The 72,089-nt window shown below is 42.8% G+C and overlaps 3 protein-coding genes across 4 annotated transcripts; 2 read left to right on the forward strand and 1 right to left on the reverse strand.

Annotated features, from left to right (window-relative positions):
• Window positions 1–10,060: 10,060 nt before the first annotated feature.
• Window positions 10,061–14,581, reverse strand: adra2db (adrenergic, alpha-2D-, receptor b). The gene has a single exon (XM_053429619.1). The coding sequence runs from the start codon at window positions 14,186–14,188 to the stop codon at window positions 12,917–12,919; it is 1,272 nt and encodes a 423-aa protein (XP_053285594.1). The 5' UTR covers window positions 14,189–14,581; the 3' UTR covers window positions 10,061–12,916.
• Window positions 14,582–31,473: 16,892 nt separating this feature from the next.
• On the forward strand, window positions 31,474–39,338 carry simc1 (SUMO interacting motifs containing 1). Its single transcript, XM_053428207.1, has 10 exons — window positions 31,474–31,869; window positions 32,993–34,024; window positions 34,153–34,400; window positions 34,544–34,613; window positions 35,082–35,239; window positions 35,949–36,041; window positions 36,183–36,314; window positions 37,521–37,677; window positions 37,833–37,917; window positions 39,002–39,338. The coding sequence occupies exons 1-10, from the start codon at window positions 31,768–31,770 to the stop codon at window positions 39,211–39,213; spliced, it is 2,289 nt and encodes a 762-aa protein (XP_053284182.1). The 5' UTR covers window positions 31,474–31,767; the 3' UTR covers window positions 39,214–39,338.
• A 152-nt stretch (window positions 39,339–39,490) lies between these two features.
• On the forward strand, window positions 39,491–52,644 carry LOC128445494 (CCR4-NOT transcription complex subunit 6). Of its 2 annotated transcripts, none has more exons than XM_053428209.1 (12): window positions 39,491–39,750; window positions 40,827–40,948; window positions 41,842–42,028; window positions 42,973–43,058; window positions 43,156–43,260; window positions 43,436–43,504; window positions 44,313–44,470; window positions 45,185–45,339; window positions 47,460–47,614; window positions 47,816–48,049; window positions 48,825–49,027; window positions 49,448–52,644. In XM_053428209.1, the coding sequence occupies exons 2-12, from the start codon at window positions 40,837–40,839 to the stop codon at window positions 49,661–49,663; spliced, it is 1,680 nt and encodes a 559-aa protein (XP_053284184.1). In that variant the 5' UTR covers window positions 39,491–39,750; window positions 40,827–40,836; the 3' UTR covers window positions 49,664–52,644. The 2 variants fall into 2 exon arrangements, with proteins under 2 accessions (XP_053284184.1, XP_053284185.1); XM_053428210.1 differs by having other exon boundaries at window positions 39,710–39,865.
• The last annotated feature ends 19,445 nt before the right edge of the window (window positions 52,645–72,089 follow it).

Consider the following 72,089-nt stretch of genomic DNA (forward strand, 5'->3'; position numbering starts at 1 on the left):
CAGCATCACTGGTACATGCAGTCACTCTGTGCGTCTGTCGCTCGGTGAATAACTTCTAATCCCTTTGCTCGTACTTGTGATGACATCCTGTGAAAACACTCTTCTCCTGAGTCGTCCCCTTCTTGCTCACCTCAGCGCTCTTCTTCTAACCTCCCGCTTCCCCTCTCTTTCTGGGCTGGAGTAGGCGCCCATTGAGGAGAATTAATCCATTTTAATTGACAGGTTCCTGTTGCACTGTGGCCTGGCTATGATGTGCAATGGTTAATGCATGAGGAACCTACCTGGTTTGGTTTCCAATGAGGAATGACACTGGCAGGCTCTAATTGAGCGAGCGTAAGTCCATGAGTGTGTTACGTGTGTGTGTGTGTGTGTGTGTGTGTGTGTTTGGGCGCACATGCATATTCTCACCTAACTCGGCCTCGAATGAGCACTGGCAGAGCCAAATGTCCGTCGGCTGACAGCTTGCATGTCAGGGTCTGTTTATGGGCTCATTTGGCTTGATTGTTCAGTGGGCAGGAGTCGAGAGTGACTGCATACGGAAACGTGTTGCTTTGTTGGAAATGATACATCAGAGCACGGATGACAGATAAGTGCTCGTTTAAGTAAAATGTTAAACAGCGAGTCAGCAAAGGGCCTTTTTGCTTATTTAACTGAAATGAGAGATAAAGGAAAAGGTATTACGATAAGGAGGAGTCGAAATAACACATTGACACTATTTAAGAGATTGAAAAGTGATGTAGGTGACGGAGGTGCAGCAGGGTACCATTTTAGGATCTTAAAAAGCCTTGCACCAGAGCCTCAATGCTTTACCGTGAAGGCAGAGATAAAAGAGGAGAATTTGCATAAAAGATGAAAAGCATGACAGATTAATGTGATAAAGAAGGCTGATGGGCAGAAAGGAATCAGCAAGACTATTTGGGGACTAGGCAGCTTCAGATTTCATAAGGCACAGACTACGTTTAAATGGACAGCAACATTCAGACTGTTTACCTAACTCTCTATTTAGATTATGAAGTTTTTTATGGTCATATTCTCATTTACTTTGTAAGCAGAGCCTCATTAGGACACCAAGCAAACATGTTGTGTCGCAAAATGCTGTGAAAACTCTGTTACGAATGAAGACTTTTCAGTTTAGTGTGAACCAACAAAAGCAGGTGTGAAAGGTGCCTCGGACCCCGGTCCAGCTCAGAATGTTGGTGAGGATCACTTTGGGTCATTTGCAGTTTGCAAACACCTTTTTAGGATAGTTCAGACCTTGAGAGTGATTACAGGAAGTTGAGACGCCATAAAACATCCGAAGAAGAGAAAGAAGCGGCTCGCTGAATTGCTCACATACTTAACCTCCGACGAGATGTGTGAGTGACTAGGATGTTTATTGTTTAATTCGATCTAGTGTGGAGTCCTGCACCTGAAGTTGCTGATGTGGGTAGTGACTCCATAATTATATAACAGTGAAAATATAAATAATATGAATTATTGGGTTGTGACGACAAGACCTACAGATGTCACATGTTCGGATCCCTTAAGTGCAGAGTGAAACCAAAGCCAACCAGATCGAATGTGAACCACTTGAACCTTGGCTGAGACCATGATCCAAACGTTCAGGTGTTAAAACGCCCTCAGACGTATGAATTTCTTCACGATTCGACCCAGACCTGGATACCCCACACGTCTTGATAAAATTTGGATTATTGCTTATTCTGACCCCTGTGGCCTTATTTGGGTAAAGGTCGTCCGAAAAAGCTGTTTTCACGACGTTGTCTTATTCAGACTGGATGGGGTAAGTGGTTCTTATATTGGTGTCCATGTCAATGTGTCTACAGTTGAAAGGAGCATTGATGGTTTCCTGCTCTTCACCTGCCTGCACTCTCCCTGAGTGATTGTGCCAGCATGAAGTCTGAGCCCCCATTGCTCTGCAGGCTGACGTTACAAAACACAGTCTGTGGTTCTCACACATAATAAACTTTCATTTTTGTGGAAAAAAAGCTAAGCGGAGTTTCATCTGCTTGTGAGCGCCCAGTGGGCTGCTGGGAGACGTGTTCAAGTGCACTGCTGGGAGAGAGCACCGCTTTCCAGGAGAGAGACGAAGATGTCAGATTTTAATGATACACATACAACTCTCAAAACGTTTTCACTCAAACTCCTGAATGCCTCACACGTTAAGATTACAAAGTCTATATAAAGACATGATATATGCTAAATGTACATCTATCACGCCGCGCCTATCGCTAATTTCTCGGGATAGGATTGACACCCACGCACAAACATCTGGAGAACCCTTAGGTCTGATGAGAGTTCATGTTTGAGGGCCTAAACAAGCCAAGACTTCCCATATTCAGAGTGCCAAATGTCCTTATGGAGAAGGTCCACTCCTATTTAACAGTCTCCTTAACTGTGACATGACTGCACCCAGGTTTCATTTCCCGCTCCGAGACGCAGGCTGCGTCACTGAAGCTCTCTCACAGCTGAGACGCACTTGAACACAGATGTGCTGCAGACGTTCAGCTGCTGTTCAGCTGCTGTTGAGCTTTGGAGTCTCTGATAAATGCAGTTGCCACTGAAAGCTTCCCTCTTAATGAATGCAGAAGTCTCAGCACAGCAGTCTCAGGACTCCAGAAGAGGTGAACTTGCCAAGAAATTCAGTAAGTGTGTATAACGTAACTTTATGTTTTTACCAAACTGTGTTTCAGCTCCTGTCTGCAGGTCTGCACCTTCTTAAGTTTGGTAAACAGGAATACGTTGGTTGATTTCAAGTCCTGCAATTTCTTCAGTTCTTCCAGCTGGAGAGCCTTTCTCTCATTGTTGGAGTGTTTAATTGAGATGAGTCTCTGCTGATGGAGTTCCTCTCGTCTCAGCAACTGATCTCTCAGTTCATTTCTCAAGTTCAGCTCTTTTTTCAGATCATTGGCAGACTCCATCAGTCCTGACAGAAGATCTTTCTCTTTAGTCTCTGTCTCCAACCTGGTAGAGAGCATGGTAGCTTCTCTTTCAAGGGCTGCCCTGACGTCCCCCTCAGGTGGTTTTCTTCAGGCTGACCAGATCCTGATGGAGAGCCTGTTTCTGAACAATCCAAATCTTTTGCATCCGCACATTCCTGCTGACAGGCTTCTTTTTGTTTCTGTAACTGATTTCTGAGCTCCAGAACCTAGGTCTGCTACCTCTGTAGCTCCATGGAAAGATTATCCACCTTGCCCAATGGAGACTGGTTCTCTTTTGTCCTCATCCCCATCTTTGGACTGAGCTCACTGACTCCATCACCCTGATCGTGAGTAATATCCATATGTGTTCACTGTTTACAGATTCTTTCCGTATGTCACCTACTGAATGAATGATCCGAAAGCCTGAAAGGTAAGTAGCTAGACATGAGGCCAGACATAGTCATGTTCTATTAAAAATTGTTTCTCATCTCCCTTATATTATTAAAGGTAAACTGTTGAAATAATCTTGGCCTACATCCGATCAAAACCCTCAGTTTGCTCATCTTTTTCTATATTGATAAAAGAATATAAAAAAAGGTAAATGTTTCATCACTCACTCTCTTGCTGTCCTAGTTGGAGCAACTTTGAGTCTCTTCTTGTACGAGGAGCTCGATCACTGTAGTTTTCAAACCAACAGAATTCATGGTTTCCTGCCAAGGAAACGCTGCAGCAGCCGATTCAATGAGTTCCATCTGCTACTTAGTGGATATAACTCTAGTCAGTGCAATGAGGTTTTAAATTGGTTAATTGGATTAAAAGCTACAGGCAACTTTGACTTGTTGACAGAGGAGAAGACCTCACTGGTTCTTTCATATCCTTTCTCCAGTTTTATCCCAGTTTATTTAGGTCGAAGCCACTTTTGAACAAAACCTCTGTCCCTGATGATCCTGAATTATTTTGGCACTGACCTCAAAATGTTTCTTGATCGGTTTACGTCAAACACAAGACGACCTGTATGTATCTGCCTCCCCCTCCGTGTTTGTTCTATTGTTTTAATCATCAGCAGGGAAACCCAATTCCCTAAGTTAGCGGCACAGTGTCTTATTCAAGCAAGTATGAACACACATGTTGTGTATAACATGTATTTGTTACAGGACACACAATCTGACAAATGGTGTGTTTGTGTGTGTGTGTGTGTGTGTGTGTGTGTGTGTGTGTGTGTTTGTGTGTGTGTGTGTGTCTCATAAGCAACACTTGAAAATGTCTTCTTTAAATACTTTCTGATCTCTCTCTTTTTGGGCTTCAGTCCTGGCCTATTTCAACCACCCATCTATTAAGCAAAACCAAAAGCGACCATCGACACCTTCCACTCCCCACAAGCAACCATGTTCCACATCAGAGGACATGTACAAAAAGCTCCTTTAATGAGCTGCTGAACATCTGAGATCCCTGCATAACCCTCAAATACCTGATTTCTATTAGTTTAGAGTTTACTGCGTGATCTGCAGAGGTGGCTATCTCAGATGAACATGAATCACCTCTCGGAGAGCTCGCCAAGTGCAAAGTGATAACTCTAAATCTACACCCTGATAAATGTGCCGTGTGGGTCAGAGTTTAAATTCCATCAGCGTTTAGTTACTCGGTCCAAAAGTATTATTTTTATCACTTCTGTACTGTATGACCTCGGTATGCACTGGGACTTTAGACAGAAATATGATTAATAGGAAAGTTTCTCCTTTGATGATGAAAGATGAATTTGAACACATTCTTTAAATATTGACGTTATGTAAAATATATATACGATCCCATGTTTTAGGCTTTTAGTTTTGATGTCCGTAATAATATATATTTTATTTTATTTATCTCATATTTCACTCCATCTCCTCACTCACACTTCTCTCTGGACCTCTAGCAGGAGCTGGACTTTATGCATGGGTCTCTTCTGATTGACTGCCTGTGTGACACACACCTATGACAGCCACAGGTAATGGAAGGTAGCCTACTCTGTCTTGTAGCGTGCTCAGTCAGCGATGGAATGATAGCTTGATGTTGTGTTGTTTAAGTTTTGTTTTTTTACCGATCAGACGACTTTCAAAGTTATGACGAATTTGTATTTATTTAACGGACCTGGTTTATAATCAGATGAGACATGGAAATCAAATTGTATACATTGTGTCACATTAAGGATGGAGCAAAATGTTCAAAGAGAAATGTACACAATTAGATTCAGTACAAGGTCAAGGCCAATTAAAAATGAACCTGCTCTAAACATTGTTGAGCTTGGTTTGTGTTTTATTCTCCATGGGACTGGTCTATTTCCTTAGGGTCTCATCAGCTAATGTTTCATTACTTCTGTGTTATCCCTTTTGATTTGGTTTGATGCCGCAATGGAATCCATTACATGTGAGGGGCCGCCATCACGCACAGCTGTTCTCTCCTCAGCAATCGCCTTCAATAAGCCCCTTGCTTTGATTTATTACTTCCTGTTGTCCTTGGGAATGAGATAAAAGAGAAGATGGGATGAAAGACGGAAAGATTCTCCTTCCAATAAGCGGGGCTGGTTGTGGGCAGGTTGCAGGCCCAAGAGAATGTAATATCTCAACTCCAAGGTTGTATGTGGGGGTGAATGGTGGGCAGGGGGCGAAAGTTGAGTAAATGTTCCACAATCTGGATTAGAACAGTTTTAAAACAGCACGTAACCTCCTTGTCAGGCTCGTGGATGATGAATGAGTGAATGAAGTTCATTCAGAGCCAAATCTTTGCTGGTTGATTGTCTTGTGTAACGAGTGTCAGGCCTCATTTGTGTCCCGGTCAGCTCGGGGTCAGTGAGGCGGAGGTCAGGGCCGAGGGACCCCGTCTCCACCCCTTCCCACATCTCCCTCCACTTCCTGTCCCACCAGCTGCCTCGTCCGCTTCTACTTTATCTTCTTTTACAGTCTTCAAATAGACGGAAAGTTTGCATTAAGAAAATATTTAAAATGTCGGCGGGTCATAAAAACAATACAAAAAACAAATAACATCTTTGCGTCATCATAATCCCTGAACTTGAAAATGTATCTCATAAACCAGACACTAGTGTATGTTAGAATTATACAATTTATTTTTCATTATTAAAGCTTTTAATTGAGTTTATGGACTATGGACTTTTCTAGTGATATACATATGATATATTATTATTCTTATCCAGATATGATTCTCACTGGTGTTTATCATCTGCTTTTGTTACTGTCTCTGCTTCAACAACACCAACTGGAAAATTCAGAGTTTACACCATTCCTTCTTTTGCTCCCCTGGGACACTGCAACATATAAACACAACACTGACACACAGCAATATTGTCACATTGTAATGCTCATATCGAGAATGTGTTTGCAGTTGCCTCATCGCAATACCAGCGGGTTTAGAACAACATGAAGATTTATCCTGAGTCCCGGTCACGGCCACCTGATGAATGCACATGAAGTCCACTCTACTTCCCCCTTGCTCTGTTTTCACATCGTCTCCTTGGGGAAATAGCTGCTTCTTCAGCTGCTAGACTCTGTAATATATTCACCAGCACATTGCTTACTCTATCTCTCTGCCTCTCGGAGCTGGAATGGTGATATTTATGTAGTCTTTCACTGAGAGTAAGGTTGATTAGAGTGCACCTTTATATAGAACATGAAAACCCAAAATAATAAGCTGAAAGGTGCTGAAAGAACTGGAAGTACTTGACACACATTCCTCCTGCATCTAAACTGGTTCCACCGATTCTCTGAGGAATGTGAATTTGATCCTGCTTTTAGGGACAGGAGTAAAAGTAAATTATCCTCTTGGTTCATTAACTTAAACATTCTATCTTCTAATCTAAGACACGGAGAGCGGCACCAGTGGGTTATAGCTGATGGACACAAGGCATTCAAATACACACAGGTTCAGGTGCTTGACAACAAAAGACTATAGACCAAAAACTGGACAGACCTTATCGATTTAGCTTGTGATGATTTTGTTGCTGATGCTGATGAAGGGTGAGGGGACACATTGAGCAGCAGGTCCCTGTTGTTGCTCAACAAGTGACACAGCGTTGATTGAACCATGAGTATGACTGAATGAGACACTTTTAAAGGTGAAGTCCGCTCTCCGCGTGAAGTGCAGATCGAGAGCTTTGTTGCCTTCAGTATGCAGCTCACTTGGTTGGCCGTAATCCAAGATTCATGAATACAACTCTGAGTCTGCATGATTAAAGACCCTCCTGCTGTGGAGTGCTACCCTCTCTGCCTTTGTCCCGCCCAGGGATGTACCCATGGATGTTGCAGGCCTGAGGCAAAGACAAGCTTGGGGACCCTCTAATTAAACCCTCATCGTTACACCCCATCCTCCCACTCAGTGGAAGTGAGGCAGAGCACAGAGTGTGTGTGTTGCAGAGTTGCTGCTTGATGTGAAGTAGCATAAAGTTGATTCTCTCCAGACCGAGGAAAAACACACCATTTATGCAGGTGAAACTCATTATATTTTCCCTCCGTATCATTATTTCTAGAATAATTATTTTCTATTAGCTCTGATTGTTAGTTATAGCTGCAGGTGGCCGCACCAGAACTCCTTCATTGTGAATTATCAAAAGCACAGACTGAGTATAAAGATGGACGATATGAAGGCTGCACAAAAGTGAAGCTAAAGCATCTTGAGCAACCTGTGTAGGCTCCGGTAAGTTATATTTCGTTAGTTATTCGATGCTATAAAAACATCATTATTGACAACTGGGTCATTATTGGTCGAGCTTGATAGCAGCAGTGCCTCGCTGCCGCGGAGACACATCCCCTGATCGCTTCTGCACAGACTCTGGCTCCTCATGTGCAAGACGGCAGCGTTAGTATCTGGGATATTTTAGTTTCATTTTAGGATAGTGGGAGGAAGTAGAGGCATATCCTCCATCTTTATAAACAGTTTATGCTAAGAAGAGGGATGAAAATCTATTTTGAGAAGAGCAGTAACCCCTCAGAAGCTCATCTTTACCAGTTTAATATTGTTATACACTCAATATAATGTTATTCTATAATGTCCCTCTTTCGTGAAGCATTGACCTACCTTTGCGCAATGGTCCATATTTCCTTTTGGAGCTCCTATATGCTACAGGTCATAGGTGTTCTCTTAATGGTGCAGCTACTGTGCCACACTGTGCGAAATGGACAGAATGGAAAGAGAAAAGAGAAGCACTTTGCAGCTGGGTATCATTCCAGTAATTTGCCTCAGCAGAGGAACAAGGGAAGGGCTGGAGTGTACCAAGTACAGCATTGTCGAGCAGATATTGTCATATACACAGTGAACAAAATCTCCCCGGAAAATGAAACAGCAGCATAAATGTTTGTTTCTTTATTTACATATCACCTGTGAACACCTACTAGAAACAAAAGAGACGCTTTAATCTCACAAGAACTGCTTTGAATTCACGATCGCATAAGAAAGAATGTGTGGGGAAGAAGACAACATCTCCCACTGATGTGTGAAGAGAAACAACAGCACTGGGAATAACAGACACCTCAATGTTTACCGTACATACAACATGTGCATCTGGGCTGTGATAGAGCGTCTGTCGTCTGTGCTGTTGGAGGCGTTTGTTAATTTCAATTTACGACAGAGATCTGGAAAAACAAATTCTGTAATGGTCAGTGATGTAGTGAATTATTTAAAACTGCAAAGAGGCACATTTGAGGGGGACCGTTGAAGCGAAGCACAATAGTTCAAATAAACAAGCACTGCCCTCATTAATGATGACAGGGCTACAATGTTTACTCCAGCCTCTCTTTGAATAACTCCTTTTGTGAAGCTAATTCGTAAAATGAAGAACAAGCCAACAGAAGAGATGAATGAATAGAGAAAGAAATCACATCTTTAGGGACTGAAAGTTTCCAACACGGCAAGAAATCCATCACACCCAGAGTTTCTTCTTTAGTTAAAGGAAGAGAAAAAGGCTAAAGCCTACTTTTGTGTTGTGAGTGACCCTACAGCAGCAGGACAGAATTTGTGGGATTCACTCAACATACACTACAGAGCCCATGTTCACAGCTATGAAAAAACATATGAGTCAATGCAATGTGTCGACTCACGTACGTGTTTTCTGGACCACAGTGTAGGTCTTTGACACAGCAGGATATCTAGCTACAGTAAATCTTTGAAAAAATTCGTTACAGTTGCAAGTGATTGCATAATAACTCAAACACAACAACCTCTGCTGCAGAGCATCCGCACAATGTTTGAGAGTAAATATCGTTTTAAGAAATAGATCTTGAGTTTTCTAAAGTCATTTGTGTTCGTGAGTCATCTCCACTTGATTGGTCCACACGGAGAGAATACACACCTGCCTGTGTTCAGACGCAGAGACGAGAACACGAGAGGCCAGTGATCTGACTGTCGGCTCTAAGTTACCGCTGCAGTCGTCTGATCTCCTCTGACACTCCGCGTCATGCATTGGTTGTTTGTGTTCAACACGGCAAAAGATTAGAAAGGCCCGGAGACGGTGAGCTCAGTCCCGCCCTCGCCTCGATGTGACACCGGCTGATTTACACTAATGACAAACCGGCACTTCTTCTCCAGAACACAGCTTCCTGGGATTTACGCGGGTTTTTGGCCTTGCTCACCTCCAACCCTTATCTTGTTAGAGACAATTGAAAAAGGCAATTACCTGCAGATGTGTCTGACAAACAAGGTAATGTGGAAGAGGAGAAAAAACAACTGCTCTCTCTCTCTCTCTCTCTCTCTCTCTCTCTCTCTCTCTCTCTCTCTCTCTCTCTCTCTCTCTCTCTCTCTCTCTCTCCCTCTCTCCCTCTCTCCCTCTCTCTCTCTCTCTCCCTCTCTCATCCTGTTGTGTTTTTTTCCCGCTCTGCACCCATCTTGAAACATTTATAACAACATCTCCTCTGACTATTGTGACCGCAAATAGCCTTCCCCTCACTGTGGACTCTAAATAGCGCCGGCAGCCAACCCTGCCCAGTCCCCTCTCTCTCTCTCTCTCTCTCTAACATTTATAAAAGGCCCTGAATAAAGCTTTCCCTTCGGCGTCCCACACCAGGAAATGTTTGGGCTCTGTCCGGTTGGTCTGTTTCTCTCATTAAGCCTTAATGGGGGGGGGGGGGGGGACTGTAAACTTTGTTTACAGTCTGGGATGAATGAAAGGCTCAATAGATGGGAGCGCAGTCTTCAGAGGGCCGCGAATCACCAGAGTGTAAAATATGTTAATTTTGCACCAGGATGAAATGAGATGAGATGCAATTAGCGCGGCATTTATCAGACGAATGGCGACGCACTGTAAGGGATCTGTGTTTATTCCTGTGTGAAGGTTTCTAGCAGGAAAGTCAAACAACACAACGTCTCTCAGTTTGGATTCTGAAACAAAAGACAGGTGAATTGTGCGAGGAGACATGTCTGAAAGTGACAGATAGCACTACAGCTAATTAAAAGCATTTAGTGCCATCCGTGCTGCCACGGAGCAGTTGATTAAAAAGATAATTGAATCGGGAAGTGGGATCTAACCAGGGAGTTGCGTGTCTTGTCAGACGGTAATCCGTATAGCATCAGGAAGAAAATCACATGCGAACGCTCATGTAAACATTTCCCATCATGACTAATGCAGCAGCCATTAAGAGTGATGACCGTGCTCTCTGGAGAAATTAAGCTACATGAAACAATAACATCCTATTAAGCTGCACACATTCCAATTAGCATCGCTCGGAAGCTGCGGAAGATGAAGACGCTAATTCCATCGCCCCCCGTGACGTCGAATGGGCTACGACATTTCATTTGTTCTCAAGAGTTAGTGAATCCCTTTGAGGTAAAGTTTCCCTTCCCCGCACCAGCTCCGCTTCTCTCAAACCATCTAATTCCGCTCATGAATAAAATGGTGGTGCCCGTCGAGACAAAAAGGGAAACGCTCAACCACCTTCTCTCTTGTTACCCCTCGACTGTTTTTTTTCCAGCAACACCCTGGTGAATATGAGCTGGCTTCGCAACAGAGCGCTTCATTTGACTATTTCCACAAAAAGCACTCGGTTTTAAGCGTGACACGCCTCGATCGGGGTGATTATCTTTGGCGAGGCACCAGTGAGCTGCTTTGAAGACATTCCTGAGAGGATATAAATAGTGTATTTATCCCCAGCACCCCCATGCCGACAATACGCTGACAGGGAGCTGGTCAGCCTCTCCTCACTAACCAGAGTGTTCCCCGGAGAAGCTCCACCATCTCTTCAACATTTCACATTTTTACCCTTTCTATCCTTGAAGCATGAACCCACCACAATAATGAGTTTGTGTTGAAAACTCTACTCTAGCTCTACTGCTAACATCCACAGCTGCTCTTCCTGTAAAGAGTTTATAGCAATGTCTCCACGGTAAACTGCTTTGTATATTTTGACCCCCGTCTATTCTTTTGTCGACAACAACAAAACTTGGAAGGATGCGTTATTGGTCAGGGAAGAACCCATTACATTTTTTGGTGCAGCTCAAGGATTTTGAGGAATCACTTTATTTAACATTGTTACATAGCTGGCGTCCATTTTGCTGAGGAGGGTTCCCCGCTGAGTCAAATGACCTGGAAGCCATATGACCTGTTCTTATTCTCTAAATAATAAGTAAAGGAGTTTCGGTGCTTCCTATGTTATCTCCTTTAGGAAACATTGGACCATCCTTTTACAAAAGGGGAGTAAAATATGCTGTCCTACAATTCCCTGCCCGCAGCATGTAGTTGCACCTGGGCAGATCCAGGTAAATATAAAGGAAACAGAACAGCTGTCTACTTCCAGTTTTGACTTTCCCTCCTCAGCCGTAGTTTTCAATGTAGCCTGTTGAGTTGCACCGGATGTGAATTATTTCTGGATATTTAAAACAAGATGAAAGTTACTGGGTACCTGAGGTCTTGGGACTTACAGTACAGCTTTATAAAGGATTACAGCCCGAGGCATGGCTTGAAGATATTAAGCTCTCTCACTGTATCCAAGGAGATTTAATGCAGGAAGGAAGTTCAGCTTTTCCTGAAATACTTGTGTCCAGAGATACTGTTTTTAAGATAGAGGGAGCAGGACTGTTTTTTTTGTTTTGTTTTTAGAAAAGTATTTGAATATAAACTTTGTATTTTGAGTTTTTTCTTCATCTGGCCAGAAACTTGATATTTGTCAAAGAATATAAAATGAATATAGTTGGACAACATAACCCACATTTAAAGTCCTGCATGGTACTGAGAACACATTGAATGGCAGAATCCTGGTCCCACACTATTTAAATATTTACTGAAAAAATATGGAGCTATGGTTCAAATTAAAATGTGGAGATTTGTCCAACAGAGTTTTGCAAACGCAGGCCTGAGATTGGCAATCGTTTTCCGGTGTCTGGTGGTGTGATGTGCGGTGGGAAGGGGGGAGATTAGACTCTTAGGTGAATTTCGGGGGTTCGCTGGTGAGACTTAAGGAGCTTTCACTGCAGTTAAACACAAGATGTATCTGAATTATGTAACGATGCCAGACATTTAAATCTGCAGGATTTCATTCCTCTTTTTCTTTTCTTTCTCTGTGGAACTTGCTTGCACATTCCCTTGCGTACACATAGATGAGATGGTGGAGAGAGAGGCCGTCCAGTGGTCTCAATATCAAACACCTAATGTTACAGCTACACACAAGATGTCATCCCCACTCTGAAGTGGCCTCCTGTTTGCTGCAGCCTGATCAAATACCTGCTCTTTCTGCTTCAAAAGTTCATGTTAGTAGAACTTTTCAGTGGCCTACATTAAAACTTTACATATCTCCAGTGGGATAAAAATGGGATGATTAACTTATTATTTTCTTTTGCTCCACTTTACATTTTATTCATGGCCATTTAAATCTGTACACAAGACTGGTTTGGTTTTCTTATTCTCATAGTTACATGAAAATGATTTCAGGAGGGGAACTACAGCCAAAAGCACTGAGTCTTGATAATATAAGTCCATCCCAGCACTGTTGAGGCATTCGAGGCCAAATCATTGTCTTCCTCTAGAGTTACGTGCGCTTTGGAGTCCTGCACACAATTTTCTTGAAGGCTTTCCTGAAATCCCTGTTGAAAATAGTGTATATTATGGGGTTCACGGAGCTGTTGCAGTAGCCAATCCAGAAGAACAGGTTGAACAGTGCGCCCGGGATGTAGCAGCTGTCTCTGCAGATCGCATGGAGGCTGTAGGTGAAGAAGAAGGGGAACCAGCAGAGCACAAACACCCCCATCACCACCGCCAGCACGAAGGTGAAACGCTTCTCCCGCATCTGGGCCACTTTGGTCTTGTTGACCGCGGCCACCCGGGGTCGCTCCGCCGGGGTCTTCTGCTCCGGGTAGAGCTGCGACGCCCGGGCCGATGCCCACGAGAGGCGGCAGCTCTGCGGCGGGCAGCAGTCCGACCCCTCCACCTTCCTCCGCTTGGTGAAGCAATGATTGCGCGGTTTGGTGTCCGACGTGCAGCAGCTCTCCTCCAGGTCGATGTCATCCAGCTCCCCCTGGCCCTGCTGGCCGGTGCAAGAGTCTTGGCTGCTGGGGCTCTCAGTCTCAATCTGGTCCTTCCTGACGAAGCAGGTCTCCGACTGGGAGGGCTGCCTCTCCAGACCGTTTTTGGCCACGAATACGGTGGAGGAGCGCTGCTTGGCCACTTTGTAGATCTTACAGTAAACCAGGATCATGATGAGACCCGGGGCGAAGAAGGACACCATGCAGGACGAGAGGATGTACCAGGTCTCATCGTTCAGAAGACACTCCCGCTCGTCGTGTTTGGTCATGAGGAGAGGAGGGAAGGAGATGATCGCAGATATGATCCACACCACAGCGATCATGGACTTGATGCGCTTCGGTGTCCGTTTCAGGTTGTAGCTCACCGCCTTCGTGATTGACCAGTAGCGGTCCACGCTGATGGCGCACAGGTGCACGATGGATGAGGTGCAGAACAGCACGTCCAGAGCCAAGTAGAATGCGCACCAAGTACTTCCAAAGTACCAGTACCCCATAACCTCATTGGCGAGGGAGAAGGGGATGACCAGCGTGGCCACCAGGATGTCCGCGGACGCCAGGGAGACAAGGAACAGGTTCTGGGGCGCACGGAGAGCGCGGCTGGTCAGCACCGCTACTATCACCAACACATTTCCGACAATGGTCACCAAAATAATCACAATAACCACCAGGATGATGATTGCAGCGGCTGCCGGTGTGTGTGGAAAGGAAAGCGGTGCGTCCGTGCTGTTCTCATCGTTGGACACGTTTCCCACCAACGGATTTAACTGGGTTGAATCCATTCTGCCTCCAACTTGTCCCTTCGTATCATGTTTGTTGTTTTGCACCCTTTGTCTTTCCAAAAGGGACGAGACCGGGTGCGTCGAGCTGCTGCCCACCAACGTAAGGAGATTACGCGTTGCGCGTAATACTCCTGGGCAATGCAGAGTGTAGCCCACGAAAGACAGTTCAAAGATGCTCTTCCACGAATAAACAATCCTTATTCACAGCTCCAGATAGTCCCGACACGCAGAGCTAGTTCCAAATGTATCGCAAATGTCAGAAGAACTAGAGATTAGAATCCAATGATCCAGGAATATAGTCACTCCTCCAATATTGCCGTGCGTAATGCTGCTCTAGTGTTTTGGTGAACTGCATCGCTTTGGAGCTGCAGTGCACACTGCTAGAGGAATGACTGCCCATACAGGAGTGAAGTGACATCACTTCGAGGACCAACCCATGTCTCAACTCGAGCGAGAGAGAGAGAGAGAGAGAGAGAGAGAGAGAGAGAGAGAGAGAGAGAGAGAGAGAGAGAGAGAGAGAGAGAGATAGAGAGAGTTGGATTTGGGATTTCTCTGCAAGTAGAAGTGTTTTCTCTTCAGATGAGCCCTCGAGCTCTTCTGTTTGATATTGTAAACCCACACAATGTTGTTTTGCAGAACAAAATGCCCCATCATTGAAACTGTTTTTTTGGTAACGTTTACGTGCCACTGACATGATGATGGAGGTATTTAGGATGACATGGCCATTAAGAGCCAGTGATGCGTGTGGTGGTAAAACGGCACAGCCAGAGTTTTCTCTGGACTTTATCATCCCTGCAGGCCGACAAATTATAAAAGACCACAGTTACTAAAGTGAGAAGCAGCTGTTAAATGATCTGCTGTAAAACTTTATCTCCGAAATGAAGAGGAAAATTTTTCATAGTCCCCCTCTCTGATGCAAGCAGACACTTGTTTGTATGCACGGTCACACAGTATAATCTGGAACGGTTCTGTGGTGTCACAGATGGAGGTGACATGACACCTGTTGCCGAATGGCTCTGTTTGCTCTGGAGGTTCAGTTATATAACATGTGTGCAGCAGTGGATATTTACCAGTCAGGAAGGATTTGAAAAATACACACACATGGCCAGGGTCAGAGAGTCATTGTGAAATATAGATTTAAAAAAAAAATGCTTTTGGGCTGATGAGCACTGTGGCTCTGTCCAACAGACACACGTCACCCACTTTGGATTAGGAAAAAAAAGTACTATTTATAAAGTAAATAGCATCTGCTGGAAGCCTGTCAGTATGGGATTTGCAGTCCAGTTAAAGCTGTTTGGGGGATGCCAACATCAATGTTGGTGTATGTGTGTGCAACTGTGTTTGTCCTTAAAAGTGAGTTTTCTGGAGGCTAAGAACATAGTTTAGTGGCTGCAGTGGGATGAAACACAGAAGGAGTCAGATTGGGAGGAGGGCTTGGACTGCCTATCTGTTAGGATTTGAGGTAATGGCTGGAATCAAAGAGCAGATCACAGGAGCGGAGACAGAAATAGGTTTAAAAGGTTTAATGTGCAAGTTGATAAACAGAATGAAGTAGAACTGTACTCAGTTGACTGCATACTGCCGCCGAGGCCTGACAGTCCCCTTAAATTCATCAAGCTGCACCACATTGCACAAACTCGTAAATATCGGTCTCCAAATTGTACCAGATTTTTTTTTAACTAGAAAAAATCCTCACTACTAAAATTCCTGGATCTGCCTCTTTGAGATTTGGTCCTTTCTCGTCCCACTTATCCACCAAGATTCGTGGAAAACCATTCAGTAGTTTTTATGTAATCCTGCTGACAAACAAACCAATGAACATGGGCAAAAACATTACCTCCTTGGTGGAGGTAAATAAATCTAATCATCTCATAATTTCATAATAATGTGTCTTGTGAGAGTCTCTGGTTCCAATGTACTCCAACATTTAGCGTTCTGAGAATCTGAATCTACGTGTGCTGACATAGAAGCAGACAGGAGTCTGGATGTTAGCTGGAGGTGATGGTGGAAAGCAAAGCAGGTATGATCCCCTCGGTGCAGACAAAAACAGCAGCGGTGAGATTCAGGCAAGGTAACAAAAGCTCTGTTAAAAACTGAGAGAGGTTGTGTCGAAGGATTTCTGGTGAGCGATGATCTGGCAGGTGGTTCTTACATAAAGCAGAGACCTGTGGTGTAGATAGAGGAATGAAGCTCGAGTGTGAAGGAGTATTGGCGTGAGATCAGGAATCTGGATTCACCGTCCCGCCAGCGGCACACACGCACAGGTGCCGAAACCAAATGGGGACAGGCAGGAAAACCAGGACATAACAATAACAACAGCAAAACGAACACACGGAGAACACTCCTCACGTTATGTAGTTTCCTCCTTTCTTCCCTCTCTCTCTCCCTGTAATGCCCTGGATGAGCATAACAACAGTGAAGATCACCTAAAGGGTGACTGTCATCATACATCAGCAGCCTGTCCACATCCCCTTGGGTGTCTACCTGCTGCAGAACAACAGAGGGAGAAAAACACCGACCCCAGTAACCAGTAACCTCCAACACAGCCAGGCAGAAACACAGGGTTGTGTTGTGTCTGACTCTGTAACCTGCAGGGCAATCCAAGAAATGACATCCAATTATAATTACTACAAGTGGGCGAGTCATGTTACGCAATCCTCTGCAGGAAGATGAAATTACACATTTTACTGCTTTTCATCCGACAACATTAAAAGGGACATTTTACAAATGTATGGATTAGTTCCAAGGCAAAGGACGGAGCAGACAAAAAGACAAGTCCCTGCAGCTGTGAAAGTCAACATGCACTGTGCAAAAGCAATCTCACGCTACTTTCCGCACCTGTAACCTAAACCATGACGAAAAAACGATTTATTGTGTTGACAAAACGTTTCATCTCGATGTTGCATTAACTTTACTTTCTGCTCAGAGCGCCGCAGACGAGCCGTTCCACAGAGGAAGAACAAAGCTCGTCGACACCGCTCGTGTCTTCTCTAATCCAGAACTTGATAAATGCAGAATTTCTCGGTTACATAACGTGAAATATTTCTTGAGACTATTCAATATGCTGTGTGTGTGTGTGTGTATGAGGTAACACACAACTCACTCGCACTGACACACACACACCCACACACTTTCCTCCATTTAATTTCAAGTGTCACAAAACTATGCAGCCTGAATCTATGTGCTGCACGCCCCAAGAGAAAGAAATGAAAGAAAAGGAGAATAAAATGTACACGTGAACATTCCTACTGCATGCATGTAAGAGATGGAACACATAATGCACCGTAATGCATTTGCTATCAGCTTTTAAATTAATCTGCATCCATACACAGATAGCTGTCTATAGAGCAATGTCGTCTGGTCTGTGTGTAAACAGTGTTCGGCGAATGGAATTAAAAAATAAATAATCACAATTGTGTTCCTTCCACCCTTGTGCCTACTTTTCATTCCCAGTAATACAACAATTCCCAGAACCCTGTTGCTTTGGCTCCAACTTCCTGTTATGCAGTCGCTGTGTTTCAGAGAGGGATGCACAGGCCGGTCCTGTGAGGGGGCGACGGTTCTCTCACTAACTGCAAATTGCCACAATCAAATGTGTCCTCAAATCAAGTTTAAGCCTCGGCCATCAAATGCACACATGGCAAAAATGTTGTGGCCCAGTTTTGGCCCGGACTGCCACACTGTCACTCCAGCCACATACCACGTGGAACAATAGCCATAGTAATACCGCATGTCAACCGAGGGTGACCCGGATTTCTTTTGAGCTATTTGGGCCATATACACCATTTACCTCATGGGTCACTTCAGGGTCACATCCATATTACAGCTTGTCTAGAGCGCTGCATGTTGCCAAAAAAGGCTCACATTTGCTCTGAGATATTTGGGGCCACATTTGCTATTTAACTTTAGGCTGCAATGCATTGTGTCTGTGCCATAAGAAGGCCTGACTTCCTGCATCATTACCTGAAGTGGCCATATATCCGTATGCCATGTGCGTAACGTGTTACATGTCTGATATCTTTGCGACACGCAGCACCCCTCTGCGAAGCGGAAAGCCAGACTCATCTACTGTGGCATTCGGGAATATTAGCAGCTCTCCGAAGCCGCGGGAGCGTCGGAAGCTTCACAAGCACTCAATCTCGTCAACTCATCAATCATTAGCTATGCACTGTGATTTTAACAGCTTGTCCCTCTGCCAACAGGTAATGTGTTGAGTGATGAGGCTGGAGTGCTAATTACTGCTCCCAGAAAGTATTCATTTAGCAGTGATTATTAATGTGGTCCCTGAACACAATTTCTCTGCCAGTGCCTGTACTTATATAAGCTCCACACACACTTTTTCTCACTTCCGAGGTGACAGCTGACGGACCTGTGGGTGCTTTTTAGCTGCAACTCAAACAGAACACGGTGGAGAAGAGCTCGACAGGAGGCTCGAGGAGAGGCTGACTTTCCTCTGCAGGTGACGGCGGTGTCAGGAGTATGGTGAGAGGAAGCTGATAACACTGTTTATTGACTACACACGACCGGGAAGATAAAAATAATAGATTCCTTTGGGAGGGCGGCATCTGATGGCCGTGTGAGCTGAGCTGCCTCCGTACCTTCCTGTTTTCTTCTGGCTGCTTAGGCTGGACGTGAGCAGAAACCCACTGCCGCGTTATGTAACGCTCCAGGAATAAAAGACTGGAGGTGAGAAAACCTCATCGCAGGTTGCAGGAGATTTGTTGTAGTAAAGACTGTCTTCAGAGAATTCAGTCGGCAGAAATTCCGCCTTGACCCAGGATATCTCTCTATAATACTATATAATTCTTATTTATTTGTGCGTGTGTGTATTGCAAGATCCGTTGCTTTTGTTGTGTATCCCTCTGGAAGCTGGTGTGCAAGAGAGTGGGAAGGGACTCTGTGTTTGTGTGTATGTCACAGCTACACGGTGATTCACCTGTTCTTGTTTACAGAGAGCTCACGTCTCTCCACATCCCGACCTTCTTCTATGCTTCTGCTGCTGCTGCTGCTGCTGCTGCTGCTGCTGCTGCTGCTGCTGACAGTGGGCTCGGTGGATCCAGATGATCGCATCACTGCTGACCTTTGTTGTGCACCAACCAAAAATAATATACCGCATAGTTTTTTCCACAGCTTTGGACAAAACCACTCTGGAATTTGAGAGCGTCAGTGGTCGGGCTAATGAAGGCTGAAGGTCAGACATGTCAGCACATTCCCTGATTGAAGACCCGGCAGCAGACGTCCTGGATGGGGTTTGTTTCTGGGAAGTTTTTGTTGCCTGCTGCACACCAGAGGATTTTCAAATCTCCACTGATTTGGAAAACGTGAACACAGACGTAACAACACACGTAACCGATGTTTTTATATTATCATCGTGAGAACTTACACGCTGGATGATTCAGTGGAGACGCAGGACCACACACTTCAGAATAAGAGCAATCATTTAGCACTGACTTCTACAAGTTTGTCTTCCTTAACACCGGCCACCTGGTAGATTAAACAAAAGTCTTATTTACGCCAGAGGCAGCCGTGTTTCGATTCGAAATAAAAACATCCATATGGTGACGCTCACTTTTATTGGTTACTGCAGGTCTCTGCTCACTCGCCGAATCGCTACATTAGCAGAATCGCTACATTCTGCTTCTTTCATGCTACACCGGTCTCCTCGATTTCGAATCATAAATATCTAATTCGGTCAGTGGCATTTGGTCTGTTGATCATGTCTGTGAACCCGTCACACTACAGGAGCATTCGGCCAGATAATCTGTTCAGATCAGACTCAAACTGGCAAAGACCCTGCATCAAAACAAGGGCTGAATCTGACCCCAAATCATCCTCTTCAGGCTTGGAAGCGCAAAAACAAGTCAATTTGACAAATACACTTTGTAATTATTGTAGGTAATTCAAATCCTTTTTAATGCATTATAACTAGGAACTGATCAACTTGTTCCAACAGCTGCTCTTTGAATTTGAATGTGGTTTAAAGGGCTTTATCTTCAATAAGAGAAGTAATGACTTTGTACACATCCAGCAGAGGAAGGCACTTTGAATATTCACTTCCAAAAACCCGAGAGAATAGACTTCCTGTAAAAACACTTGAGTGAACTAGTTCCTTCATCTCATTTTAAAGGAAAGAACACATTTGTAGCTGCTTGCAAGTGGCTCAAGGTGTTTGGTTGAATGCACAGCAGGCCTTTTGCTAGTACAGAGAAAAATGGATGAGGATTAAGAGCCATCAAATGAGTATGAGGGCCTGTGACTATTTTAGTCTTATACGTTCCTCAGTTGTGGGGTTTACTCTCTGTGTTTTCAGGACTGGGCAAAGGCCTTCCATCTAATATCCTTTGTCCTCAAAACTTAAAATCCCCTAATCGGCTTCATTTTCAGACAGTAAAGCAATGACTCACAACTCAGTGATGACTCCGATTTTAGATGATATATGTGTCGTGAATGCTTGACTCGAGTGATTGTATTTGTTCTGTTTTCTGCTAATTGCATGTGAGACGATACAAGAGATAAAAAAAAAAGAACCTTGCCTATTTCCATGAGTAAAACATCCAAACATACTGAACTGGAAACTGTTGCCCTTCTTTACCTGGGGCCGTATTCACAAAGGATTTTAGGGCTAAAAGTAGGTCCTAACTGGCGAATTTAGGAGTAACTCCTAAAAATAATGGGCGTGTCACTCTTAAATGTAGGACTCCTAACTTTTTTCACTAAGAGCAATTCACAAAGTATTTTAGGCCTAAAAGTAGCACCTAAGTCAAGGAGAGCTTAAAAGTCCTCAAGAGGACTCCTAACTCACTAAGACCTATTCACAAAGAATCCTAAAATGGCTGCGAGACGAAATGCTTTGGAGACAATGGAAGACCGTGAGTTAATCAAGAGATATAGGCTAAATCGTGAGGGTATTCAACTTGTTGTGGACTTAGTGCGGGATGCAATAACATCCCCGACTAACAGGAATAATCCCATTAGTCCCGAAATAAAATGTTTAGTAACACTACATTATTTAGCAACAGGGAAAATGCAACTTTGCAATGCCGACGATTTAGCAATATCACAACCATCAGTCAGCCGTGCCATAAACCAAACTATCAACGCGCTAGCTAGACCACATATCATCCAACAGTTTATCCGGTTTCCTTTGGACATTCAACAATTACACAGGATCAAAGCCAACTTCATGGCGATTGCAGGTATGCCCGGTGTGGTCGGTGCTATTGACGGGACGCACATAAAAATAATTGCTCCATCAAAAGATAAAAAATGCTCATTGGATAGTATTTTGCAGGGTGCTTTTAATTGCCTCCTTGATTGAAAGCAATTTACGTATTTTTATTGTTTGCTTTCTCTCTCTCTCTTGAACGTGCAGGCTACAACGTCATTATCGTGGTCTGCACAAACTTGTCATCATGCGTGTATTCTGCTAACTGCACTGTCCATAACTACTTCATAGGAATTCATTTCTAGCCTAGTCTATTTCCTTGTTTTTCGGTAATTTAGTGGGCTCGTCTGAACAACCAATCACCGCACTGACCGCTTCTAAACTCATGCACGAGAATCAACGTCATCCATAGCAACGGCGCGTCACTTTTAGTTCAGTCTTAGTGATTTATCCTTAGTAAGAGTAGGTCTCAAAGGCTTTGTGAATAACTTTTAAGAAAAAACTCCTACGTAAAATGTTTTAGCGCGAGTTAGGAGCACTCCTAGCGCTAAGATAAAATCCTTTGTGAATACGGCCCCTGATCTCTACACTTGTCTTGTTTTAATGAACAGATTTAAAACTTCATGGTCTCCTGCTGTAATGAAGCATCAGTGCTGTCCTTTAGTTGTAAGTTGCTTTGAATAAATGTATCTGCCCAAATGCATTGATTGTACAGTTGGGCCTGAGGATGGGGGCAGAGAAAGGACATGTCACCACTAAAATTGAATCTGTGCCTCATACGCCCACAGGGAATTTGGTCTTGTGTGATTTAATTAATGTCTAAATAGTTTAATGGGTAAGTTTGTTACATTTTGTCCCGGTGATGGCATCAATAATGAAAATCAGGAGATCATCACTTTCAGGAAGATGCATGTACATGGCTGACTCACCACATGACTGCCAGCACACAAACCACCACTACGAATCAAAAACTACATCAAAATCTGAATTTGACTAACCTGAGGAAAGTGCAGAGTGAAGGCCTGTAGATGGTGGATAAGTGTAGTTACAACATACACTGGGAATAAAGATGGACGACAGTACTACAGCATCCATGGCCCCCTAGTGGCGGCTCCAGTATAGGGAATAAAACCTTCTCCAAGTTAGTCAATGTAATCTGAGCAAACTAAAAAGTTAAAGTACACAATAATTTGTTTTCCCTCAAACACTGTGTCTGTCTTAGGGAGTTCCTATCACGTGACACGACTGACGCTGGGGACTGAGACGATTCGTCGACCACAAATATTGGCAGGACGGATCCTGGATATTTTGCCTTTATCAACAGTCTATGTTGCACCAACAGATGGCTGAGCTGCAAAATATGGTGATTATGTAAAACTCAACACCCTCTAAAAATCACAATTTATTGGCATTGTGGGCACCTAATGTTACCCTGATAATATTTGCATTTAGCTGAAAGCACTGATGTGTAAAAAATGAAGTAGCTGCTGGCTTGGCTTTCAACAAGAGTTTTCACACTTATGCGATACAGAGAAAGTACACTAATGTCTTCCAATAAAAAATACATTTTATATGCAATGGATAAAAACAAGTATTTTTTCAAGCTGCTAGATCTTTCTACTCTCGGTTGCAGAAATGATGAAAAGTATGAGGCGGTGAAAGGAAAGAGCTGACTCAGTCCTCCATGTTTTGTTTTGTTGGATTCGGCTTCAGAGATAACAGAAAGCTGTGGTCAAGGCTGGCGAGCGGCTGCAGGAACCGGGAGGATCACTCCCAGGAAACTGACGTTATGACCTGTTTCTTCTGACAGTGGCTTCAGTACAGGCTTACTATGTTTACAAGAATCACACTCACAGAACGCTTTTTGCGCTTCGCTGTGCAGACTACTGACCTTGGGTCCATTTGCAAATACTTACAGAATAAAATGTACAAAAGATGGACTTATATTATTCCTTTTGAGACGCATTTCCATCACAAACTCCACAGTTGATGACATTGAATTACATTATGGGCCTCATGCTAACAATCCTCCTCTCTGACTTCGTTCAAATCCTAACCACTGTGCCCAGTTAGTATTCAGGGTGTACCTACGCATCCAGCAACCAGGCCGAGCACTCATTAAAACATTAATTTAGAATTTGACTTTGAAATCGTTGCCTGTTCATTTATAGTCAGCATGAGTAGAGTAGTTGTGCCGTTTGATATCACAGAAAACATCTTGGTCTATTACCCATGAGCATTTCTCTAGGCACATAATGCTGCTCTCTCACATACTGCACATCATTTCTGTTATTTCTAATGTTTAGCTTATTTTTATGATTTGGAAGTAACTTAATAAACTACCCATAAAGTTCACAAACTAATTGTTGTTGGATACAAAACAAAAACTAGAACATAATGGGCGTGATTGTCTTTTTATTTTACACAAAAATATGATTTCACCTTGTTTCTTATCTGAGGCCTTTGATGTTTAACGGCTTCCACTTGAATTGAGTTTATACCTTACTAGCTTCAAACATTCATGAAATCGATGCTGGAAGTTCTTTTAGACTGTTTGATCAAAGCCACAACAAAGGAACAGGAGGATGTTCCACTCGAGAGATGCTGCACTGTAGCAGAATAAGGCGTCTTCATAATCATAAATAACAGCTTATATGATTCAGTGTGTTTTTCCATATGCCAGCTTTGCCCTCTGCACTTGGGTCTACCTATATATTGGTCCATTAGGGGATCCTGGGGTCGCATATTGCAGAGTGAGTCATCGGGCTCACTGAAATACTCCTGAATGAGATGGCAATGTGAAGCAGAACATCCTCTGAGCAGCGTAGGCGCATGACATGGATGTGGACAGCATGGCAGAAAATTGAGGAGGTGGCTTTTGGACACTTTTCAGACAGCGTCCTCCTCAATCCCCGGCGCGTTTTGTCAGACCCCATTTTCTCGCCGTCTCTTTCATGTTCCTGTGGCGACAGCTGACACCTGTTGGCTCTGTAAGCTGCTGTTTCACTTCACCCCTCGTTCTTTCTCCATACCTGCCGCTCTCTGCCTCCAGTTGTCAAGTCACATTTCCATGAGACGAGGCTCTCTTTCTCTGCCCTGACCATCTGGTGCAGCTTTTTGGGATTCTCAGCTCCCTCCTTCAACGCATTGCCCTGCAGTGTCCAGGTCCAAAGATCAAAGCACCATTCATGAGAATCAAAGTACAAAATCTACTTTCATCCTGGAAAAATGTACTTGGTAGGCAGAGTCAGTTGAGTATGATCCTCAAGTGTACATCGTTGGTGGTATTAGTTTGCAGAGCTGCAGTCTTGGTATATCACAGAAGGACTGTATTTTTTAGATAAGGGTGAAATAAAATTCAGCAAGTTAAAAATATTTTTTTTCTAAAAGGTCCTTGGGTGTCTATTATATACAGTATAAGGGAACAAATATCCAGTTCACAGCTTTAATTCAATGAGTAGTGTGCTAGACTGCAGATAACCATAGAAAAAAGACTAACTATGATTGCAATTTGCCTAACCGTAACTCAAAGTGATATAAACAAAGTCTGAAAAAAGTATTAATGTGTGAGCACATCCATTTTGTGCCTCTTTATATCTCTACTCCCTGACCCTCTAATCCAGCGGTCTTCAATGTTTTTCAGGCCAAAGACCCCAAACTGATGGAGAGATGGAGCAGGGACTCCCTACTATATATATTGTATAAAATTGTGTTTTATATTAAACTGGGCCTAGTGCCATATATAAACAGCTACCCTGTTATTGTGCATTCAATACTAAGCTATTCAAATAGAACACGGGTTCATATATTCATGTTTTTAATTTAAACATGTGCAAGGTACAGGGTGGCCATGCCCTGTACCCAACACTGAGCTATTAAAGTAATTCACAGATTCATGTTTTTATTTTAAACATACATGCAGAAGAGACAGTGAATCCTCAAGCATCTGTGGATAGCACACATACTCCCACATTAGTGATGGGTAGCACACAACTTAACTTACCTTGGACGGATGAAGGTTGTCAGGCCGAGGGTCAAATCAGGTTCTCAATATGTTGGATGCATGTTAATGTGTATTTAAAGACATTTCAATTTGTGGAAGAAAATTGGTTAGAAAATAAATCAAAAATCATAGAAAATATAAAAAATGTCTAATCAACCGAAACATTTTGCGACCCCCCTACAGTACCTCCGCGGACCCCCTAGGGGTCGCGGACCCCCTGTAGAAGACCTCTGCTCTAAGCCATTAGTATTCAAAATCATATTTAAGTTTGAACTGCCCTGTTAATTGCACATTACACTGTTAAAGGAGTTGGACAAAAAAGAGGGCAGTTCCTGAGCCGTTCCACCAATTAAGATATTTCCTTTCTAAAACTCAGAGTTGGTTTCATTTAAACTATTGAATCCACAAAGAAGCCCCATCCAATATATCTACTGTTAATCCTTGGAGGGTCAGGGAGGAAGCATATCCCAGCTGCCACTGGAGGGGGAACACCCAGAACAGGTCACCAGCGATTCACCGAACCGACATACAGAGACAAACCGAACCCTAATCAACAGGATTTGAACTGAAAACCTTCTTGCCTTGAGGGGTGACCACTGCACCACCATGCCTCCCCGTATTCTCCAATATTTCCCCTCAAGATAAGAATGTTATAAAACCTGAAGAAATTGTTAGACTTTTTTTTCACCGTTAAATATCAGAACTCTGTGTATTATGACTTGCTCATCCCTCCGACAGACTCTTTGAAACATTATTCATCGCCTTCAAACTACTTTCATTCTTTGCCAAGTCCTTGCAACAAAATGTTTGTGTTTATTTATAGGCCTTTGAAGATTTACGAAATAATCTGTCAGGCAGCCTGTCTCAGAGAATTAATGACGCTGATCGCACACTCAAAACAATGAAGACTGTTTTTTTGGACACTCTGGACCCCCCCGAAGATATTTGTTCACCAGTTATTTATTTAAATGTTATTAATTCTCTGCTAAATGTGATAAGACAGCAGATGTGACCTCTGACTTATTGTTGCGGAACGTGTTGGCTAACTCCTCTGTCAGTGTCACAGAGAACTGACTGTCTGGCTGGGGCAAGAAGGGATAAACACAGTTGTCGCAAACCCCGTGTCAGCTCCTCGACACACACATGCAGTTGTCTAGTTGGTCCTTGTGAACAAACTACCAGTTATACTGACTGATGGTTCTCCACTTCTTCTGTTCAACGATATTGCTGAACAGTTATATTTTTTGCACTTTATATTCTAGAAAAAGAAATCACTTGTTTTACATTCTTCTCTCGAATGAAGTTTTTTCTGTGCTCCTCTGTGTCCTGAAAAATGTAATCGATTTCCTATTTCTGTTCTATAAAAGGCCTGGAACGTTAAGATAAGACTTATTTTCAAAACTCCTTCAAAAAATTAATTTTGTGGTGTTGCAACACTCATTATGAATGCTCCCAGCATGCTTTGCTGCTAGTCTCAGGTGAGTGTCCTTGATTTGTCTTACTCCTTTTTGAGGATATGGACTGAAACAGCCCAAAGTAAAATACAAAGATAAAGATACTATTTGTTTTCTTTTGTGCTGTTAGAGTGGTGTGAGGAATACTATTACTTCCAGGTTAAGTGGATCGAATTGAGGCGACTGTGTTGTTGTCAGAGAGCTTCTGTTCATTGCCTATATATGTGCAGTGCATTCAACAAATAGGCGGCAAGCAGCAGTAAATGGACTTATTCCGCAAATTCCGCCTCTCATTGGACTGTCTTTCACTGCAGCCTAAGGGACAGAATGTAATTTAGGACCTAAATCAAAAGTTGAGACACAAAAGATTCAAGTGATACCTTGAGAATTTGTGATAAAAAGTATGAGAAAGTACAATACATTTTTTTTTTAAAATTAGAAACACGTCTGTTTGGAAGAACAGATGTAAAATAACCCACACAACATGTTCTGTGTTGCAGTGGTGCTCAATTCTAATGCACAAGTGAAAGGGAAGAATTAAATGAAGGCTGTTTTGCTGTACAAAAAAGAAATAGCCTTTATTCATGCACTTATTCATGGAGATAAAAAAAATGCACCTACACGTTGCACCACACTGGCCTTGAAGGGAAGAATCAACTGGACATGTATACTTATCAGGAAATAATATTGTGACTCATTAGACGGTGCAGGCGACTCACATTAGAGGGAAATTATCAGTTAGACAGAAACCTACAATGAAAGATCTAGAAGAATTCTGAACACATGCAGTGTTTGAGACGACCTGATTACCTACACAAACAAAGGGTTTTCAATCTCTCCCACAGCAAGAGTGCCTAGGTTTATTTCCTCTATTGCATCAGCATTTAAAGGAATTGTTTAACATTTTTAACATTCGTTTATTCTGTCTCCTGAAAGTCGGATGAGAGGTCCTCACCACACGTTTGATGGTCCATTACTTGATAGGATTAGCTTAGCACAACGAAAAACCACATCCACCACTCAGCACCAACACAATATACAGTATCTCCTTTGTCTAACTTGTTTTAACAAAAAAAGTGTTAAAGCACAACACTCGTATGTGCAGCACTATTTCTTGGCCATGCAACTTGTGGTCTTTATGAGGTTGCCAGGCAACCAGGGGAGACATCACAAAGTCAATGTGCCGAGCCACGAAATAGTCACAAAGTCTTCTACCACAAAGTGTCATTTATACTCTTTTTTTTAATTGAACATGAGTTTTTTTCACTGCGACATGGTGGACCAGGGGTTAGCAATGTCGTTTCACATGAAAGACGTTTGAATCCCTATTGGCAGGGGTCTTTCTGTGTGGAGTTTGCATGTTCTCCCCATGTATGTGTACGTCTTCTCTGGGCACTCCGGCCTCCTCCCACTGTCCAAAGGCGTACACACTGGGATTGGGTTCATTGGAAACGAGGTGTGTATAGTAGCATGAAGGATTGGCCCTGTGATTCGCTGGCGATCTGTCCAGGCTGTTACCCGCCTCTCGCCCAATGTCAGCTGGGATTGGCTCCAACCCCCTCACCAACGACCCTTACATGATCAATTCTATAGATGATGGATGGATGAAAGTTGTGTCAGAAAAGGTGTGACTTTGGATCTATAGAGTGAGGCCCTTATCACAATACAACACTTGAAGAACAAACAGTAGGCCCAGTTTGGATTTCACAGCCTGCCTTGAAAACAAAGAGTTTTTTTTTCTTTCTATTTTAAGGCCAATGTTATTCATGGCCGCTCCACAATCATTTCTTTTTAAAGCCAGCTGGCCTTATATTAGACACCACCACTTCCAAATGCAAGACTGTAACTACTAATAAGCACAGACATGCTTTTGTTCACCTTTAAAAACAGGAAACCGCAGGCTCAGTTTCTGATGAAGTGGTTCATTCTTAATCTGTGTCCTTGTACGGGCAGCAGCAGAGTGTGAGGAGGTTCATGTGATTTAAAACATCTCCGCAGCTCTCCCTCCACCAGGACCACGTTCTGCTGCTGAACTATTTGATGTTGTGGTAATACTTGTGTTCTCAGAACATAAGACCTGGACCTGGCAACATGGACTGACAATGATCTGGCATTAACCACTGCTTTAATATTTTAACCATGTATAATAATAATAAAAAATTATCAAAATAATAATAACAATAATTGGTTTGTTTTCAAGCTGAAGCCGCCATTGCATCACGACATGAGTGGAAAAGATGAGGATGATTTCCAAAATTCAGACAACGGTGTGCAGACATAAACGCACAAAGCATTTTACCGGCACATATTATTTGTTTCTCTCAATAAATATCGAGATAAAGTTTTTCACATCACTGAATAGGTGTCAGGCGCTGGAGAACGTCTGAGTCTGATGACTCATCCTGCCTGGTTTTCATCACCGTGTAATGGTTGGAGCCGTCTGAGGTTAATAGCTACTTTCATCCAATTTACCTTTCCTTGAAAAACAAGCACAAGTTACTGAATAGTATTTTCTCTTTCACAATAGCCTACATGGATGTAAAAAATAACAAAAACAGTAAAATTGCATTTTACTGCATGGCGGTATAAACAAGGCCGAAAGCTGAAAACTGTTCATTGTCCCCTTTTCGACAGCTTGAGCAACGTGCGTTTCACAATTAAAGTGGTTTTATCAAATCCACACCAGTTTGTGTGTGTGTGTCACAGCACTGTATCCAGAGGAAGCAGCTTTGAGTGACGCCATGCACCACACAAACTAAATAAAACACTCAACGCTGTCATCTGAGCTTGTGAAAGAGAAGTAAGCTACTGTGTAGACCGGCTCACTACGTCATCTGTGGTTTGCTTGCTAATGTAGAAATCTATTGCATCTATTTCCTCTAGCCTACTTGGCCTGGACACTGCAGGTTTATATCACTGTTACACATTGGTTTCAATGACACTGTTTGTGGTCCATGTCCACTGGGGCCACACAGAGTCATCCCCAGAGATCAGAGACATAGGAAGACCAAAGTCGGGGATGCAGTGTTCAAAGTCGGGGTGTTGGTTCTGTTCACAGTTCACCTTCAGGGACATTCACATGAAGAACTCTCAGATGTGTGATAGGTTTGAGATATGGAGAATATCTGTCAACTTCCCAAATCTGTTGCACAACATGAGTGCACTCCAGTGGTGATAAGTGAGACTGCACATTGTCATAGAGAAATCACTGGTAGATGTGTTGGTTGATATTGACACAAATCTCCTTTGCTGCATACACAACTCCAGTAACACACACTGTGAATCTACACTTAAAACAATTCAATTTGTTTCAATTTGCAGATTTGTTCCTCCTCTGAGTTCAATTGTTGCTGTGACGGAATATTCTTGTAAATAACAAGATGAAAAAATACCACCTTTGGGAACATCATTTTATTCTTTTTCATATGTAGTCACAATGACTGCTCATCAATTGAGTGATTTTGAGTTGTAAAATATACTATGTTTATTAAATAATAATAACTATAACGATTCCACACAAGCACAACAGCAGGAAATCAATCCACTTAGACAGAATTCACCCAACAACAATGTTATCATTTACATTGTGTTTTTTCCTAAAGGGACATGTCAATACATCCAGAGTAGAAAAAAAGTGTGTCTGCATCATGGCAATAATCTAAGATGTCAACTTCTAGGACTCACTTCATTGACTCATTCTGAATCAATACCTGCAGTGTTGTTTATTGTGGCAGGGTGCAAATTTAAAGCTTGGATGACACCTGAATAGATTTAGGAAGGTGGTAAATATCTATTAAACCCAGAGCCCCACATTGACGTATTGCTCCATCTTAATTTTGCATTTGATCTTGATGGATTTCTGACCTAAAATTCAGGTACATATATTGGGTGTGAGTTGTTTTGTACATAAATGTATCTTTCCTTTTTTAAAACAGGTACACTATATCTAACCTTTCTTGGAAGATAGGTTTTCTTACCTCCTCCAAGCTGATAATGTTTTCATCTGTCTGTCAATTAGCAGGTTTACACAAAACATTTTAAGGATCAGGAAAGAAAGAACCCATTCAGTTTTGGTGCAGATCTGAACAAGGATTTTATTTGTTTTATTGTTGTGGGTTTTCTCAGAAAATGAGAAAATGTGTATTAGGTTAATGATATTCATGAGTGTGTGCAAACTGGTGCCGATCCACCTAAACATCCAGATCTAGTGAATTTAAATGTGACTTCACTATTGGACTGCTGGGCCATCGTGGTGGAATGTGATGTCCTGAGTGCCATTCAAGCTGGAATGTTCCTCAGACATACAGAGAAGGAGACAGAGGTACTGCAGCTCTGTAGATTAGAGATCTATAACTTTGTCTGAACTGTAAAAAGAGGTACTCAAAGGTAGAGGGGTCTTCCTGCAGCATCATCCCCACGAGGTCTCTGGGGATGATGCACAGTCTGAACAAACATCAGTAATCTGATCAAAGAACTCCGGGTTCTGTTGTTATATACAGTCTATGATTGGGCCTTATGCAGGATAGAAGCGCCCTCCTGTTAGTGATGGAGACAGATCGAGATGTCCCGCTCCAGTCCTGCAGTTGGCGACAGAATAACTCAGTGTGTGACCGTAATCTGTAAAACTGCTGAAGAAGAAAGAGCGGTCACCACTACCAGGAAGCGTCAAACGTCACGTGCCAAACCAAACACACACACACCTTGATGCGGGATAACACAATTTCTGGATGTAGCCGAGTGTTGACGTATCGAGCTGCTGGAGCACCGTGAAAGGTTCGGATCCGGCACACTAACTAAGGCATGCCACTGGATCCAGAGGCTTCATGTCTCCCTGGAGCAGCTGTGTTGTGTTTGTTTTACACAACATGGCGGCCACCATCGGCCCGCTCTAGCCGATGTGGCAGCGACCAGTGGCCGCAGAGAGCTGCGCGTGGTGCGGGTGTGACACGCTGAGAAGATGGACGTGATCTCTCTCAGCTCGGAGGACTCAGACCTGGAGATCCTCGGCTCCATGTACTCGCCCGGGGCCCCGCCCATCTCCTCTGACGTCATCCGCACGGTAAGAGAACTGCTCCTGCCGTTACCTTAGCAACAGCTCCTCCTCCAAACAACCGCAATTCACTCGCACGCGAACGGTCACCACCCGCTCATTAGCGCCATCTTCCGTCAGGTGATATGTATGACACGTCATGGAACTGTTCATATTCAGATATAACACGAGGGTATTTCCTCCCTGTTTGTTTTTTTGGGGGGGGGGGGTATTTTATATTTCAATAAGCGTTTTAGTCCGTAGTTATCCCCTTAACAATTATGCTAACTGAATGCTAGCTACGTCTACTTGTTCTGTTACAACGTTCACGCTGCTAATTGTAACATATCGCATATTACAAACATATCGCAGTATTTATTTATACGGTACTCTCTGCACACTGTAATACTGTTCAGATAAAAATGTCAAGAAACTGTAATATTGCTGCCAACTACGAATAGTAACGCTTAGTTTCGAGACTCTTCCTCCGCAGCCCCTTAAATTAAATCCAGCCGCACCCACTCACGTACACAGATATCAGTCTCCTTAATATGCCTGGTACTTTTAAAATCAAGATCTCTGCATTATTTCACCAAAATGCCCCGAAACGTCTTATCTTGCAATATTTAAAAAAGTGAGAAGAAAATACCTTGATCTGCTTGGAACATTTTATCGGTTCTTCCCTGACCTGCACGGCGTCTTTCCACCAAGTTTTGTGGTACTTCTTCCAATTTTTTCTGTGTAATCCTGTTAAATAACAAACAAACGAACAGATAAAAACATGACAACAAATGTAAAAAGGTTCCTGGTAAAATATAATGTTTTGCCTTCCAGGGCTTCTGTGACTTTAATCTCATTGGCTTAGATAAAAGGCGAATTGTATTCCTTTCTTGGCTTCCTATTTAAGTCAGACAGGGGAGCCATGGACATCAAAGTCAACTTACATTGAAAACATGACTTTCATTCGTGCCATGGTCCATTTAAAGACAATACTTTAACTGACATTTTATCCAAGGTAACTTTTTGAGAAACGTGTTCATGCGTCAATCCTTTCAAATAAATACAACCAGAGACTGTATAACTAATATGTGTGATTATTTATCTAACCACATTATTAACTGAACTGTTTTCACTTTAACTTCCCCTTTTCTAGGGTTTTATCGACCTCACGGATCCAAGGTGGATATTTCCAGAACAGAAAAAACGCAAACTACATAATTCTACCCCGATCTTGGCCGTGATAGACTTGACTGAAAATGAAGCAGCAGACGGGACAGAAGAGATGAACACTGAAAACCAACCCTCAATCAAACAGGATTCAACTGTTTTCGCACCACAGCAGGACTGTGGTGACCTGAAGCCGGAGCTCAGCGGTTTGGATCCTCAGACTCAAAACCAAAAGAAGAACACTGTCGTACAACCCTGCTATCACACTCCAGTAGTAAGATTGAGACGACTGCCATTTCTCGAAGCGCTTGTTAGCGATTTGGAAGCATCCAAATCTTCTGTCCATTTAACCGAAGACTGTACAAACAATTCACCAAGCTTTAAACAACTGGGCAATATTAACAAGGGTGCACCAGAATCCATGATTACAGCATCCATTGTTCAATGCATGGAACCTTCACTTGATGAGTCTTCTCCTAAGGTCGCAGAGTCTCTTATCATAGAGGAACAGCAGGAGAACAATCATGAATTTTCTAGCACACATTTACACTACCTCGCTGATTACACATCCCATAACTCTCCCACCACCAGTCTGAACCCTGCTGAGCTGCTGGACCCTGACCCTCAGCCACACAGATGTCCCGTCTCTCGCGAACCTCAAGTCGACCCACCTCCCACGTGTGAACGCACGCCAGCCGAAAACACATCTGAACGTCAGTCGGATGGGGCTGAAATTGAAAGGCCCTCAAACAGCCCTGACTCCTACTGTAGCATCCCCGGTGAACCTCCTTTGTCGGTATCTAAAACCGAGGACATGGATGAAGGGCCTGGGAACGAGGCGTATAGAGGGGATTTGGAATCTGACAGTCCAATGTCGTTCTTCTGGCAAGACGAAAGTGACGAAGTTAACGAAGAAAACCGATTTCAGAGCACCATCATGACGGCCAGTGAAGAGGACAGGCATTTTGTCTGCCCAGATGCACTCAGGGAAATAATGTCTGGATCCTACCGAGACCTGGTGAGAGACAATTCTTCATGCTTTTGTACATGTCATTTTCTGTAGCTCTCATTACTTGTCATATGTTGTATTCTACGCAGAATGTTGAGCTTCTCTTTCAATGTTCTGAAATGTATTTTCTTTCTAAGATGAATGTGGAATATGAAGATTTTGGAACTCCGAAGCTGCTCTGCCGTCAGAGCCTGGGCCAAGTGTACTGTACCATTGACGAGGACTTCCCAGAGGGCACTTTGGAGCTCTTGTCTGATCTACTACAGCCGGGTTTCTATCCCCCCAGAGATATCTCTACCCATCTACTGCGCAACATTCTGCTCAACCCACAGCGTCCCCATCACCTGTGTGTGCAGGCGTTTAATCTGCTGATGAGGACACAGAGGTGAGGAGACCATAGGAGCCAGAGCTAATAGTAATATATAATCTGTATCCTTTTTTTATAGAAATATTTAATCTGCCTTTTATATCTACTCTCTTCTTTTTAAGTCTTTGAATTCCGATATTAAAGTTGTTGTCTGGTTGCAGGCACCACATGGCTGATAAAACCACAGTTCCATGGGACTGGGAGTTGTTGACCTCAGTCGTGGCCAATCAGGTAATACTCTAGGCAGCAAAATATGAGACTATGCAGTAAAGCTGGGTGATGTATCAGTATTTGATACAATCAGTATTGTAGAGGAAAGGCTCATTTATGGTGCCTCCACGCACAATAAGAGATATGTCTTTCTCAAACGATATATTTGTCACTGCCCACGTACTTCCATGTGTCCTTTTATGTCCCGATAGTTGCTCAGCAATACATCCAATAGAGGGCAGTACAAAGACCAGAGTTTCTCACACTACTGACATGGTAATGGTGGTGGAGGTTGTGACAATGTTCTCTTTAAGAAAGATGCAGAGGAGGCCGCCTTTTTTAAAAGGCAGCGCCCTGTGAGGCCATTCAATACATCATACAAGTATACAAATATTTGACAATAGTCACAATTTAAATGTGCAAACTTATTTACCGTTGCAGCTTAAATATTTACATGTCTCCCTGTGACACCCTGTGACTCTTCCTTAGGACTGTATAAGTAAACAATGTGAGGTTGTGCGCATGTTCCTGGAGTACGTCGTGCAGACACTACAAGATGACTTCCAGGCCAAGCGCTCTGTTTCCGCCCTCCATCTTTCCATCACTAAAGCCACATTGTCATGCGATCAGCAGTTTCCTCAAGTCAGGTAAGTTTGATAACCAGAGACAACGTGGAATTCAACCTTTTTTTTTTGGTTTCATTGCACCTTACCATTGTAAAATACATTTTATTTACAATTTATACGGTAGACCAAGATAAAACTAATGCAGCTTTGAAACACAGTCAATTCTGCCTTCACAATCATTTTCAGGTTGGTGGAGATATTTAATTGTACCTTTTTACTTTCAGGTGCTTCCATTTTTTAGCCACCCTTGATATAAATGAAGTGAACAAAATGTTAGATATACCTGAGAGCATGTTGACTCCCAGTGATCACATTAAATGATCACATGAATGATCTTTCCTACACACTGCCTTCTATACTGTCACCTAGCTTTGGGTTTTGTTACAGCAATGAGTGTCTTTACAGTGACATATTACTTAAAGAGTACAGCCAATACCTCCACCTGTTTACTGTAAAACAAACTCCTGCATAGAGAATCAAGAGTGAACACAGCCGGTAAATCACCAGGTTCGTGGGACCTGTTATTTTAGATTGCTAGAATGAGACGTCCTGAAGCTACATAACATGAACAGGCAGCTCAAAGTTGTAACACGCTTCATGATGTGAGCCACAACATGGCATACACATTATCAAATTACCCACGCTAATGTCATCACATTATAGTACACAGATAGCAATTGCAAGCACTATCCACACTTCTAGTGATGTTTTATTGTTTGTTTGTTTTCAGGGAAGTCATCAAGTGGCTGTTTTCTGCCATTATGAAATCGACAGAGTACGGGGAGAGTAGAGAAACAGTCAGAGAGAAAGATGAACAAATCAGGTAAACGACTGATGTTTGTATAGCTTGGCATTGCCAGACCAATTCACCGTCTGGACAAGTGCATGAACGCGTGTTTGCTGATTGGTTTCCAGGCTCATGTATATGTGTGGCCTCACTCAGATTTCTCTTTCTCCCCTGTAGAATGGTGCTCGTCTTCCAGAGGATGCTGTCTCTGGCTCTGGAGGTGGACCACTCTCCAGCTCTCAGCTCCATCAAACTGGCCCAGGAGCTGTTCCATATGCTCATCAGCAGTGAGCCTTTTCGAGCATGCAGGTGAGGAGGAGCAGGAAGCAAGTTGAGCAGCTTGCTGTATTCACCTTTCAAAGGGAAGGTGAAGAAGTGAAGAGTGGGATAAGTGTTTTCTTTAACTGTATATAATTACACAATAAACTTGGCATAATTCTAGCTTTTTATGATGTTAAATAGAACACAGATTCCTGACTGGATGCAACGCAGATGCATTTATATAGCAAATATCAGATTATCAAATTTTCCCAATGAAGACGTCCTCACCTGCTCTCTGCATCAGCTAGCAGGCTGATTGATGTCACTTTTATTTATTTATTTTTACATTGGCCCTGACTCTTTCTGTGAAGGCTTCATGCACTTGCCTTGGTTTTTTTAGATTTTAATCTGTGAAGTTAAATCTCACGAGTAGCTACTTGTTTGCTAGATTGTAAAATAACTCGGTTATTCTTACAGTAAGTTACCATTCATCAATATCACTCTATTACAGCCTATATATAAAATATGACAGTCAATTAAAAACAAATCGTTCTGTCTGAGGAAATGGTTTAAACTCATTTTCAAAGAGGAAAATCACAAATAGTGCAACAAACATCTCATCTAAGTTCATCGTTCATAGTACACCTGAATAAGTGTCTGTGCTCCACCTGCTAGGTGTAATTCCTTGTCCGCGTTTTTAAAGTATCAGTAGTAAATGATGAATTCCAGGTAATGAATAAATAATGAGTGCAGTCACAAAACAATTTTGGATTACACTTTTTACTTTTTAAATGCCATCTACTAGTTTCTTTTTGAAATTATGTAACCAATGCACCAAAGTAAGCTTGAACTGTGGTCAGCCCACAATGGAGTTCCCATTAGCCACCTGAAAAGAGAGGATTTACTTGTTGTTGCTCAAAACAGTGAAAGTAATGACTTGCTAGTGAGAACTCATGTGATTGCCTTGTGGTGCTGAGCCTCCAAAACCATTCACTATTTTAATGGGTCCGTGCTTCTTAAGAGATTTAAGATTTAGAAATTCAGGAGAAGCTTTCGCTGATTCAAGTTAAATCTATTTTATAAAAGCGTAAACTAATTAATTTCTAAAATAACACTGTAAATGTATTTAAATATCTTACACATTATTTTCAAATCTTACAACACTGTAGAGATACATAATCTTTCCAACGGTCCACTAGGCCTAGTTCCCCTTTTTTTCAAGCTATCAGTGACTGATATCTTTCCACCTCCCAGGATGTTGCTGCTGGAGAGCCTGCAGAGCAAGCTGTTGACATGTAAGCTGTTGGAACATCTGTTGGACTACGCATGTCCGCTGAAAACCTCTCTACCCATGTCGCTAAGTCTGCTGCTGCACTTTCTGAAGAACTGCACTCTCACACCAGACCCCACGGTGAATATTAGACTCGTGTCAAGGGTTTTTCATTTCTTGTTTTCACATTCATCTGCCAGACTTTTCTCAGATGTAGTATTTCTGACTTCTGCTGTGCTTACAAATTCATGAGAAAAAGATTGTGGCAGTGTGAATGAGATCATTTCATTCTTCAGGATGGTGCAGAGAGGTGGAAGAGGTGGGAAGAGTTGGTCCATCTACTCTGGATGTTGCTGCTCAGCTACAACATAGCGATGAAAGGTGAGAATTTAGGAAAGCGTGAAGATGTTTGGTTTCCTCATATCTACAAATACCAGCAGTTTTTTCAGCTGTGACTATGGAATGGGTCTCTTGTAAATTACAAATATTAAAAAATAACAGGTGATGTGATGGTGGAAGACAAAATTGGCTTTCTTGAAGAAAATTGTACTTTCTTGATTCTTGTTGTTCTGGGTTTGTACCCTCATGGTTGAATGCACTTACGGTGAGTCGCTTTGGATAAAAGCATCAGCTAAATCAAATGTAATGTAAAATATATTAAATGATTGTTATATACAGCATGATCCGGCTCCCAAAAGTCTGGTGAGCTGGAGTATCTTATCACCATGTCCATGCTAGTGTCCTGCTGCCAGGAAGCAGACAGTGCACGGAGCCTGTGGAAAACTTTAGACTCCAGTGAATGCTAAATGTGTGCTTTGATGCAATTCTGGAATGAACTCTTTAGTTTTATTTTTGTACAGCAGAAAGAGGAAAGAGGGTGAAGCCAAAGATTTTACTCTGGTTAGAATTACCGCAGGACTGATCTTGATAAATAATTTTACCTGGCATTAACATCTGTGTGTGTGCGCCGATCACACGTGGTCAGAGAAAAGTTCATGAACCTAGTTGACTGAACGCAGTGAGATCAGATCCCTCATGATGGAAGTTAATACCAGGTCTTAAAGGGGCCTTAATCACGTTCTGAATTCATCTGAGCAGAGAATAGTCTATTTCTTTACACAACCTGCAAAATTTAAATCTAAATGTTATATTAGTTTAAATAGTTTTACATTTCTCTGCCCTTTTGTTTTTAACGAAATGATTTTTGTCCACTCCTACTTAAAATGTTTGGGCTACCATAAAAGTGCATGTCAATTTTGGATAGTGTTTGGCATTTAAAAGCCTGTATGTATCGACTCTACTGGAGAATTCTTCTAGGACAAGGATTACACATTAACTTTTTGATATCAATGTCTATGTAGAACCTGAATATTAAAGCATTTGAACAACAAATACAAATTCTCACTTGACTCCCATAAAGGCCCACTTTGGTTCACTCCTAACATCGCTCATATGTTCTCCCCAGAAATCCTGTGCAGCTCTGTCGGTGAACAAAGGGACATGGTGAGCACCATGGTCTACAAGCCAGATGATAAGATATCCAGGTCAGCCACTCATGAAGCTGTGGACGCCTTTCTGTCCAGATCCCGGGCTGACCTTGACCAAGCATTACCTCTCCACGTGGAAGAGTCGCTCTCCTATCTACAGAATTACCTGCTGGATGTCTGCCAATGTTGAATTAAATGTTGATCTGATGGAATCTTATTCGCTGAGCCCATTGTTCTCAGCGGAGTTCCTGAATTAATTTATTTGGTACAATTTCCTTTGTGTATTTTTAAATAAAGGTTGTGCTGTGAAGTGAATTCACGTGTCCTTATTTTTAGCCAACAAAGACCGATCTGTGGCAAAACGTAGAAAACAGATGAAACCATGACATCATCCCTTTTGGAGCCAGCATAGCTGCGATTGATAAGCCCGCTCATTCCGCCACCTCCACGTAATGTCTCCATGAGGCAGAGCGAAGTGAAGTGTTCGATCCCAATCAGCCGTATCATTATCCATCCCCCAATTCTCAGGGATTTTATTTACTCCGCTTCCACAGCTGGTTGGAGCGCCTGCGCGCTGACCAATCGGATCGAGCGCCGCTATCGCCAGAGGAAAAAAAGAAAAAAAAAACTCACAGTCGCCATGATACAGCAGCGGAAGCGGCTGAGAAGTAGCTAGAAAACAAAAGGGAACACGCAGTCGTACTCGCGGTCTGGTATGCTCTTGCAGGTAAAAGTGCAATCCTCCCTCCGGGACCTGAACTAGTTCCTCCGCCGCCGCGCGGACGTGTTTGAACCCGCCGCCGCTGCTACTCGGAGAAACGGCTTATTTGAGCAGGACGTCGGTCAGTTTCGAGCATTTGGTGTCTGTGGAGGTTTTAGCCAGCAAGCTAACTCGAGCTAGGCTAAATAGCCCATCGTTGCTCGCGGATCCAGCGTTGTGTAGCCCCTTGCTCCTCTGTTTATATCCGCGGTGGGGATTGTTGCAGCTGCTAGTGGGTTAGATAGCTAGCTGCGGCTAACTAATGCGCCGCGTCGTGGCCTAGTCTTAATACGCAAGTCGCTGCTTTGCTATTATGTAAACAGCTATCGTGCCGTATCTTTACTTGTCGCCGGGAATCTCTCTCCGCCTGGACGCGATGTTAAACTGCGCTAGCTGGACTAATTGAACCCACTTCGGTTGTCCGTGTCCACCGTGCTAGTTAGCAGGCGAGCTAGCGTTAGCCACCTAGCGTATGCACAGTTTGATAGCTGCCTATTTAGGTTCAGCTAGGCTAGGCTAAACAGCTAGCATAAACGAGAGGAAACATTGGCTAACCCTAGTTAGCTCTACCTGGACATTAAAAAAGAAACTGCTGTTTCATCTTGTCACTGATGTATCCAGACAGTTGTTAACTGTTTTAAATAGCCTGTATAAGTGTAGCCTGACAAATATTGCACTGTGCTAATTTTGATGTTGCTTCTTATGTAAACCCATTGAATTCAGTTGAAATCATAGAAAGCTGTTTAAATGGTTTCTAAACGATTGGAAACAGCTTATTGCTTAAGTCATATTTCGGTCTTTCACGTTTTTCCCGTTGGCAGGGGTTGTATTTAATAGCTTTTGCCATCATGTCTGCACATGTTAGCATTTTAAAACTCCATGCAAATATGATCACCTGATGAGCTACTTTTAATAACCTCATTTGTTTTAAAGTTGTTCCAGCTTCAAGCCAAATGTACTTAGTTGGTGCGCATTTGATGCCATCTTGTGAAACTGTTTGCTCTGATCATGACTCCCATTTAAAATCCAAATGATTCTTGTAGTGTTATAGGAATGCCCAAGGAAAAATATGACCCGCCAGATCCCAGGCGGATGTACACAATTATGTCTACCGAAGAAGCAACAAACGGGAAGAAGTCATACTGGGCTGAGCTTGAAATCAGTGGTGAGTATTATCAGGGAGTCAGACTAGTTTTATTGAAAGTCATTGTTCACACACACCTTTTAAAAACTGGCAGAGATGAATCACATTAGACTCTGGTGTCCACTTCAAAAGCGATCTTTCTTCACAAATAAGACTGGTGCTGAACACATCCGACCCATGCAGAGCTGCAACTGAGGATTTATCTTTATCATCTAACTTCCCATTACTCTCGATGAACTGTTTGATTGTATAAATAAAGGAAATGGTGTTAATGTCCATCAGTTGTGAAGATTACAGGATGACCACTTCAGATTTATTGTTTTGTTTGACAAATGGTCAATAAACCAAACATTAAATTCCTTATCACAGCCCACAAACTGTATATACCACATTTCAAACCTCAACACAAATGCAATAAAAATTACTTTTAGTAGTATATATTAAACTTGTCAGCATTTTGTTTTCTCTTGCTTGACAAATTGATTAATCAACTAATCATTGCAGCCCTCGGTAGGTGTTCCAAGGTTTTAAATGAGTCAGTATAAAATTGTTTATTGCAAAGCAGCATTGACAATCAGTAAACTAAAGTGTTTCTTTCTATTTGATCCTTGTTATATTACGAAATTCCACTCGAACATCAACCTAATCATCAGAATTATTTTATTTGCCAAGTATATTTTCACATACAGGAAGTTGCTTTGGTGCGGTCGGTGCACTGAACATAAAACATGAAAATATATATACAGTAAGAACAACAATAGTACATTGTGGCTTCAGATAACCCACTTTGACCCATTCACATAGGAAACTGTTTTTCCTGTTTTTTCCTTTTGTGTGAATGGAATGTTATTCAGATAAGGTGACTTAATTCTCCTTTTGTCTGCGTGTCTGTCCTTTTCCCACTGCTTCTACAGGCCGAGTAAGGAGTCTCAGCACAGCCCTGTTTTCTCTCACCCACCTCACTGCCCTGCACCTAGCTGACAACTCTTTGTCACGCATCTCACCAGACATTGCCAAATTACACAACCTGGTGTACCTGGATCTCTCATCCAATAAGATCAGAAGCCTGCCGTCAGAGCTCGGCAACATGGTGTCTCTCAGGTGAGTGATCTCAGGCAAGACATTTGCCCCTTAGTGTGGGCACAATGCAAAAGGATAGCTGTCACAGGGCCGCTGTTGAATTTCTTTTGGGCACCCACACATGTTGCGCAGTGTTTTCACTCATGGCAATGTGAGTTGTCTGTTAATCTCAGATTCTCAGTTTTATCTCTTGAACTATTTAAAGGTCCCATACTGTCCACCCTTTTGCTATTTTCTGAATTACAAAAAGTCGATCAAACTACAGGTTGTAGTCTACTAGTGCTTGACAAAACTGAAATGAGATGAATGGGTGGTCAAATTCTGACTAAAATGCTCCGGCTTGATTTGGTGTGGAGCTTAATTCCACAGCCTTGGTTCTTATTATGGTATAAACCCCTGATTCATGTGGCAGAGGCACACTGGCTAGCCACAGTGTTGCTGGTTCCAAGTCCAGTGCAAGTGTTGCTTGGCCTGGTGCCACTGCCTCAAGTTCACAGTTGCACGACCCTCAGGTTGAACTGGCACTGTACCAGCAGGCGTCGTGGCCAGCCAAAGAAGTGTGCATTGCCACATAGACCATTGGGATGAACTGTAATAAATTAAGGTTTTACTGTGGAATAACACCAGTAGTTTTCATGTTTAAGCTGTACACATTCCCTTAATGGACATGCAGTGGCGCAGAACTCTGCTTACAACATTGACTCTCATAGTGTCTGTCACTAGGACCCTCATAGGTCTGCTGTTTCCCAGTATTCATTTACTACTAGACCTGCTTTATAATCATGCAAGACATGAAAAATCTCACTTTCTACAGTATGGGACCTTTACATTTTAGATGACTAAAGTTGGCGTTTGTCAGATATTTTTCATGCCAGCAATGTGATAATATTTTTCTAAAGGTAACACAGATGGTTGTTTTCCCAGGGCTGGTTTCTAATAATCAAATCCCCCTATGTGCTCCACAGGGAACTGCTTTTAAATAACAACCAGTTGCGGGTTCTGCCATTTGAATTGGGGAAACTCTTTCAGTTACAAACACTGGGGTTGAAAGGTGAGTGGCTTATCAATGTGTTTTGTAGCCATTCTAGCCTTGAAATCCCATTGTTGTCTTAGCGACAATTCAAACCACTTTGCTTTTCCTTCACCAGGAAACCCACTTGCACAAGAAATTATGAGCCTCTACCAGGAACCTGACGGCACGCGGAGACTGCTCAACTACTTGTTAGACAATCTGGCAGGGGCTGTCAAGCGCAGTGAGTCCCCATCTCTCTTGCAATCTTGAGACTGACACAAGAATTACCTTTATACAATCTTTAATTCATTATCATCGCATGTATTTGTAGATGGGAACAATGTGAAGCCAACAGTTCATTATAAAACACCTGTGTTCATCTTGTCACCCATATGAACCTATTTTTCTTTGCTCAGTTTCATCAGAGCAGCCCCCAGCCCGATCATGGATCTCACTCCTGGAACCAGACCGAGCACGGCCCTCAGGTAAGAGCAACATGAAACCCCTTTTTTTTTTTATACCCTAGCTGTTCCATAAATATGAATCTAGCTTTTATCCATAACAAGGACGACGGTCTCTGGCTCTGACAGTTTCAAACAGAACATTTTGTCCCTAGCCTCGCTCTCTCAAACCCACTGACCTATCTATTGCTGAGATGGTCAACCCTTAAAAAAAAATCACTTGAATGATCTTTTAACACCAGATCCCCCTTGCTCAACTCTTCTCTCAACATGTAATAAGACTGTTGCTCTGTGATGTGTCTCTAGTGCTGACACTTTCATTTTCGGTATATAACTTCAGTGTCAGACTGAGTATTGCAAATTGGTGACATGGGAGCAACCACTGATACAAAAAATTAACCAAACAAATGTTATCTCTGCAGAAAAATGTAACAAACAAACGGCAGGGCCGACGGGCAAGTTAAACAGTCGCTATGTGCCTGAGCACCATGTAACACCAGTAACCATGACTACAGTGGGAACCCTTGGTTTGATCATGTTGTTGTTTTGACCAACTTAAAAAACGACTGCTCTTAGGCTGCAAATGTATGTAGAATTGTATTTCAATGAAGACTGGTAGAAATAAAAAAAAAAATGCAACTGTTTTTAACAGTGGCTTTCAAAAGAAAGCATACAGCACACATGTAGATTTTTTTTGGTTGTTTATTTAAACAAGTGTGAAACTGTCAATACTTCACCTTTTTATTTAAAACTAAAAAAACACGAAGACACCAAAAATCTTGAGCTTCTTCAGCATTTCTAAAGTGTGATCTTTTGTCTGTTCTCCCCTCAGCACTGTTCTCTGTGATGTGCTACAATGTGCTGTGTGATAAGTACGCCACACGACAGCTATATGGTTACTGTCCCTCATGGGCTCTGAACTGGGAATACAGGAAGAAATCAATCATGCAGGAGATCCTGGGCTGCAACGCAGACGTCATCAGTTTACAGGTGAGACACAAACATTAAAACATGACCCTGTATTTTTTTTTAAATAACTTAGAAAACATTTATTTTGTGTTTGAAGGCTGATCAAACAGATATGCAAATAAATAAATATTGGCTTATGCTAGCTTGACATTTTTGGCCACACATCCAGTCAACACCATGAAAGAAATGCCTCTAAATTGTTATGCAATCCAATAACCCTGCACTAAATGCTCCCTTTGTGAAGCATGAAGTCCAGTGCTCACACTGTATTAACACCGACGTGAGGCTGTTTTCTCTTCCCTGAAATAGGAAAAAAAACAAGGGTTAGGGTTTGTTATACTAGAAGTTGATCTGATTACGTTCTGACATTTGGATGTGTCTAAGAGGGCTGCGTTTTGATTTATCAGTGCTGTCGAGGTCTGTTTGTCTGGATAATGAACTTTATCTTTGTTTATATTTGGATCGTTGCTTTTGTTTCTCTTTACAAGAAAATGTTGAGAAAAAAGTGGATAATTGTATTGAAATAATTAGTTCTACATATTTTCTTATGACATGAGCAGGAATAATTCAAATCATTTAGACTTATTGGCTGCTATTATAGCTGCTAATTGTTTCTCTGCGATTTCAACTTTCTTGCTTCTCAAGTGTCTGTCTGCTCTTTTTGAAATAAGTGTTGTGATGATAATGATTTCCATCCTAACGTGTGTTTTTGTATTTTCTTTTTGTTAATTACAGGAAGTTGAGACAGAGCAGTACTACAATTTCTTCTTGCCTGAGCTGAAGGAGCAGGGATATGAAGGGTTCTTCAGTGCAAAGTCACGAGCTAGGACTATGTCAGAGTCAGACCGTAAACACGTAGACGGATGTGCAATTTTCTACAAGGGAGATAAGTAAGTATTAACAGTTTGACTTTTGATGTTTTAAAATCGCCTTTACAGTTAAACCTCCTTTTAAATAATTGTTTTTCAAAAGCACTCAATCACTGGCTTGGCACTCTAAGAGACAATCAGTGCCACAAAAAAGTTATCTAACATTAAGCTTAATTGTTGTTCAGGTATAGCTGATCATTTAACATATGCAGTAACTGTTACAAAGGGTTATTAGATCACAAAGGGTTTTTAAAGTGGAGAGTTTCAGATCAATTGATATTAGTTATCAAAGGGAGATTAGAGTAGTTTAAAAATATTTTTGATTTGGTTAGAGATAGTTCACAGATACAGTAGCTTTGGGGAATTTTATCGTTTTCCCTACTTTCCCCAAAAACTGATAAATACTTTAGGACATAGGCCGTATTTGCTCAACTGTTAATTAAGTGTCAATTAATTCCAATAACATAATCTTGATAACAGGCTCTATAATACTTGGAATCTGTGACGTATGCTTTATTTTTTTTTTTTATATAGTGCTGTTTCTTGTTTGTTCCTTGTCTTTGTTGAGTGGGTGTTCCACCGTTGACCGGTCAGATTAGCCTGCAGATTATCAGGCCTATACAGTTTTTCGTTGTAGCCTTCAGAGTGTGTCAACACAGATTCCCTTCGTTGTGGTAAAGATGACCTCCTATAACCTGTGGGTGTACTGTGCTTTCCCGCGTAATACGGTTTCAGGAACTGTAAAACCTGAAAAGTATCTGCATTCATGACCAAACACAAACCCTAGGCTTCAGACTGGATACAAATTATTATAAACAAGATGTTTGTCACTGTTAATTCCGTATCACTTAGTTGAGCACTAACCTCTCGCATTTTGAGAAAACATTGGCGAAAGATATGATTACAAGAATGAGGTTTTTGGGTCCTATACTTGAGTCGACCATACCTACTTTCAGAATAAAGTACTCATTAGACCATACATGAAGTATTGCTGGGACATTACGATTAGTTGTTGAAATTTGCTGCAATAACTGCTAGAACTAGATGGGAATAATTAAGTCAGTCGTTGGTGTTTGCGGTGTACCGCTGCTTATATGATAAAAGTAGTATATGGTTCTTGATGGCGCAACACAAAGTCTAAATTCTTTCTGTGGGTGTAAAGATTGAAAGGAGTGAAGTTACAAGACCACTGCAGCCTTCCTCATTCCTGCTGGATGTTAGCAGTCTGAGGCCTCTTTAACTGCTATTAGCACAACACGCCTCAAGTCGCTCATTGTTATATAGGAAACTGGTTTGGCAGGAATTATATTTGGATAAACAGTGACCCCCCCCCCCCCCCCCCCCCCCACACACACACACACACACACACACTCACAAATGTCTATTGGGAGTCTGTGTTGTAGATGTGCAGTGCTAAATCAATTGGGGACTATTTAAATAATACTAGATGGGGATTTTTTTTCAATGGATATAAAACAAGTAATGTTAGTACAAGAAGTTGATTTTTGTAGATACATTTAAACCCTCCTAAAAAGCATTAGTCTAATGCATACGATTTTGAGTTGGTGAAATTAAAGCAGTGCAACATTGTGATTAGCATTTTCCTGTAGTAAATACAAGAGCATGTTTTTCAATTAAAATTAACAACCCACCAGCTCTCATCTCTGTATTTTGGTGAAGCTAAAAAGTCACTTGAGCCTTATAATTTAAATGAATACAAGATACTTGTAACTGTAATTCTACACTATTATACAATTGTCTATTTTAATTACAGTTATGCTTCTTCTACCTAAGAACATTAGTACATAATGTCCCATTTCCTCTGATGGAAAGAAACATTTTAATTTCACCAAATGACTGGGGAGTTCTGATCGTTCTTTGAAATAATATTATTTATTTAAAATGATAAGTGGTTAGTTGGGGAAATTATAATTAAAATATCCCTCTTGAGCCCCTATGGGACCGGCTGCAATAATTTGGATTCTGAAGATTGTACTACTTGTTAATGATGTTAGTCTGTGTGAGAGTTGGATCCAGGACTGTCTATTTGCTGCAAGTAGTTAATTATGTGCTTGACCCATGCCATGCCGACTACAGCTCTCAGAAGTCGTTAAGTTCTCTCTTCTCTTGTTTGTCTCCAGGTTCAGTGCAGTGCAGAAACACACAGTGGAGTTCAACCAGCTCGCCATGGCTAACTCCGAGGGCTCAGAGGCTATGCTGAACAGGGTGATGACCAAGGACAACATCGGAGTCGCTGTACTGCTTGAAGTCCGTAAAGAGATGATGGAGCTCTCCTGTAAGTAGACACGGTTGTGATCCTTGGAACTGCATGTGTTGGCTTAAGATGGTCTTGTCTATCTCATTCTGAACTTCTGTGTGAAGCTACAGTTACAGCACAATAGATGTTAAGTGTTAACTCTTTATTACAGAATGTTTTAATTTCTCTTAAGTCCTCTTTGTATCACTTTTCACTGCTTACCTTTTCCTCTCCTTTCAGCTGGAAAGTCACTGCACGGTATGGAGAAACAGCTGCTCCTGATCGCCAATGCCCACATGCACTGGGACCCAGAGTACTCTGATGTGAAGCTGGTCCAGACCATGATGTTCTTATCGGAGGTGAAGAACATAGTGGACAAGGCCAACCGCAGCCTCAAGTTGTCCTCTGTCTCTGGTGAAACTAATGCCATTCCACTGGTGCTGTGCGCTGACCTCAACTCCTTGCCTGACTCTGGTAAGTGAGCCATATGAATAAAGCTGTTTATGTAGAGTGTTGGTGTGTTACAGATTTAACAATATTATTATTGCTGCAACGATGATACCGTTTGTTTTCCTGTATCTCCTCCTGGGTGTTGAGAAACCAAACTGACTTCTTGTTACTTCACAAATGTGCAGATTTGTATCTTCTTTGAAATGCACTTGGTTTTGTCATGTTGGTTGAACAAAACAAGGGTTTTGTAGACGTTAACGTGATCTATCGATAATTGTATGGTTCATGTTTTACATTTTCAGATGATTGAAAAATAATGTGCTGATTGATAATTTAAGTCATCATTAGTCACTTTCTTGTTCTAACTTTGTAGTTGTAGAGTCTTATGAATATAAATTCAGCACAAACCTCAAAGTGATAGTCAATCAATATTTGGTTGGATCAAAGTATGTACCTACCTCACCTACTTGCCCCAAATTCATCAATCCCATTATTTGAGGAGATGATATCATCATGATCTTGTTTTCCTGTTCATGTCCATCTCTTTGAGGTGCAGCAGTTGAAGGTAGAGTTGATCTGAAAAGGTGTTGACATGCCCCTGCTGTTAAACGATAGGTGTTCTGTGTGTATTGCACTGATTTATGTTGGTGTGTGTCCCTGCAACTGTGCCAGAAGAGTGAATGAGATATAAAATGGTTTCTATGCACAGACTCAGGCTCAATATGCTGGGACCTTGTTGTCCCACTTGACTTTTCTGGATTCTGATGAAGAGTATTTCTCCTCTCTCCCCTCTGTTCAGGCGTGGTGGAGTACCTGAGTACTGGCGGAGTGGACTGCACCCACAAGGACTTCAAGGAGCTTCGTTACAGCGACAGCCTGACCAAATTTAACTGCAACGGCAAGAGCAACACGCCCAACGGCAGGATCACCCATGGCTTCAAGCTGAAGAGCACTTACGAGAACGGCCTGATGCCTTACACCAACTACACCTTTGACTTCAAGGTAGGTTTTGCTGATGGGACGAATGATTATTTCCACCAAGGAGGTTATTTTGTTCATCAGCGTTTTTGATTGTCAGTTGTTAGTTAGCAGGAGTACAAAAAAAGAATGAACTGATTTTCTGATGAGGGATGGAGCATGACCAGAAAGAACATATACATTATAGGGTTAGTAGGGTTAGGACTAATAGGAATTTTCTTTAACTTTGTTAAACATGGTAAGACTTGGTGTTAGCCTTAGAGGTATGCAAGTATTGTGTTAAAATGTTAACAAACTAACAGACATGAACCTTGTTGTATTAAAGACTCTTAGAATACACGCACAATAGTAGTGGGCTTGATTGTTTTTGCAGGAATTCTATCAAGGATGTTCTTACTTGATTTTGGAGAAGTGACCCCCCCCCTTATCTTCTTCTCTCCACAGGGTGTCATTGACTATATTTTCTTCTCCAAGCCTAACCTGAACGTGCTGGGTATCTTGGGCCCCCTGGACCCCCACTGGCTCGTAGAGAACAATGTCAGCGGCTGCCCACATCCCCACATCCCCTCCGACCACTTCTCCCTCTTCGCCCAGCTGGAGCTGCTCCTGCCCAACTTGCCCCCCCAGGTCAATGGGCTCCATCTGCCTGCACGCAGGTAGTGAGTCCCTGCCACACCGCAAGGGGGAACTGCAATCACAGCCTCTCCCTTTCAACCCTCCTCCCTCCCACTACCAGCTCTTCCCTCCACCACACCGGAGGAGGAAGACAAAAGAAACCACAACCTGTAAAATATTCGTACAGTGAGGTCTGGCCGACAGGGATTTCGTATAATGTTATAGATATTCTATATTTTTCTTTTTCCTTCCTCTATTTTTCTTTATTTTGGTGTTTTTTTTTTTTGTTTTTTTTTTAACCGCTCGATTCAGTCCTGTGCGTCATATTTTGTGTTTTGGGTCCTTTTCCTCCTCAACATCCACCCAGCCACTTGCTTCTGTCATCCAAACTAGTGGGGATGGTAGCTTATTCAGATTAAACATATGGGGGCGCTGTTTTGTTGGAGATTCGTAATGGCTGCGGGGATGACATCTACCTGAAAAGCTCCACAGCTTATGTTCTGCTTGTCCGTCTGTCCTGTATAAATCTAAAACCAGCAAAGACAGCGGACATGTCAGTCTCAGACATCCTGGCCTGTGCTTGTACTCCCCGGTATCTCTGGGCAGGCGCCTCCTGAATCGTTGTAGGATACATACACATCGGTTGATTCAGCTGTGGCCGGCTCAGAGCAGCTTTTAGCTGGTTGATGTGCGTCCCTGCAGGTGGATGTACGGCAGCTACGAGGTGAGATTTCCTGCTGTCATTCTGTGGTGCTTAGGCCTTTTGTGTGCTCATGGCCTACTGTGGTGCTACAAGATAGTCTACACCTCGCACGCCGGCCCTGGTGCATTAGCTACCATCCCACAGGCGCCTCAAGAACCACACGTCCGAGAACTACGTTCACCTGATTACACACGGGCAATATCTAGTGTTAATTTATCCAGGAGGAATGTTAGACTTAGAGCAGCTACCATCCTGTTTGCAGACTGTTTCACCCCCAGCTTGTGTAGTTGTTAGGCTAGTCTTGTGCTTAGGAGCTCGTGTGGCCCATGTTATCACCTTCATTTGAGGCAAGGGGATTTAGGCTGATGGAAAATGCGATGGAGGGTCTATTACAAATCTTTTCCTTTTATCTCGATTGCTTTTAAGCAGAGAGTGAGTAATTGCTGATACCAGGAGTAAAACCAGCATTCCTCTCACTGTCTGGAGTTGCCATCCAACTCCACACATGCAAGCTTTCACACACGCAAACGCACACCCACCCACTCAAGTACAAGTAATTTGAAGGCAGATCTGTAGCACTATCTCTGAGGCCAGTAGTGACTTTCCCCAGCCATAAATTCCATACACAAAAGCAGTGGTTTTCTCACAAGTGTTTGTACAGAATAGAAATCTAGACTCAGTCTTTACATGATTGTATATGAACCACAAAAGACCTGTTTTCTGGCGTTTTTTGTACTAAGTAAATTATGATCAGATTTGAAAAAAAGATTGTATTGTAAACTATGGCTAAATTTTTATCCAGTTAATGTAAGATGAATTGATATTACCAGCTTGTACAAAAGACGTAAGAAAAGGTTGTTCAAGGCGTTCGCTCTCACTATTTTGCACTCCCTAGAGATTAACTATAATAATGTATCAATATTTTATTATTTTCCGTCTTCCCCCCCTTCACTCTTTCTCTGCCCTTGATTTGATTTGCCGGCACATTGCTATAATTGTAAATAGACACTGGTTAAACTCTTGCCTGTTGCTTCTCGCCCATTTACAAAGCCATCGATCCACACCGCTGTCATCAGATCAGACTAAAGGACACGTGAGTCCGGGCCCACCGCCGACTCCACATCTGTTCATCTCTGTATCTCACACACGCTCTCACCGGTGACGTGTGGCCAATTTAAACAAATCCCAAACAAACACCACTCAAAACATCGTGCCTCACTGTAGCAGTTGTCGTCTTGCACTATTTACATTTGACGAACGCCTGAACAACCTTTTCTGCTTTTATTTTTAAATACCGTTGAGACATTTGTGAAGATTTTATGTCCTTTTTTGGGTTCTTGTTAATGTTGATTTCCTTTTTTATGAGCTGTGACAATGTTATGATGATGTGTATAATATCCTTCCTATTCATTGAGCTCTCTAGTAATCAGGTATGCTTTTTCCCCACGGACCCCTTCCCCCTACCACTTGTAGGAACATTAGTAAACTGTCTTATCTGAATCCGCTCTGTGTGTAGCTCCCTCATTGAACCTTAGCACAGCTCTGTGCCCAGACCCGCCAGAATACCCAGACCTCCCCTCCCTCCCCATGAATTTTAAATCTCCATAAGCTTGTGTCCACCCAAATACCCCCCCCATAACCCTGAACCGCCCAACCATGGACTTTACTTACCCACCATATTACTCAAGCTGTGTCTTTTACACCCCTTTTGCTCAACCACTTTGTATAGTTCTCTTCCCCTTGTCACTGCAGCTCTAGTGCCATCTGTGGACCCAGATCTCTGCATTGGGAAGAGGTGGAAAGCTGCTTTTGGAATGAACGAGGGGCAGTGAGTTTTATTCTCCGAAGGCCGGGCAATCACTTTGCTATGAATCAAATTTGTTACACCCCAGATCGCCTCGAGAAAGAGAGAGAGAGATTTGTGTCAGTGGTGAGACGATTATGCCATCGGTCACGCTAACGCACGGACACAGCTGATGACGAGCACTTAGTAGATACAGATGCAGCTCCCATCACTCCCTGTCCCCTCATATTAGCAAGTAAAGATCTTATTACGTCAGTGTACATGTTGAAATGACATTTTTAAAGCAAGAGGGAAGCAAGTAAATAGGAAATATAAATTTAGTCCTCAGATCGAGTTCTCTTGTCCCATTTGTTTGCCCCCTACATGTTTGTTTTTTAAGTTTTGTTTTCCAATGGAAACCAATGTGTCCAGTTTGCATTTTTTTTCCTGAATTGCATTAGTATTGTAGTAGATTTAAAGGCTAGCTTTTTGTAAAGTGTGAATAAAAGATGTATCTCATGTTTCCTTTCTAAAAAGATATTGAATTGTGTTGTGTAAATCATGAATTTTATGATGGTGATATGTTTTTTTTCCCCCCCTTTGCGCCCAACTCCCGAACCCCTCCTCGTTTACTCCTCTGCCATCACAAACCAAATCCCCTGTAGAAATCACGAGACGTTGTCTTGGAGAAGTTGACTGTTCCTGGCGATGCTTGTAGAATGAAGCTTACGGGGATATTCAAACTTTTTCTTTCATTTTAGTCTTCAGCTTTATTTTTGGGATGTTGCGTGGCACTAGCTGGAGAGAGCTAGTGCCTGTAGGTTAGGGCAGCAGAGCTGTCTTACTAGTGGCTGCAGTTAAGTACTAGAGTCACTATTCTGACTGGTTGTAAAACGTGTTTGTAAGACTAAGCTAATGTCGTGCCGCTGGTCGCTGGACTGGTCCTGTGATGATTTTGAGTACCGCTATAGTCATCTCATTCTGTTCTTGTGCATCACAGTGGTTTAAATCTGTGAAACTAGCTAGCTACTGTCGATAGTCACTGATTTGACTCCCCCGCCTCCCCTTGTCCTTCACCACCCACCTGTTATGCCATAGACTCTGAGCTGAGTTATGTCACCCTGTTAGCTTCAGCCAGTGTTCACATTGTTGGCTTCTACGTTTTCACTCTAGCAGTATGTTTCATAGTTTGGCTTTGCTAGGCGTCAAGTCTTTCTTTTTATTTCGCCCCAGGCTGCATCTCTGTAATGGTGCACACCAAAGCTGCTTGTTGTTCAGTTTTTTGTCGTAGGACGAGTTCATTCACCAACCAATCACGTCTTTTCATTTTGCATCCGTATCATCGTGTTCATGAAACGTAGGGCTGTGAGGAAAGCAAGGTACTTTGGTCCTTTTCCTTGAATCACACAAACATCCGTGTCACTGGGTGCAGTTTGCTTTCTCAACCCATCAACTTCAATTTAAAACTCTTTAATTTCTGAAACCTTGGCAATAATATCCCCACGCAATCAAAATGGGTTTTTAAAAATTGTATCTGGAAAATGTAGCTTTCTTCTTTTAAAAAGTGGTCCTATGTTGTTGTTCTTGGCTTTTTAGCTACTTTTCACCTTCCCGCTCTGTTTCATTTTTTTCAATAACTTTTATCATAAGCTCCCCCCCCCCCCCCCCCCCCCCCCTTTCATCATCCATCTTGTATATTTGCTCATATCCTCCTCCCTGCTGATCTAGTGGTAGTTGTTCAATGATCAGGATTGTCTATCTGTAGTCAGCTGAGTACATATATTGATCTGTGTCACTGTGTTTATGCACTGGACCAACTATTGTTTACCATTCATGAAATACCAGCAAAAAAAAAAAAAAGACGAAACACTTGCACAATGTTGTAGATTGTCCATTAACCCAGATGAGAAACCAAGGCAGCTGTTTTCAAATCAACACATACTGTTTTAAAAAGAAACTGAATGGTAAACAATGCTTTCTGTTGTACCTCTTAGCCGTCCTCTCGATTCTCTTTGGACTAGTTCTCTTTTATTTTGACTTTTTCCATTTGACTACAGGATCTGCTTGTTTCCTTTACACCTACCTATGTATTTTCCTACTTCTGGTTGAAAATAAATTCTATATTATCTGTTTCAAGCTGTGTCACCTCTTATTCTTTGCGATGGATATTGAAAAGTAAATTCTATATCTGTTTTCCTCGTCTTGACTCCTTTTGCTTCCTGGTTTTTCCTCAATTTTGACTCTTTACAATCCTCCTCAGTAAATTAAATCTGTTTTTAGTCTTTTTTTGTTGGGTTTAATTTGAGATGTTTCTTCCCACAAAGGAAACTAACTGATCACTGGCTTTTCCCAAAAACTTTAATTTGGTGGCATCGTTGAGTGGCTGTTGGAGTGCTGCTGTTTGAGGCTGGATCAGGAGGACGAGGAGTTTTCTGCAGAGTTGCAGCTTTTCTGTCCAGACAGACCTGGAAGCAGTGTGTGAATATCGGTGGGTGCTTGTTTGAGATTCAAACTTGCACAGAACTCTCTTCTCTGTGACAACCAGTGAGTTAGAGACAGACTGAAACCTGTGTCAGTAAATACACTCATCCCCCTGAAGTGTCCTTTAGTAAGACACTTATCCATTATCAGCACCGCGGGTGTTCTTTTGCAGCCGGAGCTTGACCTTTTGATTTTCCTCCCGCATGGCAAATGAAAAGAGAAACTTCCATTGGGGATCAATAATGTTTAACATTAACATTTAATACCTCGGCTGCAGTGCACTATCGTTTCCACACGGTGGAGCCAAAAGATCAGGTCCTGGACTAACACTGGGACTCGTCCTCCTCTAGGGGGGGGGGGGGGGTGGAGTCGGTTGCCAGGTCTGAGGGAGTCACTCGGGGCCCAGCACATCAGCTGGAGTGAATTTAGAGCAACAGAGAGGAGCCGGAGAGCTGCTCCGGGAAGTTTAGGTGGAAAACAGTAGGAGCTCAATAACTCAACTTTAAGGTTTAACAAATATCAGAGTGGCTGGGATGGAACATTGTGCAGCATGCGTTCTGAGCAGTGTTAACAAATACATATCTGCCACTGATACACCACTTACTGTGAATGTGCTCTAGTTACATACTGATGGAGGAAACTAATTCAGTCCAAATGGATCACGGTTAAAACTTCATCAAACAAGTGCTAGCATGATTAGTCCAGTATTCAATTAGTGAACCAACAGATATCTGTTTATTTTATAATTAATCAAATCAGGGAGTTGATCAGACTAAACAAGCAATTCTAAAACATGAAATTAAGCTCTGGAAAAACTCTTCAGTGAGAAGTATTATGTATTCAGTCTGCACCACTCATTTTTACTGCAAAACACACTTTATATTTTATCTGTATCATGTTGTCATAATTATTTATGGAAGTTTTGTGGTCTTGTGTGCATGTGTGTGTGTGATCCAGGTATTACTCTTGTTGTGGGGACCTCACTGTTCATACAGTCACATTATTAGGTTTTGTCTTTCTTATGAGGACAAAAGCAAGTTCCCATGATGTAAATCATTTAATTTTAAGACATGTTTAAAGGTTAATTTAATGTTTGGCTAGGTTAAGGTTAGCTTAAGGTTAAAGTTAGGTTCAGGGAAGTAGGTACTATGGTTAAGGTTATAGGTAAGTCTCAATCAATGTGAGTCAATGCTATGTCCTCTGAGCACAACTTTTGTGTGTGTGTGTGTGTGTTCTTCTGCTTCTGTAAATAATTTACATAGATCTCTGTTAATAAACCCTAAATGCAGCCTTTGTGTCCCGCTGATGTACAGCTCTGTGAAAGAAGTACTTCATGCTGTAAAGATGTTATTTAAGGGTTTTCTCAGCTGTTACAGCTGCGAACGGATCATATATTAAAACAGTAATGAAACTCATCATGACTCGCAGCCCTGCATCTGAGGCCATACACAGAGACTTTTTACCTTAAAGTCCTGCCGTTTAACTTGTCTCTATTCATCACGGTGTTCGCCAAATTCTATTTGTTGGGTTTGTTGATGGTGCAAAGTGATTCACATCCTCTTCCAACTGTTGGGCCGACACAACCCGAGGTTAGAGTGAGGCTCCATCTCTCCTCTAACATGGTGCAGGACACGATGAGGGGTTTGAGGAAGAAACCTGACAAACTCACACTAACACATGTGGAGACAAAAAAACAAAATAATGACAATGATGTCAGGTTCTGCAGAACGAAATAACAATCTCGCCCACGAACGAACACACACACACACACACACACACACACCCCTCCTGACTGCAGATTACGATGTGTGCAAGGAGCCACACAGCATTATATGAATTACACTGTAATGGACTGTGACAGTCGATAATATTGTCACCTGATTGTTCTCATGTGGAAACCATCAGCTTTAAAAACATGCTGCCTTGATTCGGGTTAATGTTTTTAAAATGAGAGTTTGGGAGGATGCAAGAGAATCTTAAAGCAAGTCCAAGTGGCAATTTTCCCTGTTGAGGTCGTGAACTATTTCCTGCTCTCAGTGGAATATTCTTGCAGCAGCAGCCTGTGCTTGTGTGAGCGGACGTTCAAGGGAAAGAGGGAGTTTGTTGTTCAGAGAGAACGAGAGAGAGAGAGAGAGAGAGAGAGAGCGAGAGAGAGAAGACAGTTTCCTCTTTTCTTCACCCTGATGTTGCCGGGCTATCTGTCTCGTGTTGACGTGGCAGCACGACTGCAAAGCCTGTAAAGTCCTTTGCAGATGTAGACGCTCTATCTCTCCTCTCTTGTTCCTGCTTGTTTTCTTCCCTCTCTGTATCCTCCTTTATTCCTCCTCCCCCACTCAACCGTCCTTTTTTTGTATCCTCCTTTTCCTCTCTAATTCCCACTAGTGTGTGTGTCTGTGTGTGTGTGCGTGTGTGTGTGTGTATGTGTGTGTGAGTGACTACTAGGCCAGTTTGCTGTGTGATGTTCAGCCAGATCCTCCTGACACGCTCGCAGCATACTTCTTTGGGTTCCATGGTTGTGGATTTCAGTTGTAAAGCCCCAGAAAAGAGCACATGAAATATCACTGTGTTTGTTTCTGACTGAGGCTGGACCTGCCAGACAGGATCACACACACAGACACACACACACACACACACACACACACACACCAACACACCGACACGACACATTGGAAAGGCCAACACTCTGACCTGAAGGGTTTCTGAGAATTTCCGTCGAACTGAGCCGAACGAGGAAAACAGTGAAGCAAATTCAATTTTTGCCGGAATGATGATTTGTTCACAGAAGCTTTTAGTGCGGAGAGAATGACACCTGAGCATGTGCTGCTCGGAGCAGAGAGCACATGCTGTGTCGATGCCCGTGTGTGTGTGTGTGTGTTTTATTACCCTTGTTAAACCAAGGGGTGCGGCCTTGTGCTATTAGAGAAACCTGGGAGTTATGTGTATTAGCCAGCTGCAGCTTTGGGTAGAGGATGTGCACTGTAAAGCATTTGAAGCTGGTTAAACTTAAGAAACCCATCTTTAAAAAATGTGGGTTAACTGAACTCAACTTAATGAATCATTCCTATATTCAATCACAATTGGAAACCAACTGATGAACTCAAGATATTAGGTTTAGCTATAGCAGCTGCAGTCACAGACATGATAAATCAGCATCTTTTTGGTGGAGAATTAAACAAGGAATTATAATATTTGTTTGGGACCATATGTACGAGGAGTTTCTAACCTCCTAGGCGTATGAAAATGAAGCCAAAATATCCCAAATACAGACGCTGCCATCTTGCACTGGTGACATCATTTTGAGCCAATTGTATCGTTCTCAGTCTCAGCTGTCAATCATCACATTGCTCCCTGTTTGCATAGCATCAAATAACCAAACTTTCCAGAAAAAATGAGCACTTGAACAAATGTCTGATAAGAACTTCCTAAAATGAAAGGAACCTTGAACAGTTCACTTTGGCCCTTATCCCATCCCTTAACATGGAGAGGGCTGGTTCCTGACCTATACTGCCACCAGCCATCAGGGGGCGATCAAGATGCTTTGACGTTTGAGCTGACATGTCTTCCATCTTTATATACAGACAATGACTGGGTCTTAAAAAATCTGCTCACAGTCATAATGGTTAACTATCAGCTATTTTATTCCTTATCAGAGGAAACAACCATGACTCAGCAGACAGGAAGTGAGTAAACTTTGATTCAACTCACAATTTAAAGCCAGAACAACTCATTCTTAAAGTCCTGAAGTTGTAACCTATGTATTTCAATTTGTTTCATTACATTCAAGTAAATGAGTTAATTCAATGATTCCACAAATTGTCTCTGCTAGGGTCCTGTCTGTTGTTTTACAGTTTGTGTGTGTGTGTGTGTGTGTGTCTGTGCGTGCGTGTGTTTTTAGCACATGCCTATCTATAGTTATGAGGGTTATTTCAATACCATCATTGTGAGGACATTGTGGCTGGTCCTCACAAATTCAATGTGCTGTTTGAGGGTCAAGACTTGGTTTTAGGGTTATGGTTAGAATTAGGTCTAGGTAAGGGTTAGGCATTTAGTTGTGATGGTTAAGGTTAGGGGCTAGGGAATGCATAATGACAATGAGTGTCCTCAGAAGTATAAAGAGACAAGAGTGTGTCTGTGTGTGTGTGTGTGTGTGGATGGGTGGGTGGTCAGCTTGCATCCTGGCCAGATGTGAAAAGCTTTAAACCGGTGTCACCTGTTGTGAGGACACATTCAGGTAACAACCAGAGAAGTGAAACCCGACATGCAGCCGCGAGCCGTTATCTCGGCGCCGCCTTCTTGTTCAGCGGATCTTGACTGTAGCGGTTTCTGAGGACATCTATAGTAATGTGCTGCTGAGTGCACATGTGAAGGAGCTTTGATATGAAATCTGTTTCTGCTCAGGTTCCCTCGGCCAATTCCTTTATTTTGACTCATCCAGCGGCTGTTTCCCATTGCTCGGTTTGGGCAAACACTTGAACATATTTTAAGATGTCATGTGCTGTTTATGTCATAGGTCATAAAAGAACATCATAAAATGTCTGCGCGAGCCAGACAGACTCTGAACCTCAGAATGTTTTCCTGCAGACCGGCCTCGGGTCACAGTATTTGTGAGATTAAGGTTTTCAGCAGTCCGCCAAGAACTGAAGTCACTAATTCACGAGCCATTGTGACTATTATCTGAAGGAAGAAGATAGTTTATTTTTCACTATGAAATAAACAAACTCAACATGGTGGCAGTCAATGAAACAGTGGAGACTGAAAATGAATGAGGATTTCTGGCAGAAGTGGCAAATGGAAATAAAAGAATAATCAAGAGCATCATAGGAACGATGAATACATATGCACATACCATATATATCAATCAGGATTTTTATATCATTATATATATATATATTTGATAATGGTATCAACCTGACACCATAATATGATGCTTCAGGTCCGGTTTCTAGTGCTCTGGGCTGCCAAGATATCTCTCGGAGGGAAAAAAAGGAAATAGATTTGATCTTTCCAATATCAATTTCATGCAGCTTTCCTGTTCCTAAGGTTCAATTTATGACTTTAAAATCAAAATGATCTCAAACTATACAAATTCAAGGAGTGGTGAAGAAGATTGAATAGAAGTAAAAATGATTGTTGGTTAAAACTTTGTGTAAAGATTAAAAGAGTGCCCTGCTTCTTGCTGGGTTGGTGTGGAGAAGGACAGAACAAGTGGAACAGCCTTACAGACCTAATTAACATGGACGACGCACCAACCTACCAACACACATGAACCATCCCTGCAGCAGCAGCAAGCCGCCACCAGCAACATGTATTATCCACAAAGGGCACAGAGAAAAAGGAGTGTGTGTCTGTGAAGTGATGCCAGGAATTCACAGCACATACTTTGCGGGGAAAAAAAGAAAAACAAAACATAACACACGCCCTGATTCTACTCCAGACACGTCAATGGGCCGTGTTTCCTGTGCCGAGCGTGTTCGTGGTCGAGGTGTGAGAGGTCAAACGATCGGCCGGCTTGTCAGGGCCGTGATGCTTTGTGTATTGTGATAACGCTGCAATTATTCACGGGTTAGAGCTCGATGTAAGTCTAATGATCGGCAGCAAGTTCTGTGGGACCAACATGGGCTGATTCGGCTGAGTTTGCCTCCCAGACTGGTTGGGATTATTCCACCTGTTATCATGGAGGGTGAGGAGAGACTCTTCTCTGCAGACACCGTGAAATCAGAGGCGTGAATCTGACTCACTTCTGTTTCTGTCTCTGTGTCTCGGTGTTTGTCAATAATCCTCTCTCTCTCTCTCTCTCTCTCTCTCTCTCTCTCTCTCTCTCTCTCTCTCTCTGTCTCTCCTTCTTTTTGTCTCTGTTTTTCTTTTAAATTGGGGTTAAAAACAACTTTTTTTAAAATATATTTACCATATACTATATGCGTTTTTGTGTGTTGATAAATATTTGGCAGCTAGATTCCCCCTGTTTTCCTCTTGGTTGTATTTTGTATTGTGTTGTCCTTCAGCCAAAATAAATTTGGAATTACAGAGATGAAGTGGTTAAGGTAAATGATCTTTATTTAATTGAATGATTTACATTGACCTATCAAGCTGTGCTAATAGTACATAGGTAAACACTTGTCTGTCCCCTGGGGACTGAACACTTCACTAACTGTACCTCTATGGGTCACAGGCTCTAGCAAAGAGTGTGTGGGTTTGTGTGTGTGTGTGTGTGTGTGTGTGTGTGTGTGTGTGTGTGTGTGTGTGTTTATGTATGTTTGTGTTTGTGTTTCCGAAAGAGAGACACGAAGGTATGTTGAGAGGCAGAACAGAAAAGCAAATGCAAATCAGTTTTGGATATGAAGAAGCATCCTCGGCTTCATCCTCTCTGAAACGGACACAGATGAAGAAAACAGCACTCAAATACCTCAGGATAAAAAAAGCGGTGCCATACATGTAGAAGACACTGAGGAACATGTTAAAGTGGAAGGAGGAGATTCCAAAGCTTTTGTTGATATAAGCTTATTAATGTGCCACAAACCAAAACTGGTGATTTCAGCAGTGGAATGTAAACTTCACGTCCGGCCTCCTGCATGGTCGGCCGGCGCCACTCCCATCGTGGTGAACGCTACTGACCCGGACAATCTCCTGCTGCATTCTTCAAATGTTAATGTGATAGATTTTTTTTTAACCATCCTCATACAGTAAATCTGTTCAGGTACAGCCCGACTCAATCCCCAGATACTCCATTCTCTCTCCAAGCAGTACCCAGGGTCAGGTTATAGATTAAACGCCAACTAGCAGAACGTTGTAGCGTCTTCGCTCATTGACTTTCAGACATTCAGATGCCCAGACAGAGAGGCACCAGCTCCCCTGCTTTTGCGTATTACATCAGTGGCTAGACGTAAAGGTTAGGTATGCATGCTGTCGTGGATGCGCTGTTGGAACGGGTGACGCAAGGTGAGGGAGATAAACGGGGAGGCTGTGGGAGACATCTTCAGACTTGGGGGTTGACAATTGCTCATGTTACTGTGCAAGCGTCGGTATGTTGTTCAACCTTCTGGTCTCCCTGATGGAACAAGTCTACATTAAACATTTCAGCATAAGACATCAGCTGCCGCCTGAGTTCTCCTTTCAACAGCTTCCAGAAAACATCAATCACAGTGAAAGGCAAACCCCGAAAATGTGATAACTCAATTTTCTGGACACTTTCCATAGTTTATGTGTTTAGTTCTTTTCATCAGCGCGTGGCTGTCGGACAGGGCCACACTGCACCAGTTGCTCTTTGTTAATGACGGCAGTGTAGAAATAAATAAACTTTAAGAATCAGTTGGAAATCATCAGTCTAGTTTCTAGGTTGATCTCGACGGTGTTTACAATGTTCACATCAAAGCTTTTCAGTCTTTGCAAAAATCATTTCTCTTGATAATCATAACACTCTGCAGTAGGTCATAAAAGTTGGAAAATAGCTTGTAACTGATGTCAAGTACGTTGCCAATAAGCTTCTTACTAGAGGCTCATGATAGGCTGATAAACTGGCTAAATAAACACCTGCTCTGCAGCCCGGGTTGATCCCATATGGTTCCTGACACAATGCTCGTGCGGCCTCTGACCCAGTTGGTCCTCCGGGCCCGATTCCCAACGCTCATACCAGAGGTCTCAGACAAGTATAGGGATGGTTTAACTCAGGCTAGTTTTAACACTCCGGCCAAAAACCAAAGTGAATGAAGCTGGAATTCAGTTGTTTGAAGTTGGGGAGGAGAGGGACACGAGGAGGGCACACAGACAGGAAACGGGGGAGAGGGAGGCGGATGGAGGAAGGAGGAAGGAGGAAGGAGGAAGGAGGAGCAACCCGCGGTGGCGATGCAGCGACGAGCGATGACCACAACAACCCGACTGTCTGTCTGTAATAAAGAACTTGAGCGAGGAATAATTGTGAGCGACCGATCCCCGAGTTACGCTGCTGCCGCTGTCGCTGCTGCCACGGTTGTTGTTGTTGTTGTTGTGGTTGTTGATGCTGCTGCTGCTGCTGTCAGGGCTTGTGGGGAAGAAGTGAAGTCGAATGTGAGAGGTGGCTGGCTGTGGTTGTCCCTTTGTTTACTGTTGTTTAGTGTCTGGTATTTATAGGTACAGCTCTCCCTATTTCACCTGATTATACTGCAGACGCCATAGGGACCATTGCAGTAATGAATGGTTGGTTTTCCCTGAAGCATTCAGAGCTGTTCTCCTTCGTGTTCGCGTCGCTTTATGACACAATAAGGGAATTTTGGGTTTGAGTGTATGGATGTTTGTCTGCACACGTTTATTTATGAAAATACCCACAAATATGCATGTTTGTGATTATGGGGGGGGGGGCATGTTATGACGTTTTTCCACGAAGAAGAAGCCCGTTTTACTTCTCAGCTGTGGAAGTCGCTCACTTGATGGAGGCCCCTGGTCTCCCGCAACCTCCGCAGCTCACTTAGCATGCACAAACAGACCCCAGGAATGTTCTTTAATCAACCTTAATTATAGTTTCCCAGAGTCTGCTGCTCCCAGGTCAGTTGTTAATCCAAGCCTCTGGTTCAAAAGTTCAGGTTGTCGTTTGCTCAGACAGAGAGCCCCAACCCCCCCCCCCCCCCCCCCCCCCCCCCGCCAAACACCTCCGTCCAAATACTAACCAACTCAAACGCTGATGCTACTCACATCCATCGCAAGGTCCTCCTGTGTGTGTGTGTGTGTGTGTGCACCCACATCTCAATGTAGCACAGGCTGATGATAATGATGAACCATGCAGAATTGTTAAATGTGGTTGTCTGAGTGTTTCAATGCAATTCTCCGTCAATCCTGGCATTTGATGTATTTGTGGTGTACCTGGTTTACAGCTGCAGCAGGAGAATGCAGACAGTGACAGGCAGGTGGGATGAATTTACAACTTCTGAGAAAGACTCGTGTTTGTGTTGTGCACCTGTCGGCCACACGCTTGCATGTAAACAGCAAAGATCTCTGATCCAGTCCCACACAGAAGAATCCGGAGAAAGCTCATTCAGTAAAACCGGAAAAAATTATTCAGTCCAGATCCTTTCAAACACACACTCACTCACACACACACACACACACACACACACACACACACACACACACACACACACACACACACACACACGTGGAGTGCGGATGTTATCAGCATAGTTCAGAAGCTTGGCTGACACGTTTTCAAAACATTGCGTGCTGGGTTGAAAGTGAGCTGGATGGCTCAGTGAAGTTTGACAGGAGAAAAATAGTCTGGCGGGAGCTGAGGATACACAACTCCTCCAGTCTCACTGTCCAAAAACGCATGACCTCAAAAGGCTTCATGTTTATACATGAACACTTGGGGTTTAAACAGGAAGGACAGCAGCAAAACAGAAACAAGTTGCCACTGGAGATAAGTAATAGCTCCATTTAAGCTCTGACAAGATTTACCTAAATAACTGTGTGGTCTGACCCATATAATGTCAATCTTTACATGATGTGGTTTTGTGAATATGTGTGTGTGTGAGAGCAGTAGAGCTGGATTGGTTGTTTTAGACCATGGAGACAATTTGATCCGGTCAGTGACACAGGACGCTGGAAGTCAGTCAGAGTTGGCGATACTCAGATAAAATCTTAGAGCATTGTTTGTCTCTATGCAACAATCTTTTTAAACCAGTTTTAGAATCAAACAGTCTGTAAAGGTAGTTTATTTTAAACATATCTAATCTACTAACATAAGTAAAATCTGTGATCCTTTCAGTAACCACCTATATGTGACATATATTTTAAGTTTTTCAATATAATTCAAATTTAAAAACGGGACTACCACAGTAGTATCCAAATATTATTTGAAAAAATGACATAAAAGTTGTTGATTTGCCTTGAAAACTTTCTTTGCCTTGCAGTTTCAGCCTCTTGCCAGTAGGAGGTACTGCAGCCCCCTCCGGACCACTGCTTCCAGCCACAAAAACAACTCAGGTAAAAAAGTCACAACAGTAATTATGATTCATTATTTACGATTATTAATTATATTTTCTGCCATAAAAGAAAATAAGATAAATGTTAGAGTAACTTGTCCCTCAGTGTTACCTGACAGGGGCGTTAGGCTCCTGTACCTGTCAGGCCTCCATCAGGGTGAAGGAAGCTCACACTGTCACGAATCAGCAGCTGAGGAGCAACATGGCGTCCGTCAGAGTCGAGACAAAGATGACGGGTTTCCTGAGAGAAACGCACCAGAGGTTAGTTTGACTCGATAAAATAAAAGAGGCTTCTGTGAGTTTGGTTCATTGTGACGCACTCACAGCGTCAAAGTGGATGAGTTACAAAGACAAACGCTGGTCAGGGAAGTTTGAAGCTTCCACCAGACTCGATCCTGACCCGTGTGGGTGAGCGGACGACTGAGGGACTCGAACCTCGTTCAGGAGGAGACCTGTTGAACTGCTGCTGGAACCAGACAGAACCCCAAGAAGCAGTTTGACACGAAGAACCACCACAGAGCTGAGTACACATATAAAACAAAACACATATGAAAAGTGAAGGACACTGGTAGAAACGTCCAGATTCATCTTTGTGTTCTGCAATGATTCCAAAGATTTAAAAAAAAACACAGACAATTTATTTTTGTGTGATTACTGCTTAGATTGATATGAAAGAGGAATTACTGCATCGATGCATAACACCACCGAAGAAATGGAGTTGTTGAAGCGTGGTGTTTTGGGCTAAAACCACCATCAACCTCATCTTCATCATCATCAGCATCACGACCACCACGACCATGTGACATCAGTAATCTCATCAACATCATCACTACCACTACCATGTGACATCATCATCATCATCTTCATCATCATCATTATCACGACCACCACGACCATGTGACATCAGTAACCTCATCGTCACTACCACCACCACTACCATGTGACATCAGATACCTTATCAACATCATCACTACCTCTACCATGTGACATCATCATCATCATCATCATCATCATCATCATTATTGTCATCATCACGACCATCACGACCATGTGACATCAGTAAACTCATCAACATCATCACTACCTCTACCATGTGACATCATCATCATCATCATCATCATCATCATCATCATCGTCATCATCATCATCATTAACATCATCACGACCACCACGACCATGTGACATCAGTAATCTCATCAACATCATCACTACTACTACCATGTGACATCATCATCATCATCATCATGGTCATCATCATCATCATCATCATCATCATCATCATCATCATCATCACGACCACCACGACCATGTGACATCAGATACCTCATCAACATCATCACTGCCTCTACCATGTGACATCATCATCATCATCATCATCATCATCATCATCACTACCTCTACCATGTGACATCATCATCATCATCATCATCATCATCACTACCTCTACCATGTGACATCATCATCATCATCATCATTATTATCATCATCACGGCCATCACGACCATGTGACATCAGTAACCTCATCAACATCATCACTACCTCTACCATGTGACATCATCATCATCATCATCATCATCGTCATCATCATCATCATCATCATCATTAACATCATCACGACCACCACGACCATGTGACATCAGATACCTCATCAACATCATCACTACCATGTGACATCATCATCATCATCATCATCATCATCATCATCATCATCCTCCTCCTCCTCCTCCTCTTCCTCCTCCTCATCACCACCACCACTACCATGTGACATCATCAGGATACATTATCTGCAGAAAGTTGTACCTGTGTTAAACAAGTTGTGACCAAGATATTGAATATGAACCTACTTATGAAAATATAAATCGACAAAAACAGGATGTACTTTAATGTCCCCATAAGGAAATGTATCTTGGACTCCCTGAACAATCTCAACTGAACAACAATCTAAACAAAAACAACATCAGATGTATCAGAAAATTTGTACTCATGTGGTCCAGAGATCTTTTGACTGTATTCTATGGTCTTCATCAGCTAATGGAGCTTTGTCACATGCCAAAGTCATCAACAACAACAACAACAACAAGTCAGAACATTTGATCACAGGCAGCAATAACATTGATTTTGAGATGAGAAAAATAAAGAGTAAAATATTAAATATGAAATGCGGCCTACGTACGATTATGAACCAGCCTGACTACAGTATAATAGACAGCACATGAAACAGTGTGTGGTGGGGGGGGAACCTGCTCTATGAACATTAGATGACTTTTTGACCGTCATTCATCAATAATTTAGCTCTTGAGTTCTGAGTGTGATGAGTTAAACTGGCTGAGATCGTCTGTCTGTGTTTGTTGGGCTGCAACTGAACGTGCACCTGAAACAAAGGAAGGCGACTTGGGATCTGTAATGTGATGACAGCCGAGACAAGACATTTGGAGAAAAGAGATAAATGAGTTAGCTTGGTTTCATGGAGGTTTTCCGCCTGTGTGTGTCTCTCTCTGTGAGTGTGTGTGTGTGTGTGTGTGTGTGGTAGGAAGAAGGCATTTGTCTCTAAATATCGATCACTATTGACCCGAGCAACATCTGAGAGCAGAGGCACCCGCTGCTGCCCCTGAGGCCGGTTGCTGCTTTCACGTCTTCATTTTATGAGACAGTCTCAGTTGCTTTATCATTTACCACTTCTCATCTCGCTCGGCTCGTCGTGTTCCTCAGCAGTCCTCAAGGCGAGTGTGTGAACGGGGGCACGTCTGCCTGCTCGGCTGTGTACAAAGATGCAGTGAACTCCGAGAATTATCCAGACATTTTTCCGGAGGGGGCTGTAATGTCTGTCGCAACGCAAAAATATGCGAGGCGGTTACTCTGGACGCTCTGGAAAATGTCTGAGCCCATTTGAGAAAATCAGCAGGGAAATGAATAGCGAGCCAAAGCAGCCAGATCATCGTCAAATGAGATCATCCTCTTACTTATTATTCTGTCAATCACGCCTTTTCGAGTGAGACAAGTTCAGCTTCTGCTTCAGTGGCACTTGACGTGCCCCGAGCATCCAGCCTGGAGACCGCCGCTGCTGTTACCACGGAGGAGGCTGCACGGTATGCTAGCAAAACAAGCTGCCAAATAAGGTTCCCACATTCCACCAAGGGCACTGCCAATCACGCTGGCAAGTTTAAGCGCAGCCGAGCCCGACTCTGGGAGACGAGTACACGAGTTAGAGTCGTGGCTTGAGCTCTGCAGTCAGGAGGGCGATGCTCGGCCTCCCTGCACTTGAAGTTAGTTTGTGTTCTTCATCACACCGGGTGAAGGGAAGGAGCGTTACCTCTGCGTTAAACCAACTTTGGAAAGAAGAGAGTTTCAAGGTATTTTCTTCAGAGAAGGAGCCGTGAGAGCCGGGGGAGCTGAGGTGAGAGGAGATAACGAAGCAGCCGGCGTGTGACCCTGTGTCCCGTGGCAGAGCTCACGTGACGTCTCCGTTGCCTTGAAATCAGGGAGAAGGCTTGAAGTGCAGAAACGTGCTTGTATTGATGAGCGGCTCCGACTTCGTCCTCCTTTGTTTATCATCCGACATCGTCTTCAGCCGGCCCATCCATCAACCTGTTTGTCTTTCATGTGTTGACTGCATTCAGGGCAAGTGTTCCGCAGCTGCCGGTGTGAGCATCTGTGCGTGTGCGCTCGCATGTTTGGAATTCTTTGAAACCCGGCAGACACACAGATGGACGCTTTATGGCTCTGTTAACTTCCTTGGGGACTGATGTCAATCTTTTTTATTTGCAGCTACAGTACCTTGTGTCGGATGTCACTTCAGCAGGTAAAGAGCCACAGGCAGTGGCAGTGTTTTGAATACTTTTGAATACTTTTCAAGCCAAAATATTCCTCTCAGGTGAATGTTTTTACCACTGCCCATGGCCTAGAGGACAGCACGCCCCGCAACAAAGCCCAGCAGAAGCCGCTAGAAAGAAAATCTTCCAGAAACTCCACATGTCTTCACAGTGCTGCACAGAAGCCAGTGTAATACAGTGACAGGCAGCGGAGAGGTGGTAAATGTCTGTTGTGTAAGCGGCGGGAGCCTTTGAATCACCTCCTCTGTTACACAACCAGTGGGGGGGGCACCTGTACTCGCCGCCCCGCCATCTCTTTAACCTCGCACCCGGTGACACCGGAGCGTTTGTTGTCAGGAACCAGTCTATTAGTTTGACCCCATGCCTGTTCTTGTAGAAATGGCAGCCTTTTCCTTTCCCGGCGTCGCTCGGCCCCACAGCCCCGCTCCACCGGCGTCACCGGCGTGAAGCAGAAATGCCAGGCAACGCCGAGATGGCTCGCTCTGTTCCTCTGACCTCCAAAAAGTTGAAAGAGAGACGCTACCGTGTGCCGAGTCGGAGCGGAGGATGATGGATGGCTCTCGGCAGTCTCAGAGTGTCGCCCTCCTCTACAGAAAGAGAACAAATATCTGCCGGGGCTGAATGATGCGTGTGGCCTCTGCTCCCGTCACACGGTGCACCGGGTTCTCTCATGTGGTTTTTCCTCTCGGTTGTACTGTAGAGACGGGGAAAGAAAGAGCGGACGTGGAGATTTAGAGGAAGAATGAGATGAGATAAAAAAAAGCAAAAAGAAATGCACAAGGGATGGAGGAGGGTTAGAGTGACATTGAGAGGTAGAGAAGAGAGATCTCAGCTCAGTCGGGCTGCTCGTCTTCACACCGTGGAGATAGAGCGTCTCCACTGTCTTTCCTGCTCTAATGATCACCCTGCAGGCTCCATGTCTTCTTTACTTTGACAGGTGGAAACAGGTCATTTCTCCCGACTGTCATTTTATCATGTCGCCACTCATCTGTCACTAAAAGACGTCTTTAGCACAAAAAATATGTGCCAAGGTTTGGGTCTGGCTCAAAAACGGTTGAGTTATGGTTTCTTTAATTGAGTCCATATTTTCTCCGCTCCATTGTCTTAATCTATACCCGGGCTGGAATCTTTGATCTATATTTTAGACAGTCAGAGTCCGTGGCGAGAATAGATAAAGGCATCACAAACTTGGCACTCCTGCCTCGTAAAGCCGGGCAACTTTGTTCATAAATTATTGCATGCCGGGGCGAGCCGTGGCCCTGAGGGTTTTGGAGGAGACCTTTAACAGAGCAGAAATTGCTTTACACCTGTAATATAAATTAAGTGCAGGCAGGGGAGGGAAGGGGATGGACACCTGAACCTCTTCCACAAAGCAATAGTTGCAACCTGATGTTCCCGGCTCATGATTTATTACCGCTGGACGGAGCAAGGCTAAGTTTTGAATCCTAAAGTCCTCCTCCGGTGACCTTACGGACAATTTTTAAACAAGCAAAGCTTCAGTTTACAAGGCAACGTAGGACCATCAAATTCTACCCGACTAGCCGGCCACAGATTCCAAACTTCATTTTGCGTGAACCTTTGACTGCTGCCGATAATCTTACATCACTGTTTGAGATGGACTCTCCACGGAGGAGCTCAAATATTTGAATAAGGTGATGAGGTTGCAGAAAGATAATCTTTATGGATTATATTTAAATTTTAATTTCGTCTGGAGATGTCTCCATCGTCCTCTGTTGACAAAAACTGAGTAAGGACTCAAAGTTTTGCTGGAAACAATAATTGTGTCCTTCTGACGCTGTTGTTGATTTTTCTTTCCAGATCAATTTAATCAGAATCTTTCGGCAACATAAGCAGAGCTCTTGGGAGAACAGCAGGAATTCTCTGTTATGAGACACAAACCAGAAGGGCTTGTTGTGAAAGTTTCCTTCTGCTCACAAACATGTTTGTCGCTGACACGCAGACGTTGGTACTGGCAGGAAGTTTCTCCTGCCTGCTTCAAAACACACACATAGAGAAAACTTAGCATCTGTCACAGGAACATGTTTATTCCTGTGTCAGAAGTATTTAAAACCTAAAACACTTTGAGTCTTATTAAGGAATGGAATCACGGTACCACTCCGATCTTTACCGCAACTGGGACCAGGAGGCTTTTAGCTCCATGTTATCAGAGGTAGAGGTAGATCTGTTCACCTCATTTTTTTTAATAGAATTAATTGGAGAATTTAAATTGTTCCCATCTTTACTTTGTGTGTCGGCCCCTGTTTGTTTTGGTACAAAATAACTCATTTTGTAACTCAACAACTCATAGACATATTTTTACCAAACTTGGCAGGATCATAACTTTACTACTTTACGAACTTTATATAAATGCTACTGAACTACTGAGTTACATGACTTTTAGAGTTCTTCCATACAAGCCAGTAGCCGGTCAGACTTACCTTTAGCCCTCAAGTTCAGCCTGTATCGTTGATTACAAGGTCAAAACGTTCCATGATGTTAAGGTGCACAACTGAATATTAATAACCTGAGCTTTGAGTAAGTGGTAGCTGTGTTTTTGCATTCTGGAGAGAGTTAGTCCTGCTGTTTCTCTTTTCCTCAAGTTTTTAATGCAAACTTAGGCTACATGCTTCATGGCTCAAGTTTGATATTTCAAAGTGAATAATCATTTCCCCCAAAATGTTGAACCATCACTTGAAAGCTCACTCAAATGAAAAGATTTCTCCAACTGATCAACAGCAGAGTGAGGACCTCTGTTTTATTACCTTGTAGTTTAATCTTCAATCTAAAGTGTTCAAATGTACTTTGGCTTCAGGTTCCCTGCACATCCAAAGTAGCACTTTTAAACAATTGGAGGAGAAGCTCTTCAGAACGACACGTCTACAAACTGCTTGGCTCTCAGTGTCATTAATTTACACGCTGCAGCCTCAGGACTGATTGGACGCCGAAACCGAAGTGAAGATCAAAATTTGGAAAATGGAAGAGATTTGTCTGAGTCCAGCTCTCCCCCCCCCCACCCCCTTACTACCAATCTGCCTGCTGTGGATGTTTGCTCATCGTGGGAGAAACAATCAGCGATTCTGGGAGCTTCCACAGGCCCCATTAAAAAATCATGAATCAATTTGCGCTTGTTCAAAATTTCAAACAGAGCTTTCATTAAAAATTCACCGGGACCTCTCTGTCTGTCGCTTGTAAATACATCATTGGTATTGCTGTGGCTGATGAGGGCTGCCTCCGAATGAGCCCGGAGCTCAGGTGCTTGATCTTTGACTTCGGGTGTCAAGGGCAAAGTGGTAGAGTTGGTTTCACAAAAGGTCCTCTCCAAACGCGCAACTTTTCCAAAAACGCTTTGAACCCCTAAACGGTCTTCAGATCAGTATTAACCTGAATTTTGACATCATTATGGAGCCAGTCATTCACTTTTAATATTATCATGAAAAATCACCCTGTGCTCAGATTTCTACTGGGAACAACCAGGTGTTAAAACTGAAGTGAGCTCTGTGAGGTGCTCACACTTTCTTAACTGCAAACTCTCTCATCCTCACTCATGTGCGCACACACACACACACACTCACACACACACACACACACACACACACACACACACACACACACACACACACACACATACACACATGCAGAACCTCCCTGCTTTTCCCCGTTTCTATGGAAACCTGTGGAGAAGGAACAGAGGATTCAAGGACAGGTGTGTTTGCAGATGAGAGATCCT

This window comes from Pleuronectes platessa, chromosome 8, assembly GCF_947347685.1.
Source record: "Pleuronectes platessa chromosome 8, fPlePla1.1, whole genome shotgun sequence".
NCBI classification, from domain to species: domain Eukaryota; kingdom Metazoa; phylum Chordata; class Actinopteri; order Pleuronectiformes; family Pleuronectidae; genus Pleuronectes; species Pleuronectes platessa.

Bases quoted from the DNA above. Each gene is read 5' to 3' on its own strand.
- adra2db (XM_053429619.1), bottom strand. From the start codon at position 14,188: ATGGATTCAACCCAGTTAAATCCGTTGGTGGGAAACGTGTCCAACGAT.
- simc1 (XM_053428207.1), top strand. From the start codon at position 31,768: ATGGACGTGATCTCTCTCAGCTCGGAGGACTCAGACCTGGAGATCCTC. The intron at 34,614-35,081 runs GTAATACTCTAG...ACTCTTCCTTAG, and splicing joins CCTCAGTCGTGGCCAATCAG to GACTGTATAAGTAAACAATG. The intron at 36,042-36,182 runs GTAAACGACTGA...TCTCCCCTGTAG, and splicing joins GAGAAAGATGAACAAATCAG to AATGGTGCTCGTCTTCCAGA.
- LOC128445494 (XM_053428209.1), top strand. From the start codon at position 40,837: ATGCCCAAGGAAAAATATGACCCGCCAGATCCCAGGCGGATGTACACA. The intron at 43,261-43,435 runs GTGAGTCCCCAT...TTCTTTGCTCAG, and splicing joins GGCAGGGGCTGTCAAGCGCA to TTTCATCAGAGCAGCCCCCA. The intron at 43,505-44,312 runs GTAAGAGCAACA...TTCTCCCCTCAG, and splicing joins AGACCGAGCACGGCCCTCAG to CACTGTTCTCTGTGATGTGC.